Source organism: Dryobates pubescens, chromosome 30, assembly GCF_014839835.1.
Source record: "Dryobates pubescens isolate bDryPub1 chromosome 30, bDryPub1.pri, whole genome shotgun sequence".
Lineage (NCBI taxonomy): Eukaryota > Metazoa > Chordata > Aves > Piciformes > Picidae > Dryobates > Dryobates pubescens.
In genome coordinates, this window is record NC_071641.1 from 969662 (window position 1) to 1041750 (window position 72089).

At 41.0% G+C, this 72089-nt stretch overlaps 1 protein-coding gene across 2 annotated transcripts; it reads right to left on the reverse strand.

Moving 5' to 3' along the window:
• Positions 1–11615: 11615 nt before the first annotated feature.
• RHOBTB1 (Rho related BTB domain containing 1) lies at positions 11616–57778 on the reverse strand. 2 transcript variants are annotated; one of them, XM_054174728.1, is made up of 11 exons: positions 57681–57778; positions 35989–36190; positions 35544–35647; positions 22554–22739; positions 19878–20845; positions 19356–19474; positions 16491–16641; positions 15453–15541; positions 14058–14163; positions 13423–13597; positions 11616–11939 (listed from the first exon to the last, which is right to left on the reverse strand). In XM_054174728.1, the coding sequence occupies exons 2-10, from the start codon at positions 36178–36180 to the stop codon at positions 13428–13430; spliced, it is 2085 nt and encodes a 694-aa protein (XP_054030703.1). In that variant the 5' UTR covers positions 36181–36190; positions 57681–57778; the 3' UTR covers positions 11616–11939; positions 13423–13427. The 2 variants fall into 2 exon arrangements, with proteins under 2 accessions (XP_054030703.1, XP_009904397.1); XM_009906095.2 differs by having other exon boundaries at positions 11616–13597.
• Positions 57779–72089: the final 14311 nt, after the last annotated feature.

The following is a 72089-nucleotide window of genomic DNA, read 5'->3' on the forward strand; positions in this document are numbered from 1 at the left end:
GAGAGAATCTATCATTGGATTAACTCAGTCTCTAAAAATCACTCTTGAACTCATGGAAACTCTGCCAAAGATCAGCTCTATGATTTAACTTTTACTGCACCTCTTCTAACCCTCAGACTGGACAGTCAGGCTCTGCCCCTTTCCAAACAGAAATGCCAAACCTTGCAGCCGTGGGCATCCAGTTCAAGAGCTGTATTCTCAGCCATAATGAGTTGCAATGCAATGAATACACACACACACTCAGATGCAGGTGAAGCACTAGCAAGCACTGCATGTGGGAATGATCCTCTGTTTGGAGAGTTGAAGACATCACTCAACTTCTTACTGAAATATAACAGGAAAGAAACCTATGGAGATGCTTTTTTCTTTGGAAATTATTAGATGTATGCTGACTAGAGTTCATAGAGTTTAGGTTGGAAGGGACCTTAAAGATCATCTAGTTCCCACGCCCTTGCCACAGGCAGGAACACCTTCCACTGGACCAGGTCACTCAAGGCTTCATCCAACCTGGAGTTCAGTGACTGCTCCTGACATGAACAATAAAGACTAGTCTGGTCTCTTCAAAAAAACTAGAGAAATAAAGTGGACTTTAATTTGCTCTCATGTTGGTAAGAATAATCAATTTCAGCTCTGCCATTATGGGCTACTGCAATTAAAAACCATTTTGTATAGGTGAGTAAATTGCTAGATATCATTTTCTCATGACATGCCTGTCACACGGTTTGAAAATACTTTCTCTAGCTTAGAAAAAGACAAGTTTATGGAAAATAAAATGCAGTGCTTGTCTAGGATCTCCTTTCTTCAAGCTTTGAACAAACATCAACTGCTTTAATTAGCCCTCAAGACCTCTATATTGTCTTTGAGGTGAAATTTAAGAGTATTCTCTGTGTGTATCTAGCAGTGACTTTAAACACAATGTTTGCAAAGTGTGAGATTTTGTTTTGTGGTCCCTCTGCAACCAAGCAGCACCAAAAAAAATTTGGTTTTGCTTTGGTTCCAATATTTGATTTATTTATATTTTTTACTTCTTAAGGATATGACTAAGTGAATTTAAAATTCATTTGACATTTTGAAATCTGGAGAGTGTCTCCCAGGTGACAAAGTCAACAGTTTTGACAAATGTGATTTGGAGAAGCGCCTTAGTGTCCAGGAAAGATTTACATTAGCTGTGAATTTGGGCTTTGGTGTTTCTATCGCCACTGGGGCAAATCATTTCGTGTCATTGTGGCTGTTTGTCTGGGAAAAGCCTAATTCTGGGAGAAGGTAAAGCAAAGCTCCTGGCTCTGGGCCTTCTATTTGTAGACCACACATACAAATTTTCCTCTTAAAATGTGATTGTTACATTTACAACACAAATTTGAGCTTAAAGTTAACAAAACTGGAAATGAAGTTGTTCGGTGTTACCTCCAGCAGAGAGCAAAACAAACACATTCCTGCAGTGTGCTTTTCTAAGGCCAGACTCAAATTTCACATCAAACAAATCTAGAAAGTGACAGGTCACAACACATGCCTTTAAAATACCAGGGAAAGGAAAGCTTTTCCAGCAGCAACCAGATAAACAAAACCAACCCCCCAAAATTCTGAACAACCTCAAAATGTATTCTCAGCATACTGGAGGCAGCTGTCAGTTGGGTAGCTAGCCCACCTTCAGCAATAGTTATTCTTTCCAGTTGTTCTTTGTGTTTGAACAGGGACTGTCTTGCTTTCTAGCTCTTAAGCCCTGTCCTGAAAGTATTCTGTTACTTCAGGTCTCCTAGGGGAAAAAACCTCAAGCAAAACAAACCAAACATGCCACTGCATTTCAGTTCTGGCTTGCTAAGATTGAGGAACACCACACTAAAAGGAATAATCTCACAGGCATCCTTGCTTTACCAAAGGCATGGTCAAATGAAAAGGTTATTCTAGGACATGACATTACCATGAAGCAGCTGACCTGTACTAGGTGATACATGCTTGTAGTCTATGACAAGTTGGAGGTAAATCAAGTTTAGTTTTTACAACAAAACCAACCAACCAACCAACCAATTTAAAAAATCAACATGGTCTAAGTAACAGAGCCTTCAGAAAGTTCCCTGACCAGCAGGAAAGTTTCTCACCATCTGTCCCTACAATTTCAAAGTGACACGATCACAGCATTTGCCATGATTTTGACAGTGCTTGACCTTGCCATTTTATTAAGCTGCCTTCCCAAAAAAAGCTTTTCCCACTCAGTGAAATCTCTTACAAGGCTCCACAAAGCCTTTTAACTACTGAGGAGTTAAAGTCAGCCTTTTTAGATTCTACTCATGGGACTATGGAATGAGAGTGTGGGACTTATTTAGAAGCGTTTCAGGCTATGGGAGTTGCATGCAAGCTGGAGGAATCGGACAGTGTCAGAAAAATGTGACATTAAAGTAAGTGAAGGTTTGCATGTGGAAAGAAAGGAGCCAGCAAGAGCTGGAAAAGGGGAGAGACCCAGACAAAGCCATACAGATCTGGTTTATAAATCACCAAGCTATCACTTTCACAATTGGAGGCATGTTGCCTGCAGCAGGTATAATCACAGCATGAGAAGCATTCACCTACACCACAGGTGAGAGCATTGCTAAGAGCTTCATCATGCTGAAGAAAATAACTCCAGAGTGTCAGGTGAACACATCTAAAACACATGAATGTCCCTAGTATTTTCTTCATGTCCTTAATCACATGCATATTTCCTACAGAACAGTAGGCTGTTAACAAATGCAGCATGTATGATATGGGTAGGGCATCAAAGGACATGCTTCACCAAGCAAGTGGTGAGCCTCTCACCTGTACAGCAGGTCACAGAAACTATGAAGGATTTTTCCTGTTCCTATTGTGTAAAGGACAATAGCATTGAAACCACTTCTTTTTTGTCACACTTTGCTGCCTAATGGAAAGCAAGAAAACATTACTGCGCTTAAGAGAACACAGTCTCATTAGAAAGAGATGGAAAGAAACATGAATTAAATCCTATGAAGTATCTTAAATAGATCTACACTCCTAGCAGGTTAAAGCTAATTGAAATAAAGCCCAGGGCAAGAGGAAGAGAAGGAGATGTTGCAAAGTGTCCTATGATAGGACACTACTGAGGAGAGCCTGGCTTCATCCTCCTGACACTCACATTTCACATAACCATGAATGAGCTCACCCTACAGTCTGCTCCAATCTAAAGAGGCTCAGCTCCTTCAGCTTTTCCTCATAAGGAAGATGTTCCACTCCCTTCAGGATCTTTGTGGCTCTGTACTGGACTCTCTCAACCAGTTCCCTGAGGTTCTTGAACTGAGGGGCCCAGAACTGGACACAATATTCCAGTTACGGCCTCCCCAGGGCAGAAGAGGGGGAGGAAAACCTCTTTCAACCTACTAACCGCATGCCTTCTATTTAATACAGCCCAGGATGCCACTGGTCTTCTTGGCCACAAGGATACATTGCTGGCTCACAGTCATCATCTGGTCCACCAGAATCCCCAGGTCCCTTTCCCCTACACTGTTCTCCAACAGGTCAGTCCTCCACCTATACTAGTCCATGGTATGATGACTGAGGACAAATAGGTGTAAGGCACTCTGTGCAGCTGAGGTACTTAAAATTGGCTTCCATGGAGTATTTTCATCTCCTACTTTTGCCCTTTTCTTTGGGGTAATCCACCTACTTAAAAGTGATCTTAAGCTTAGTAATACACTTTTATAGCACTGCCCCATCTACTACAGAAAAGTTAATGACCAGCCATTTCTAATGTTTGAATTGGGCTTTCAGCAGCCAATTCACCCCTTAATTTACTGGTTTTAGATGCTGTAATGCAGGCTTGGGGGGGGGGTGGGGGTGGTGTTTGGGTCTTTTTTTTGGTTGTTTGACACATTTTCATCTGTTCCTGGCAACCTTCAAAACCCTCAGCAGGTGGGTAAAATATCCCAAAACAGAGGAACTGAGCTTCATATTTATGAAGGAATGTAATGCTGTTTCACAAGTAGCTACACAGCTATGTTCCATCTAGCTATGAAAAAGCAGATTTGATCTGAGGCAGGCTTTCAGATGTACAACTCAGCAGAAAGCAGAGCCAAAAAAAGAAGCCATCTGTGCAGCTGGCACATTTCCAGAGGGAATGGTGTAAAGGTTGTCCTAACAGCTCACCTGTGGTACTGCCTAACAAGCTGCTCCAGTACTTTCCTGCAGCTGGAGGTCAAAGGGTGGTGGTGCAAGAGGATGGATTAGAAACTGTGTGCATGCTTGTAAACACCCTTCTCAGCTAAGGTGAATCCACTCGTGGTGATGGCTGTACACCCAATAAGCCTGGATTCTGATAGGGCTGCCCATTACCTACTCCTCAGCCTTCTCCAAATCCTGTTTTCCTTTTTCTTTTTCCCAGCCCAAAGGTGACAGCGTAGGTGACTGCTGGGAGGACAAGGGGAAAATGTTGTGGATGCATTCTTCTCCCTATGTATTGCAATTAAAGTCCAAAGAGAATTCAAAGAAAAGATCTGTCTTACACTGCTAGGTCCCTGAAAGAAAACAGCAGTGGATGAAACAGTTAAAGAGCAAATTAGTTGAACCTGTAACTTCTGCCTGACAGTCCACTCAAGAATTGCTTATGATGAGCTGCGTACCTAAAGGGGAGAGAGCAGGGGCAGGTCTTGGTTACTTGCATGACCCTGGCAAAACCACTTCTGTTTCAACTCTGCTGCAAAACACAGATAACAATCCAGAGCCAATATGAACAGCTTTGGGATAAACATCCAGAAGATATAAGGTATGCCAGAGCAGTTATGGTCACTTGTGGATGGTGGACAGTCTGCCAAGATGTGGCTTAAAGAACGGGCAATAATCCCCTGAGGTGCAGGTGGTGCAGCAAAGGCACACTGAAGTGCTGTGTGCTAACCTGCAAAAAGCACAGGTGCCTTATTTCTTTTTTTTCATGCATGCTAGCATCAGTGCCACCTGGATTTATTATTAGCATTAGAGCAGCAACATTAGAGCATCAGGAGAAGTTCCAGAAAAGGAAGGTGATCAGCAAATACCATAGAAATAACTCTGTGAGACAGCTCATTGCAAAGGGGTACACAGATAGGTGGGACAAGCTCTCTCCCATCATCTGAATGATGAATCCTTCATCCAAACATTTTTGAAGATCAGCAACACTAGGTCAGACCAAGGATTCATCTGCCCCTTACACTGTCTCTGACAGCAGCCAAAATCTGATGTCCAGAGAAACAAAGAACAGCAGGACTGCTGAAAGCCTCCAGCTATTTGTTTGAGGTTGGAAATTGCTCAGTTGGGCATACTTTCTATGTATTAATTAACTCTCCACAAACTTCTCATCCATGAACCTTGCCAGGTTACTTGAACTTGTGCAAGCTCTTCCCATCCCTGGTGTCACGTGGCAAGTTCCGCAGCTCAGCTGCTCTGTATGGGCAGCCTGGCTGACAGAGACTGAAAACCAGCTTAAAGTTGCAGCGGGCTGGATTTCTCTTCTGGGCCTGTGTACCCTTGTTTAAGGAAACAAGCTTTAAACTCCACCCTTGTTTAAAGAAACAAGCTTTTGAATCTTGAGGGGAGAATGCAGTTCTAATTAAGAAGTTACCTCCCAGGTCCAAATCTTGCTCTGTGTTAATGAGCTGGGAGGGTGAGGAATATCTCCTTGGTTTCTTTTCCTAGAGGAAGAAAAAGCCATAGAGCTATGAGAGCTAGTGCCTGCCTTTTACAGGTACATGGCACATATGCACCACACACCACTGCTCATTGAAGGCTACAGAACACTTCCTGAAGCCCTACAGTTAGCTCAGACCAACACCACCTATTATAGTGTCTAGACAATAGATAGAAGAAAAGATTGAAGGTGAATCACTTTATGGCTTCTAACAAACTCCGAGGCACCTTGCCCCTCTGTTTAGCTATGGAGGAGCAATCAGCTGTATTCACAGTTAGGAAAATTTTGCTGGGCAACCTTTGCACTGACTTTCAGCTCCCCTCTTATCTTCAGACATATTGGAGAAGCAGTAAGGCAAGCAAGTCTTTAACTTAGTTACCCCAATTATGCTTTCATGAACTAATTTTTCTTTCTTATTCTTTATTCCTCCTATCTTCTTAACAAATTGCCTTACACAAAACAAACCTTGCTGTGATTACAGCAAACAAACAGACTGTCCTGAGCAAATAATAAACCCCATTAAGTGCAGACATCAGTCTCTACAGCTCATTACCACTGTTGCTTTTCTAGCCTTGGAAAGGAAAGGCTGTGCAGCTGCAGGAACTGCAGTCCTCTACTGACTGCAGCACCTGCCGGAGAGATGGACTTCGTTCTGCAGGCCAGAAATCACTTCAGTGTACTCAAATTTTACTGCTCTTGACTAGCTAAAATGAAATGGGAACAAAGCTGAGGAGGACTTCCCTTAGCAGACCAGCCTGAGCAAGACAGGAAAAACTCTGTGTATCCTTTGGACAGCTACAAAGCAGAGGCAAATCCTAACCCCTGGAGTAGTGTGTGAGTACTAGCACTTTATGGAGGCTGTTATACAGAGTGCTGTTGGATGTCTTACAGGCTGCAGACTAGTGACACGATCACATCTCCTGCAAGACAATGCAGTTCTTCCCTCAGACTCTGCTGTGCAGAAATAGGGACAAGTGACAGAGCTTCCTTGGCCTTGGAGAGTCCCTGCTTGTGAGAAAAGGCATCGTTCACAGGACACCAGGGTTTGGAAGGAACCTCTGGAGACTGAGTCCAACCCCCCGACAGAGCAAGACCATATAAGCTAGTGCAGGTCACACAGGAATGCAGCCAGAAGGGTCCAACAAACCATTGTCTAACAAACTTTCACCATGTGATGTTAATTACTTAAAAATCACAGAATCACCAAGGTTGGAAGAGACCTCAAAGATCATCAAGTCCAACCTGTCACCACAGACCTCATGACTACACCATGGCACCAAGTGCCACATCCAATCCCCTCTTGAACACCTCCAGGGATAGTGACTCCACCACCTCCCTGGGCAGCCCATTCCAATGGCAAACGACTCTCTCAGTGAAGAACTTTCTCCTCACCTCGAGCCTAAATGTCCCCTGGTGCAGCCTGAGACTGTGTCCTCTTGTCCTGGTGCTGGTTGCCTGGGAGAAGAGACCAACCCCCTCCTGGCCACAACCACCCTTCAGGTAGCAATAAGGTCTCCCCTGAGCCTCCTCTTCTCCAGGCTAAACAATCCCAGCTCCCTCAGCCTCTCCTCATAGGGCTGTGCTCAAGGCCTCTCACCAGCCTCGTTGCCCTTCTCTGGACACGTTCAAGTGTCTCAATGTCCTTCTTAAACTGAGTGGCCCAGAACTGGACACAGTACTCAAGGTGTGGCCTAACCAGTGCTGAGTCCAGGGGCACAATGACTTCCCTGCTCCTGCTGGCCACACTATTCTTGATGATATGAAATGACCCCGAGGAACTTTATAATGGGAGGTGTAGATGTCCTATAACCAACACAGAGATGCACAAAACCTTTCAAGCTGTAAGTCTAACTGAGGATCCAGGAGAGAAATCTAAGGAAATTTACATGTAATATGTAGTGCACAACCAATATTTCTAGTAGCTGGGAGGTGTAAGCAATCACATCTGATCATCCAGTCAGAATGACTATCTTATACTTAATGACTTAGATGCAAATTTAATCATATACTATTAAACTGCTGGTAATTCTAGAGTTTTTTTAAAGCTGTGAGGATAATTTGAGTACTCAGCACTAATACCTGCAATTCCATGTAATCCTTATTATAGAGCCATCACTTCAAAATATATTAATCCCTATGGGAAATAAAGCATCCTTTCTTAAAAATGCTAATGGCAAGACAATTTCTTAAGAAAATCCTTCCTGTGAAGTGTGATCACTCGGTTGCTTATCTAAAACTTCAGAGCAGCCAGAATGTTGTGGGGGAAAGACACAGTCCTCCAGTGTGGCTGCTCAGACCTGTGCAATACAGAAGGATGCCACTCAGCTTGCTAGTTTTACCTAGCAGTGAGGTAGCTTTTCTTTAAAGCTGAAAACTAGAGCTGCTACCTACATGGAATCTACCCCTCCCCAATTCAGCATCTTTAAATGGTACCTGAAATACTGCTGTCTAGGCCACTGCACAGTTGATCTGTGGGTATTCTCTGACCCTCTCTGACTTTAGGGTGTTTTTGGAAAGTTTAATGTTGAGATCCCTAAACAGGCCAGTATCTGCCTGCTACAGACCTTTATTCTTCTCCTCTGTGCTGTCCCAGTGAAGACGACTGGCTGGAGATCCTTCGTACACTGGGGTCCTTGCTGCTCTGGAATGTCCTTCGATATGAGACTAAAATAGATACACATGTCCAGCAGCTGGTACCGGCTGCCTCTGCAGGCCAAAGGACAGACTGTGGGGTGCCTGCTACACAGGAAAGGATTGGAGATGAATCAGCAATATAATGTTCTCACAGTAACCTGTGCCCCCCACCTTGCCGAGAGGGGATGCAGGACCTGCATGATGAGAACATCTATTGCTGCAGAAACAGCCCAGTGGGATGCTGCAGCTATATGGCCTGCTTGCAAATTAAATAACAAGGCTGAACAATTATAAAAGAGCCATTAAAATTCTGCTCTCCCATGCTAACTGCTCTCTCTGAATTACATCTTTATCTCACTTTGACTTTCTCGGGAGCTGGGATACATTAGCATAATCATTTTTGCATTCTCTGATGTTCAGATTTTCTTCTTAGTCTCCCAGCAGCTTTGATCCAAAAGCTTTTCATATTTCTACCAGAAATCAAGATTTTCATGTAAGCAGCAGTGAAGGATGTAGTTTGCATGTATAAATATACAATACTCTCACTGCTCCGGCTGTTAGTGCAAAGTGAATCAATGACAGGGGTTACATTCTCTTAGCTAAAGGCAAAGGCATATGTAAAGTGACAATGGATTATCCTATTGTAGAGCCTGCAGGATGGGGATTATTTCTGCTGTTTTATCCTGCATGCAGTATGTAGAGCAAACTTCTGTTAGAAGATTTGGATCACAGACAAGTGATAATGTGTAAAATCATTAGGTGGCACCTTTAAAGCCCCAAAGTGTGTGTGTGGAGGGGGGGAAATCATATCCACCTCAACAGGAATTTTGCCTTCAGGAGAAGCAGACTCATGCTAATGTTGTTAGATCATTTTAATAGGCAAAAAATCTAAGGGGATTCAGGAGTGGCAAGCAGCCACTTTACGAACACCTCCCTGCACATTACATACCTTGGATTCCAACCCAGAGTAAATAAATGCTGGCAAGAGATGTGACAACAGATAAAGACTGTGACCTAGAAAAAAAGGGAAAGAATGGGGACAAAACTGTAGTTTCATCTGACATAGCAAATATCTTTACCAGGCTGTAATCTTAAGAACTCTGGAAGAATGAAAATATTTCGCCATCCTGAGTTTTGGTACCAAAATTAATCCTATTTAGTACATTAGAACTCTACAGAAACCTCTCTACAGAAGACAGAAGACTTGGCACTCAGAACAGGATTTCTGAGATGGCTTCAGCTGGTCTTCCAGTTCTTGTTACTGGAACACAGAAAAAAATCCCTGCTTTTACAGATCAAACACTTTTAGGCATAAGTTAATCTTGAGGGATATTTGTGGGTAAGTTTCTGAAGAATTAGGGCAATAAAGCACTGTGCTGTTCCTGCCTTACTTGCCTCGCAATCCTGCTTTCAGTGCTCAGAAGGGATGTCCAGATTAGTCTCTTTTACTAGGCAACCTTTCTTAATGTACCCAGTATTTAGTACTACCAGCTTACCTTTGCACACTGAGGCCTGATCTGACTAAAACAGTAATGAGTAGGTCTTCAGTGAATGAAATTAGTGAGCTGAGGCTGAAGTCTGGCCAATCCCATCTTGCTCAAAAAACATTTCTACTTCTGGCTTTGCTGTGCTATGTTTGGGTGGGAAGCCACAGAAACTGGTTTGTGTTGTGATGCAGAGGAACTTGCTCACAGAAATTCTGTCTTAAAGAACAAACAGAAAAACACTGTTTCTGAGAAATAAGCTGAATGAGACTCACCAGAAACAAACAAAAATCCCCAACCATACAACTTCAACTAAATGCTCACAATACTTCAAGAATGCTCTGAAAAGCAATTCTTCTGATTTGCTCCTTCCATGCTTCTGGTTTTATCATAAGAGAAACATTTTACATCACCACTTTTCCTGCTGAGCCCATTACCTTTTTCAATGGTAAGATCAAAGAAATAAAATTTTGTTTCCAAAGATAAATCACTGAGTTATGTTATTCTCCTAAATCAGGGTGTTAAAAAAATGCACACCATGTGCTGAGTGTGTTGCCTTCAACAACCTTGGCATTGCTTAAGAGCTTTAAAAATCAAACCCAGCACAAAGATGGCACTCTTTGCATGACATCTTCCAGAAATGCATTTGAAGAGCACCAGCTTCCTACCTCTATCAATTAAACAACCTCTATTCAGGGTGGTAGTTGCTTCCTGCTGTTTACCTGCTTTTCTTCCTCCCCATGTCCATCATGACTAATTAGTTTCATGTCCCTTGGGTAATATCATGGTAATTAAATATCAGAAACCATGGGGAAAAGAGGCAGGAGATTTTTTTGCTATGAAGTTTAACATTAAGTGACAAGCACCAACCTTCTCCCGTGTGTGTCAGGCTCTGGAGTCCACAACACAGGAACAACATGGACCTGCTGGCATTGTCCAGAGAATGCCACAAAGATGATCAGAGGGCTGAAGTGCATCTGCTATGAGGACAGGTTGAGGGAGTTGGGATTGTTCAGCCTGGAGAAGAGAAGGCTCCAGGGAGACCTTAGTTTACATTACAGTACCTGAAGGGGGCTACAGGAGAGCTGGGGAGGTACAAGGACTTGTGGTGACAGGATGAGGGGCAATGAAGAGGGAAGATTTAGGCTGGAGATTATGAAGACATTCTTTACAATGAAGGTGGTGAGATACTGGAACAGGTTGCCCAGGGAAGCTGTGAACACCTCATCCCTGGAGCTGGATGAGGCCTTGGGCAACCTGGTCTAGTGGAAAGTGTCCCTGCCTATGGCAGGGGATTGGAACTAGATGGATCTTTAAGGTCCTGTGGTGGGTTGGAAACTACCACAGATCCCTTCCAACCCAACCCCTTCCATGACTCTCTGACAATATATATATGCTGTAGGATTTCCTTGTAATGTTCCCAACCATAAATCCTAACATGCCATGTGAGTATAGGCTCAGCAAAATCTAATTAATGATACCACAACTGGATGTTCATAAGCAGCACTATAAAGGGTGACACCTACTATATAATACAGGAAGCTTCTTCAAAGAGGTGGGAGACAATTTGTAACTAAACAGTTTTATTGACTTTTGCAAAATAAAAAAACACAAAATAACCACCAAGATTAAAGGCCATAGGCAGCATTAACCAAATGAACCAGCCACTTGGTTACAGTAGCTGATAACTAGCACAACTGGATATTATTGCATATACCTCAGGTTCATTTATATATCCATTACAGTTTGGCAAGATTACAATCATACAGCTTTGGTTGTGTAAAACCTAGTAGCAATACTTAAAATGTGACTGGTTAACATTTTATGCCAGAAGGCATTTATCTCACCTTAGTCTTGACATGTCCTCCTTTATTCATTCTTCTCTACCACAATACACATTATCTCTGACCAAGAATTAAGGAGATGTATTTGCAACCATCACTTATAGCCCTTCTTTATCACCATATGGTGATGAATCTCACAGGGGTGAGAATATGTCGCTTGCCTTATAAAAGTTTGTAAAGCAGCATCTCTTTCCATGCTGGCTGGTTTCTACCATCCTGTGGTAGCATCTGCCAAGAACAAGTCCATTCAGAATGCAACTATGTAGAAGTGTGTATGGCTTTCAGTCCAAAGCCTTTCCTACAGTGCAGGGGTTTGACTGTACTACCTTGCATCTGAATACAGAAAAGAAAACAAACACAAACAAACAGTTTTTTACATTGTATGCCGAGCTGCCAGCACAAAACAGTATTAATGAACCTAACACACAATACTACCTTGGTTACAGAATTCTGCCTGAGACAGTACAGGATTGCATGTGTAAGTCCTACAGTCTACATTTTACTTTTGGTCTTAAAAAAAAATGCTCTCAAGTAGTCTAGTGAAACACTGCAGCTTTAGAGTAATGGCTGATAAAAAGACAAACACACAGGCTACTTGAAAACACTGGAGGCTTTCCATTTTCTTCTTGCGCTACTTGTGCAAAATTCCTGCCTTCTGCCATCACTTTGCCCCCAGCTTTCTGGGAATACCTACTTCCAGGAGAAATACTTAAAAATAATCTAACATTCTGAGTTTTACCTGGGAAATCTTTAAAACAATTTTGAGCTAAATGAAGTGATCTTTCGTCTGAAGACCCTTCTTCATTTACAAAATGCTGTAACACTGGATAGCTCCTACTTGGTTTTGCAGCCCTTTCATCTGCTTGCAGTGAAGCAAAAAGGAATTGAGCATGAGGAATGGTTGCATGCTTAAGATCTCAAAGAAGGTAACTGCCATGCAGTAATTCAAATGCAAGCAGTGTAACTGCTTTTTGTATTCAGATCCGTACTTGTGTAAGGATATAAATTAATAAGCCCTTCTAAATGATTTTAGAAATATTCCCTTTGATCTAGACATATAAAACCTCTGAATACTTAGAATAACTAGATTTCACATGGCTCACATAGTCATAATTATTTGCACTGACATGGCAAATATTAGAAATACATTTGCCTACAGTTGAAGGGGTAATTATACTGTCTATTATTCAGCTGAGCAAAGATCAAGCACTTCTATATCTTGCAGTTATTGGATCTTATTCTAACCCTTTCCTTCAGGAAGGGGAAATAACCATCTAATTATATTACCAGTGCACAGTACTTAGTTTAAAAAAGACAATCTATACTATGCAACTAGATTTTTTTCCTTAGATGACTTTTTATGAGGTACTCTAAAAGCTGTCCCTTATGACTGAAGATTGTCTGTTTCACTGTACTCGCAGAGTAAAAAGAGTTAAAATCTAATTATAAAGCTGCTACATGGTTATTTTGCAGTCTGTAAAATAAAAAGGTATCCAGAATTTCATCTGAACAAAATATACCACAGTATAAAAATATTTCCCAATTGGAGACTGAAATATTAATGCTGGATTTTTTTTCCCCATTTTGTATAAAAAGAAATGTGATAATGGTAGATGCTTATCTGCTTACTAGACAAAATATATATATATAACTTCAAGGACCTGTTCCAGGCTCGCTTTTAGTGAGCTTGTGCTTTTGACCCTAGCCATAATAAACGCACACGTGGAACAAAGTTTCCTGAAAACCTGAACTACATCTTTTGTTTCTAACAATAAGAGCAATTTCTGACACCGCCTATGGATTTCCACCTCGGTACTTTGTTCAGGCAACTACAGCAGAGGAATTCCAGAAGCACCACTTCCGCTTTGAATGGTGTTTATTCAGGGCAACATCTTCCTTTTCTCTTTCTTTTTTAACTCGTTGGTAGTGATCTTCTTCTTTCAAATACCACACAGGTGGCCAGCGATGTCTCTCAAAATATTCTTGATTATCTGATTAAAAAGAAAATCAAAAAGCCCCCAAACAAGCTAATAAGATACACAAATCCCAGAAATGTCTGCAAAAAAATATGCCACTTAGCAGTTATCCAGATTCTATGTTAGGTGGCCTACCAAGGATTCCCCCACTTACCACATATGCCTTACAGGGAGAAAAGACTATAGAAGAAGTTGCTCTTAGGACCTCAGTCCCCCGAAGAGTGTTAAAAAACAAGCACTTTGCAAAGTCTATTTTTCATTGTCGAACCTTTGGCATCACTGAAATGGGTATAGAATGCACCGCTTGCCCAGGAAACAGGCTAATGATTATGACCTTTCTTTACAGACAAAGGAAAATGTATGAAGTTCAATCTCATGGCTTAGCTACCTTAGCTCATCTTTGCTTTCATGTTTAATCAACTGGAGAGAAGGAAAGGGAAACGGCATGAAAACTGGGCAGGAAAGTTGCCCATACCTGAAGACTTAGCTTTGATTTCCTTGCGAAATTTGGAGCAAACGCTGTTGTAGTTGGTGCAAATGTAGTGCAAGCACCAAGCTGCCAGCTGGTTAGCATTGTGAAACTGTAAAGAAAAAGAAAAGGCTTATTTTATTTTCTGCCTTTATTATTCATTTTGCACCCCCAAACAATAACTAAAGCCAGAGTGATCCCCAGCCAATTGCATTCAGCAGTACTCTCACAAGCATACAGGGGAGCTTTTGAGACTGAAGTAGCTTCTAGATGCCCTAGACCTTGCTGCACAATTCTGCTGGAACAAACAGTAGCCCAAAAGGCTCATAAATAGGTGTTTAGCATGCACAGCAGCTGGCAAACCGCATTCTGATGTGATTGTACCAGTCATATATTGCTATCTGTTACTGCAAACCCTGCTCTGAAGTAACTCCCTGGAAAACTGCTTGCTGACAGAATTCAAGCATTACTGAAAGCTACAAAATCTTGCATCTGTATCTGTTCTGGTATTCTGACCATCTACTGTGATCTTCTTGGGTTAGAAACACATCATATTTCTGCAGGTACTGGGCACAGATGATATTCTAACAGCAGAGATAAAAAAGGAAAGAAAAATTATCCTTTATAAAATTAATGTTTCCTGGAAGGCACTCAGGTCTGGTTTTGCAACAGCATTGAAGATATTGCAAGACAGGGACTTGAAAGCAGCTGCAGGAAATCTTACGTGGTGGCCACATTATGCCGTATTTCAGTTCTACTTAAACTCTAGACTTCGGGCCAAGCTGCAGCCAGACTTATCAGTTGTGTGAAGTCAAGAATAAGTCAACTGTATCTGGGAGACCACTGCAGCACTTCTTTTAGAAAGCAGTGGTATGCAGTTCAACTGTGATCTGGAGCTCTCTTTTCATGGCTTCTGAGACTCAAGAAATATTCAAATGTGTTTGAACTCGAAGTAGTAGGATTTGATCAGATGACTGGCTCTGAGTAGCCAGCCTAAATGTCAAGTCTAACAATACCTAAAAAAGAAATTACCTTTGCAATACAGGTCTAAATACATCCAAAAATACTGAATTGCAAGGAACCCAAGAATCAGACAATACCACAAAGCTGAACAGCTTCATTACACTACATTTCACATTACTGAAACATGACCATGAGAACATGGTGCTTTAAAGTTCCACAATCAAGAAAAACAAGTATGTAGGTGAAAGCACCTCCCAGATCAAGTAAAAGATGAAGCATCTATGTAAGTAAATATCTTCACAATAGAAAACTAAATTCTATCATCAGTCACTCTCAAACCTACAGATGTCAAGCCACTTAGATGAATCAAAACCAGTCAGGTGCTAAAACCAAGTCCAGCATCTGAGCAGAACCTCTTTAAAAGGAGCGCTCACCGACCTGAGCCAGTTCCAGATAAGATAGGACTTCTCCATCTATTGCAACACCACTCATTGAGGCTTTGGTCAGCTCTTGTACTGCATGCTGTTCTGTTTTAAAAGAAAAAGCATTACTCAGGGAAACAGGCAAAGGTCAGATCCTCCACAAGTAACAGAAACAAGGAGGCATGATCTCCCTTCTCCTACTGTTAATTCTAGCACATACTACTAAGTGGCACATTCACCCAGACACCCTGAGCAGCTTCAGATTTGGTGAAGTCAAATTCTGTCATTTAGAGTTGTGGCTAGAGATTCTACATCACAGATAAAACCATCTTGCTCCAGGGGAGTCCAGTCCACATGAAGATTTGATCCTTTGCTCCAACCCAAACTATTTATTTCTGGTTTCATGCCTAATTCTTATATCTTTCTTGCAGAAATAAAACCTGCAATTAATACCCATCCATAGATGGCAAAGCTCAGAGCCACTAGCCTCTTTCTGGCAGAATGGATGGGTGCAATATTCAACATAAATTAGAAATATGGATCAGGTCTCTCTTTTAGACAATATAAAAGCAACAGTGAAGTTTTTAAGCAACGGTGTATTTGTCACTGCATTGTGGATTTATTGATAAGTATAACCGCAGCACTAAGAGAGAAAAATTCACTTCAGGCCCTCATCAGTTTCTCACATTAGCTGTTCCCACAATTCAGATGAAAGCTAACTAGTTCCCCCAAAAGTAATTTTGGTTCAAGACCTTCTTTAACCCTTCCCTAGAATCATAAATATGGTTGAAGTTTGAGTGTTTCTTGAGAAATGTTGTCAGCTGATTTGATTCTTTCGGCTCTGGCTGTTGGTGGTAGCCTTTGCACTCGGCAAATTGTCAACAAGAACTACATGGAATGAACGTCAATGCTAAAGACAAGGTTTGCTCTTTCTGTCTGTAAAGCATAGAATACTTCAGTGCTGTGAGCTGGTTTAAAACAAAACTAAAAACCATCAAAACATGTTTCAGCCATTACAGAAGACGTTGAATTGGACAAGGCCACAAATTCTTACCTGCTAGCGCAACCAGGTGAGGAAGGCAAAACCTGTTTGCCAAAGCAATTAACTCAAGTGTGTCCAGTTCCTGACTGGAGGACAGTTGCTTGGTATACAAGTAATCTAAAACTGCTTGCATGGAAGTCTTGTTTATGTTGGGAAGAACTACCTGGAAAAGAGATTTAAGAGAAAAAGCTCTAATAATTAAGAAATTTTCATACAGAGGCCATATTTCACTTCTGTCCCTTTGCTGGACTATGTCTTTTCAAGCCAGTTTAGAAATAGAGGGAAAACATTTTTCAAAACATAAATTTCCCATTAGAGTTCAAGAAAACAGTTACCAGCAAAGCTCCAAGCCTATTCCTCACCAGTTTACACACAAGCAATTTGGTACCAAGTTCCTAGAACCGGTTCTCTGTCAAACAGTGAGTGAGTTCCATGCTTTCTAGTGTGCAAGTGGACAGCTCTATGCAATACATAAAAGCCCCTGAGCCCTTCACATGCCTTTGGTAGATTTCCTGAGGAATTCACTCTATCTGCTCTTGGCAAAGGGATATTCTGAAGATTCTGAGAATAACAGAAACTAAAAGACAACAAAACCCCCACCTCCCTCAGTCTGTCTATAAATAATGAAATTATCCAAGTAAATGATGGTTGGGACGGGGCCAAGAATTGAAGAAATGAATCTAACCATTTCTGCCACCCGTGTAATCAGTGTAACCAGCATATAATGAAACTACCAAGACTAGGATAAAAGCTGTCTAATTTCTCACCAGCACAACCCCAACTCCATTTTACTGTAAAGAAGCCTAACAGAGAGGAAAGAGAGTCAGAAGACCTCACTGTAAGCTATCACTGTAGCATCTCAACTACAGTTTGCACACTATCAGCCCTGCAAAGAACAAGGTGAAATTGATTTTTGCAGAGTGCAAGGCTGTGACAAGTAAGTCTGTTTCCAATACCTAGACTAGTTAAGCAGCAGTTTGTTGTGTACGTAGAATCCTAGAATGGCTTAGGTTGGAGGGGTTCTTGGAGATCATCTACTGCAACCTCCCCACCATGGACAGGGACACCTCTCAACTAGACTCAGCTGCTCAAGGCCTCATCCAACCTGGCCTCGAACACCCCCAGGGAGGAGGCATCCACAACCTCCCATGGCAACCTATTCCATCATCCCACCACCCTTGTACTGAAATTCTTCCTCCTAAAATCCACTCTAAACCTACTCTCCCTCAGCTTTAAAGCATTCCTTCTTGTCTCTATTGTTAGACACCCTTATGAAAAGTCCCTTTTCAGCCTTCCCACAGGATCCCTTCAGGTACTGGCAGCTTAGGTCCTCCTGGAGTCTTCTCTTCTCTAGGCTGAACAACCCCAGCTCCCTCAGCCTGTCCTCACAGGAAAGGTGTTCCAGCCTTTGGATCATCTTTGTGGCCCTCTTCTGGACTCAATTCAACAGTTCTATGTCCATCTTCGTAACTCAACAGATGATGAAACTTCAGAATGCATTGTGGCATTGTGAAGAACTTGCATTAAAAAAACCCAAAAGTTGCAGAGCAGAATAATAAAGTCATGATAAGAACCCAGTGGACATGCAACTCAATCTGACTGCTTTCAGGCAGTCATCACAGGCATCTTGCTAGATGAGGGTTACCTGTTAGCACAGAGTGGGTTGTTAACCTCAGGGGCTTGTGAATCTTACTTTCAGCTCTGCTTGGACGGGCGAGATTCAGACCCAGATTTTAGAGTGCAAAGTATGAACCCACTTACAGGTATCAGCCACTCTGGGAACTAGCTCAGTTCTCCAAGTAAGAGGAACTAGTTGTGAAACTTTTTAATACATTTTAGCTGGTGCAGAGAACAGTAAATTTCAGTGAATGGGTTTAAAAAAATGTTGTGTTTCAAACACATAATAAAACCAAGTGAAAAAATGGATGATTTGATTTTTTGGTGAGCCAGTCAAAGGTAACAATTCAGTTCATATCTACCTACATTTAAAACTTCCAAAAGCTTTACTGAATGCTTTAAACTCTACAAAATGGAAGCTATATCAAACTGGAAAGATGAGCTAAGACTGTTAAGTTAATCATTAAAAATGGGCTGGTAGAAAATAAACATACTTTTCACTGTCAAATGTTGCTTACTAGACCCAAACAATGTGTTTTTAATGAACCACTTGTTCAGTATGCCTCTGGGAAAGGAATTATATTTACAGCTGTAGAAGAAGCAAGAAAAAATAAATCTAAGTAGAACACAATCTTCCAGTATTAGTAGAGCATTTAGAACTTGAAAAACAGACTGAAAAGGCACCTGAAAATAACAAGGCTTGTGCTGCAAAATCTTAATTCAAAGCACTGAAATATTTTATAGTGCACTTCATGCCTGCTTTTTGCAAAAGGACAAGCAGATTCACTAGAGAATTTGAGCTTAGTTTCTACTGAAGTACTGTCAAGCCAGCTCCCTTTTCTAGTGTAACACTATGTTCTTGAAACCTTTCTTCCCTTCAGTTCTTTCAACAATACCCCTGCCCCAAGAATTCTTTGCAATTCTTCTGACATATATATTCACACAACTTTAAAACTTCTATTCAAGAAATGTACAAATCCCTTTTTAATTCCCACCACCCTTTGCCCCTTAAGAGTTTAAACACATGTTCCAGCATTGGAGGAAGTCTCATGCCTTCAGAAAATGTTATCCTCCTAGGCATTCTAACTTCCTAATTTAATGCCATAAGAAGAAAAGCATCCCAGGTCTGCAAGGGAAGAATAAAGAAGCACAGTCATCCCAGGGATTATTGCAACCCTTCCAATAGATACAGAATGATGCTTCCCGTCATCCTGAATCCATCAGATGTTATAAGCACAATGGACAAAAATGGACAAATACCTCACTGTTTGAGCTTTCAATAAATGATCCTCCAAACATAGCTGACATCCATTCACAGCTACAAATCAGCAGTGGCTTGTGGGCATGTATGGTTCCGTCATCCAATTTAAATGTCACATCTGCCGTGGGAACAAAGGAACAAGCACACTGCAAGTTTGCACTTAAAGTCAAACTGTCTCAAGAATGTACATTTCACTTACACATTGCTAAGCAAGGATGTTCCCACAGCCCACTCTGAAGAGAACTCTATAGTTTTACACAGCTAAATAAAAGGCCATCCTTAAAAAGTAGACATTAGATGCTCAGCATCTTGGTTACTTATTTAAAAGCTTCTGTGTAGATTCTGAAATTACACAGCAGAACCCCAGGTTGGAACAGTTAGCCTCAAGTAACACTACAAATTTGAGCTCATCCCTCCTCTCAGAACAACGTAAGATGTCCCAGTAAGATGTCCCTGAAGTGACAGGAAGATGAAGGAGAGCAGAATTAGTGCTTTTTCTGTTAAAGCACATATTTACTCACCAGCAAATGTCCCTTTGCAAAGGCACTCTTTTATCCTATTAGCTTTCCTGACATGAAATGCTTTAGTAATCTCTTGATTCATGAAGGCTTCTTTATTCATAATATTCTCCACCATCATTCGCAAATCAAATACTTCCAAGATTTCAGCAATCTGAGCCAGTCTTGCAAGATCTTTTTCATTTTCATCCAGTTGTCCTGTGTATAAGAACTGCAAAACAGTTTTAAAAGGCCCAGCCTGCACAGATGAATCCATTTTTACCACAGTTACAGGACACATCCTATTGGAGACAGGATTCACTTGCACTTCCTTATGCACACTAACAAACCCCTTACCCCATGATGACAGAGACCTTGATACAGAATTTGCTTCACCGAGCTCAGGCTCTAGCATATTTAAAGAGTCAGTACTTTCTGGTGGGGGAATTTTAACATCAGCAGCTTTCAAGGATATCTCATCACTGTCACTAGTTGTCTCAAGGTGACTTGTCAGAACATCCATGGTTTTATTTTCTTTATTACACTGTGTTTCATCCAAGTCTGGACTGTCCTCACATTCCATTGAGAAAAGGTCATAAAACTTAGAAGAGGAGGTAGCTAGGTATATCTTGTGAGCAAAAATACAGTCCTGCTCCTGGAGAACAAACATAACGTCTGCACACAGTGGGCTGTCCAATAAATATCCAGCTTCATTCATGCTCGGTAGGGGACACTCGGGAATTTTGATAACCGGAGGAGGAGCTTTTGGAGGTAGGAATGGAGCCTGAAGCAAAGGTTTCTGGACCTTCTTCAAGTGGGATTTCCAGAACTGCAGGTGCCTTCTGGAGATCAGGGCAGCTCTAATTGCATTGTCAAACACATCTTTAATCCCAAACTGATCAAATACACTGGTTTCATAGTATGGTATCCCAAGTTCCTTGGCAACCTCTCTGCCTCTTTCTGGCGGCAAAATGTCTCCTCTTTTTATTGGCCTAAGATTAAACAAACAGAAAACAACCTCAAACACAACAATCATCACAAAGTTTCTTTGGGAATTTTACAAAAGATCTCTGCAACAGTTCTGAGCTAACTATCATTCAGATGAAACAGAACATAAAATTCAGCCCACAAAGCCCTTTGGAAGTCATGACACCATAGAGTTTTAGAATAGCACATAAACATAATTTTGCTTAAGTTTGACAGTGTCTTTGCAATGTTACTTACATTATCTAGAAATTATATGCACAAAATGAAGCACCCCTTCTCTCTGTTCAAGAGAAATTTGCTGTAAAAGAAGTTGATGAGATGCTTGATAGACCTCCTAGTGTCCTCTTCAACTCAGGTATTTTGTCAGTATCTTTCTTTGTATTCATCATTTAAACTCAAATGGAAATTCCCAGGACATGGGAATACCACAAACATAGCTAAAAATGAAATTAAAAGTATGTCTTAAGCTTATGGCTCTTTAAGTAAATCTTAGCAGCCTATGACAAAATCATAACTGAACACACACTTCAGGAGCTAGGCCTGCATTTTGGCTGTAGAAGCATTATGTGGGAAATCATGAATTTCCAGAGCAGCTCTAAGGTAAACAAACCAGAAAAAGAGTCTGGGCTAGAATCCATTTTGCCAAAAAAAATTATTTCACCAGAAGACATGATCCAACAGTGCATTCTCTGAGAATGCCATATTGGACAGACACAAGCTGGCACAGATTAAAACACACTCCAGACAACAGCTTGCTCTAGTTGCCAGATAATAATCAGATCAGGTGGCAGAAGCCTGTGCGAGACAGGCAGAATAGTGCTTCAGACTGGTGAAATCAGAAAGGAGCATTAGGGCAGAAGAAGAGTTTTGAAAACACATTTCCTTTTAAAGAGTAAACCAAAAAGCCCACCCCACTTACACAACAAAGAAATATTTAAGAAACACACAATCATATGAAAATCCTCTTGCTGAGTCAAATGGAATGCAGTGCAATTTCTAAGAGCCCATGAAACAGTAATTGAAACCCTTTATGGAAGTCTGTTACAATGCAGCCTTTAATTAAACAGGCATGGATACTATTTGCATGAATCTGGTCTCATTCAAATTCATATAAAAGGAAGAAATTAGAAGTGAGCAGGCAACTGTGGCACTGTTTTGGCCAAACACGTGAATGCTTGTTTTCTGAACTAGGAAAAAACAAAGTTTATCCAGAATGACCTCAAACTCTCTTTTAATCTCAGAATTTTTCAAAAATTAATTTGCAATCACTTTATTGTCTTCCATGATTTAGGATTACATTCACACACAAAAGAAAAAAAAAGAGCATTAAGAAAAATTGAGTAGAATCTGTCAGTTTCAAACAGTACCTGGCAGAAGTGACAGGGCAGGATGAGACACGTGTTCAGATCAAAAAGGACATACATGAAAACTCCTGGTGTCATTATTATCTCTATATTATCATAGTGTTCAGGCACCCAAACAAGTTCAGATGTCCAATGTGCAATGTGATTGTGGGAAACATACTCTGTGTGTGTGTGTGTGTGTCTGTGTTAAAGAACTAAGACAACAGAGTTCAAAAGATAGTACACAGGTTCTCAATTAACAACAAAAAAATAATAGAAGACATGAAGCTCCACCATTTCTCTTTTGAAAGCACTATGCCTGATTACCAAGGTGGGTTGGTTTTGGTTTTATTTTTTGTTTAAACTTTACCTTGCCAAAGGGCGTCTGGCTCTGTTAACAGCCTCAAGGTCTGCATAGCGGAGATCTAGTTGGCAGCCCACCAGAATGACAGGTGTGCGAGGACAGAAGTGCTTGATTTCTTGATACCACATTGTTTTCACGTGATTCAGTGAATTAGGATTAGCAATTGAAAAGCACAGAACAACTACATCAGACCTAGAAAGGCAACAGGAAAATATCCAATTAAAACCTGACAAATAGGTGTTTCTGCTGCAGCTTAACCTATTTTCATCCCTCCATTCTAAAGCACTCCACTCTGTACTTTGAAAAATGCACTGACACCCGGATGTCAGAATACATGTTTTTCATGCAGCGGTTTGATAGAAGCTCCACATCTGGCCACAGAAGCATGGGAACACAAAGCCACACACCTAGGAAGCGCTGCCCCTCCCTCCATGCCAAGATGATCCCTGCAGGTACAAACAGAGCACTGAGAAGAGAGGTAGGGGTTGCCACTCTCTGCTTTTACACTACAGTTATTCACAGGCTGTCATTGCTCAAGAAATAGTTCTGCTGACTGGACATCTAAACTACAATTCAAAGATCACTGGTGCTTAGGAATCGGACAGGAGTTACTCAAAACTTTAGAACAGCTACACAGGCAAACACAGATCCCTTCTGAGCTTCTCATGGAGAAGTATCTTTACTGCACCATTTTAGGTACTGGGGTGCTCTTCTTTGCAATGCACTTTGCACAGCACTTCTCTAACATCTTTAATAAATAACCTGTTGGAAGGGCAAATTATTGCAGACTGACCACTTCTACAATATTAGCAAAAATAAGCATTACAATACAAATAAGGTCAGCAAAGTGTAGTGATTTAATTCAGAGGAAGTATGACATTATTTGCAGGCTTTTAGAGGTTTTAAGGATACAAAAAGTACTTCACTAAATAAACTTGCTTTATCATTTGTTAGTATGAGAATTAAAGTTGACAGTTCATCCAGTAAACCCCCCCATAACTCTTGTCAGGGCTAGCTCCCTAAAGCAGAGTAGTACTTGAATATTTGTCTCAGGGCATTCCTAATTTGAGGCAATTTCATGATTTATAAATTGGGATGGGATGCTACAATGCAGTTCCAAGCTCTTAGGCCTCTCATGGGAGAAGATAAAAGAAAGAAAAGAAAACAAGTTAAATTGAAATTCTTACAAAAAAACTAAGAGGGAAGGACATTTCAAGGCAGCAGCTTATTGCTGCAGAATTGCCAGCCGGATAAACTCAGCAACACCATGTCTAGCTCACATCTATTATTCTTTAATTTAGCACAAATCTGTTGTGTCTGCAGTTTGTGTAATGTATAGAGCAGCAGCAGTGAATCCTAACATTCACCTCTTAAATAATGAAATACCTCCATGGTACTGCTGCTTTCTACATTTCACAGAGGGCAGAGACATATCCAGCAAGACTGTTTCTAAAGATAGCTTCATGCAGTGCAGGTACTGCTGTGAGCATAAAATTTAATGCAAGAGAAATGATCCCGCTCCAAGTTTGTATCTTATATAAACTGCAACATATCTGTAATACCTAGAAAGAAGGCTTTTTCAAACTGGAGTTATCTACTAAATCATGACGTGGTAAGTAGCTAACACACTGGTCTTGCACATAACTGAGGCAAACATCCTTTAAACTCAAACTTGCTTTATTCAAAGGTCATGTAAGAGCAAAACCTGGGCCCCAGCAGACATTCACTTAGCTCCCAGAAAGGAGAAACCAATGCACAGCTAAGATAAGAAAACCAATCGTGTTACACATATTGTAATCTGGTCAGTCATTTAATTCAGGATCATCAGGACAGGCAGAAAGGCAAGTGTTCCCTGGCTGGCTGCTCCCAACTAAGCATCTTAGAGAGACAGATTGTCTTGTGTCATTCAGAAATTAATACCTAAGCCAAGTAATTGCAGTCATGAGTATCCAACCCTCCTGACTCTACAAACCACAAGACACACATCACGTCTCTCAGAAAACCAAACAGAAACACAGCTCCTCCAGGGTTTCACAGGCAGGAGATGCAAACAGCTCCCCCAGGGCGCTGCTGAACATCAGTGCTGGGCTGGCTCCTCGGAAGCACCAGTGATGGTCTGTTTCCTTGGAAAGGACAGGCATAGACTGGACCCAAAATAGCCTTGGCATGCACTACAGCCCTTGCCAAGGAAGTCTCCCACTTTTGCCACAGAGATGCATGTGGTTCTTAGCAGTTAATCACCTCTAATCTTTCCTGGGCAACCATAAAACTGATCTGGGGAAAGCTGGTTTATATTTCTGTAACTCACAACACACATAACAATGCACTAAAAGGACATTTCCATCTTCCAAATGAAGTGAAAAACAGAATTAAGAGGTAAAGCATTTTGCATATTACTCAGCCTGTGTCAAAACCTAGATTTCCCCATATGAATATCCTGAGAATTCTGTACTGAACAGGGAGGGGGAAAAATGGTCCTCTGCCATAAACAGGAGAGATGGGAAATCACTGGGTAGTGAGAGAGTTCACACGCTGACCCAGTACCACAGCTGAATCCGCTAGCTCACAAAATACATCCACCTTATCATAATAAATTAAGTTTTCATCCAAGTCATAACCATGATTTGTACTATTAGTACAAACTGGAGACAGTAATATATAAAGATAATTAACTGTCTACATAGAACTGTGACTATTTGGAGAAAACTGTCCTTTGGAAACTTTAATTAAAATACCTACAATTCCTTTCCACGTCGAAAGGCTTTTACAACCTGCTAACACCTCAGCATAAAGTTTAGTTTGACATTTGTTCATAAATGCCAGAACCTGTCAAGTTAAAAGAATGCATTAATATTTCCTAAACATTAAAAATTTACCAGTGTTATTTTAAGATTCTCAGGGAACATAGAAAGATAGGATGAAAAAAAAATCTAATTTATTCCCATCTTTGTGTGATTTGATTACTTGAAGAATGAGAAAGGATGAATCAAGTTTACTTCTGCTTTCCTCTTTCTGCAGCAACACATTTAATAAATACATTCTGGTTTGTTTGTTGTTTTTCTTTCTAAAAAGAAATTTCATTATGATTCAAAGGACATTTCCATAGCCAACAGAAAGTTGTTTAGAACTTCTCCATCACATTCCTCCTAGAGCACCATCCAAATGACATGGGCAATACATAAGGTACTGTGTACATCACCTTTTGTTAAATACAACTAAAGCAAATGATTACAAATGATTACCCTTACTCAAATACTAATGCTTGATAGTGAAGTATCACAAGAAACAAAGAGAGCAATTGCAAATAATCTTATGTTACATGTTGGTAATGCATGACTGATTTATCTTCACATTCTGCTTTTTTAGGTTTATCAAAAGAAACTGCAAATCATATACTCTTACTGAAACAACTGAACATACTAATAATTTGTGTGACTTGCTACAGTGGGTGATCAACCTGAAACACCACATCAACAATATAAGAAAGCAGGTTTCTTTCTACTCACTGGGGCTCCAAGCAGGGGAGAAGACAATGTACATGTATGAAACTTGGCAGATGGAAAAGATGAGCAGATTCTCTCAGCTGTAGAGAACTCTCCACATCTTAAGCCCAGCTTGATCTAAACATAGCTATGGAGGCTTCTGTGGCCAAAGACCTAACCTTACCACCATTTCAAGCAACACATCTACCTGATGTAGGTACTACCTCAGTGCATTCATAGAATCACAGAATGTTAGGGGCTGAAAGGGACCTCCAGAGATCACCTATACAAGATCACACAGGAACTCATCCAGGCAGGTCTTGAATATCTCCAGAGAGACAGACTCCACAACCTCCCTGGGCAGCCCATTCCAGTGTTCTGTCACCCTTACAGTGAAATAATTCTTCCCCCTGTTTCCATGGAACTTCCTATGCCTCAATTTCCACCCATTGCCCCTTGTCCTGTCACTGGGCATCGCCAAGAAGAGCCTGGTTCCATCCTCTTGGCACTCACCCTTTACGTATTTGTAAACATGAAATCACCCCTTAGTCTCCTCTTCTCCAAGCTGAAGAGACCCAGTCCCTCAGTCTCTCCTCACAAGGAAGACAATCCACTCCCTTAATCATTTTCTTGGCTCCACACTGGATTCTTTCAATCAGTTGCCTCTCCTTCTTGAACTGAGCGGCCCAGAACTGGACACAATATTCCAGATATGGCCTCACCAGGGCAAAAAGGAGAGCAAGAAGAACCTCCCTCAACCTACTGACCACACCCCTTCTAATACAACCCAGGATACCCTTGGCCTTATTGGCTACAAGAGCACATCGCTGACTCATGGTCAACCTTCCCTCCACTAGGACCCCAAGGTCCTTTTCCTCTTCACTGCTCTCCAGCAGGTCAGTCCCCAGTTCAACAATATTTTCCCAAACTTGGATATTGCATAAGAACTTTTGATGGAAACAATTATCCCTTTTCAGAGTTCAGAGAAAGAAGGGGAACTCTAGACAGCCAAATCTCTGGCAGGAATCAGCACACTGTGTGCTCCCAGGGTGTGTTATGAACTGCATCAGATGTAAGGAGAGCAATCCAAGTCACTGCTGATAGGCAAGCAGTATAGCAGTGACAAAGACAAGACAACACTAAAATACCAACCTCCAGCTTTAGCAGTAGTCAAGCTACAGATTAACTATTGTAACCACCTGGAAGTTGCTCTGCAATCACTACAATTGAGAATCTTGTAGGGTGGGGGAGAAAAAGCAGTATATTACCTATGTAACAAGCTTTTCTGCTGGAGCGGTCAAAAGCAGGAGACAAGTTAATGTTTTCTAACTAGGGCTGTTTTGTGTAACATTGGGACAGATTCTGAAAGACTTGCTTGCTTACATGCTGTGTGTTCCAGAGCTGGTGTAACAAGCTGCACTGCAGATGCACCTACATATGACATCGCTGATCTACCTCTCAAGGAGAAATTCCTATGTATTTTTCATCTTCACTAATGCCCTTACAAGGAAACAGCAATATTAAATGATAGCTCACATATTCTATGGCAAGTGTGTTTTTATGTTTCATAGTCTGAATCTAGAGCTACAAACTGGCTGCAGATAAGCTAACACAACTTTACATCTCATTAAACGGGGTGCCTTCTGAAATGTACATGCTGCATTATCTAGGAAGAAGTTGTTCCATCTAGTTTATAATTCATAAGTTACTGAGAAAAACTGCTGCATGAAAGAATTGCTGGTCATGTGTAAGTGGCATCATGGAGTAATACTGTTAGATTCATAATGGGGAAGAAAAAGCTGTGAATAACACAGAATGTGAAAAGATGTGTCTCTTCTAGAAATCAATGCAGGGAATGGGAAAGAGGAAAAGGAGGAAGAGTGAATTGCATTGCTGTGCTACCTTCTCACCTGTCTAGAATTAGAAGTATGCATTTTGTTTGAGAGAGCTAAATAAGACACAAGAGTTAAACCTGACAGAATCGGTTTAAGGATAGACAAATTATATTTTGGTCTGTTGCACATATTTAATCAAATGAAACTTGCAAGAATAGACTTGAGAGGGAGAGGGGGAAAAAAGCCCCAAAAACCAAACCACCAAAACCAACAGCGGATTTCTCCTTCTAGAGTCTTTATTTCTCCCTATTTTCAGACAGAAGCTTTTCTCAGAAGTAAGGTTGAAGTAAAGGAGGCTATTAGGCTATCTTACAGAGCAAACAGTCTGGTAGAGGTACATGCAAATTGTTAGACTCTCTTGACTTTACCAGAACAGCTAACCCTTAGACATTTATTTAGCAATATGTAGTTGGTTTGCTTTTTCTCTTTCTTCCTTCATTATTTTTCCCTTCACATCTTCCATAATTTCCCCAAGGTCCCTCAGAGACCTGCACCACAGCTGAACTTGTCACACTGGAGACCAAGACCTGCACAGTCCTTCAACCACTTGGAAGACTGTGTAAGGCAGCAGCCTGACCGTAAATCCCAGTTCCCAAGGTCACAAAAACAGTAGGTTCAGGCAGGAGAAGGCCGTCTAAGAATTGTGAATCTCATTTATGGCTAAGCAAAAACCCTGATATATCTCCATGTCCATCTAGACACATTTTGAAGGGATTCACTCAGTTACACAACATTTTTCATGCATGCATCTTGCTGAGCTAAAAAAAATATTTAAAAATTGTGCAGATAAGCAAGGCTGACAATGGTTTACATGGACAGAGTTTTTAGTAAATGCAGTTGCAGCCATCACATGAAATGAGAAGAAATTCATTAAGTGACTGGTCAGCATAACAAAATGACCTGAAGACACAGAACTGATGTCACACACTCAAAACAGATGAGAAGCTAGGAAAACTAAAATGCAGGGGGTGCCTGGCATGTGAAGAACTGAAGATACCCAGCTAAGGCAGGGCAAGACCATGCAGTGCCCTGGATGTGAGCAAGAGAAGCAATTAGTTCTATACTTTACCGAGAGCAGTGAAGCTTCTTAAGTACTGCTGTAATGTGCGAAACTGTCAAAATGCCCTGAAATACATTCAGATGTTGTGGTGAGTAGCATGCAGATCTGTAACACCATCTTTAGTAGGAGACAGGAGTAATAAAAAGAAGATAAAGCTACATTTAAGAAAACTGCAAATTTCAAGACTGTGCTTCCAAAGTGGAAAAACTTTTCCCATACATTCCTTACAAAATACACAATTCTTAAAGGTTAGGCAGTTTTAAACCACTTCTATTTCCTCCAAGGTACTCATGGGAACACAGTGGTGCATTTACAGAGAGTGACCAAAAATGTTTTGATATCACAAAGAATGATTAAAATATTTCATTTCCATTGCAGAAATCTGTAAGAGCTACCCTTAGTGTACAAGTGCCTGACCAGTAATAGTGCTAAAAAGAATGGCAAAGTCATGTGGAACAAGCTAACACAAGGAAAACAATTTTACTGTTAAAGGACTGCTTACAGAAATCTGATTTTGACTCATCTTACTGCTGGCTATCAGAATTAAATTCACCCATAACTCTGCTTCAGTATTTACTATGAAAAAATCCATCTTAGTGCTACACACAGCTTTGCAGTTGAAACAGGATTCCTCTAAAGTACCCTAGCATGATTCTAGGCTAAATTTTGCCAGCAGTCTCAGTAAAACTCTCTTTGGAATCAGGTAGTTTGCAGTATACACATCTAACCTAACACACCGATACAGGCCTTTTTCCCTTCCCTGGAGCTGAGATCTCAGTTCCAGAATTTCTAACACAGGAACAAAAATTCTATTACAAAGAAAATTCCTGGAGTTAGTTAATTGAGACTAAAGCATTGAAATATTCTGCATATTTCTGAGACATAAGAAAATAAAATTAATGAGAAATATACTGAGAAACAACAGAGAAACAAGAAACACAGGGAAAGGTGGGCTTTTGGAGCTTATTTGCCATTATTGTAGGGATGGTATGGATGCAGCTCACAGATGAGAACAATATGCTGCCTCTACAAACTAACTTTGCAAACTAACCTTCAAAGGTGCTGCAAAAGAACAAATGACAGGAGAAATGAATCCTCTCTTTACTCCTGCCCCCATTCTCTGAAAAACCTGGGAACCAATGATCAATCAGAAAAACATTGAGCTTAAAAGAACATCATTTGAAGGAACATGTTTAGAAAAAAGAAACTATTTCAAGGAGAGGAGGAATGTAAGGACAGAAAGGTGGGGAGAAAAGACAAGAAAAAGGAAGATCCAAGCAAGGTCCCCAAATTCAGTAAGAGCATGATTCTGTATAAGTACTGGTATATAAGAACAGCCAGGAAGCCACAGGAAAAAGCAGCAGGTAAAAATCCAGAAGAAATGGAAGAATGATAGGGTTTGTTTTGTATCCAAAAGAAGTCACTATAAGAGTAACTTCTGAAGCCACAGAAGACATAAAACTGAACATTAACAGATGCTAGAAGCATCTTTTTCTCTGAGGAGAAAATACAGACTTCCATGTTTTCTGCTTTTTTGGGCTATCACTGAAACCAATCTCTCCTCTTCTTTTTTTATTAAAAAGTCCAGAAAATTTAACTGGCATTTAAAGTGATTTCACAAAGTTATTGCTAAGAACTCCATTTTACAATACTGTATTTTGTTGATGAGAGTGGTTTCCATATTCTGTTGTATGCATGAAGAAATCTAGACTGAGATCCTGAGACCCTCCGAGTAGAAAGCAGCTTAAAAAATCGACCTAGTACCTATTCAGATAAATAGTTCACTAAGATCTAGATTTTGATGGAAAGTCACTTTCCAGGTTTAGCATTTCTGAAATATTTTGATGTTGCACTGCAGCAGAGACCCCAAATGCCCTCTTTCTACCCAGCCAGAGACTTAGGCAAGCAAGTATAAAAGGAGTATTATGCAATACCATAAGTAACATTTGACACATTCTTTTTCACTCCAGTCAGGGAAGGCTTAAAGCACTGCAGGTCTATTCTTTATTATAGATAGATTATACACACAATCATAGAATCATAGAATTGTTAGCATTGGAAAGGACCTCAAGGATCATCTAGTTCAAACCCCCCTGCCATGGGCAGGGACACCTCACACTAGATCAGGTTGCTCAGATCTACATCCGGCCTGGCCTTAAAAACATGCAGGGATGGGGCTTCTACCACCTCCCCAGGCAACCTGTTCCAGTGTCTCACCACCCTCATGGTGAAAAACTACTTCCTAACATCCAACCTGAATCTAACCATTTCTTTTTTTCCCAATCCCCCTTAGTCCTATCATTACCTGACACCCTAAAAAGTCCCTCACCAGCTTTCTTGTAGGCCCCCTTCAGATATCAGAAGGCCACAAGGAAGGCTCCTCGGAGCCTTCTCTTCTCCAGACTGAACAGCCCCAACTCCCTCAGTCTGTCCTCATAGGAGAGGTGCTCCAGCCCTCTAATCATCCTCATGGCCCTTCTCTGGACACATTCCAGCACATCCTGATCCTTCCTGTAATAGGGGCTTCACAACTGAACACAGTACTCCAGGTGGGGTCTCACCAGAGCGGAGCAGAGGGGGAGAATCACCTGTCTTGGCCTGCTGGCTATGCTTATCTTGATGCAGCCCAGATTGTGATTGGCTTTCTGGGCTGCAAGTGCACACTGGTGGCTCATGTTGAGCTTCTCATCCACCAGCACCCCCAGGTCCTTTTCTTCAGGGCTGCTCTCAAGCCAATCACTGCTCAGCTTGTATCGGTACTTGGGATTGCCCTGACCCAGATGCATGACCTAGCATTTGGTCTTGTTGAACCTCACGAGGTTGTCGTGGACTTACTTCTCCAGCTTGTCAAGGTCCCTCTGGATGGCATCCCTTCCCTCCAGTGTGTCTGCTGCACCACACAGCTTGGTGTTGTCAGCAAACTTACCGAGGGTGCACTCAATGCCACTGTCCATGTAGCCAGCAAAGATGTTAAACAAGACTGGTCCCAGTACTGATGATCTCTAAACATTTTAAGAGGCTCTGTCAGCAGTCTCACAGCAAGGCTCATTCACATTTGTAAGCCATGAGGAAAAAGATACTTTGTGTCCATGCTGTATGAACAGATTTTGTTTGGTCTACAGCTCATATTTAAGTTGCAAGTAAACAAACTATCCTGGCTGAATTAGCTGACATACCACATCTATGGCATTTAGAACGAATACTTGATTGGGACTGAATTAACTCTTTGCAGACTTGCAGTCATGTTTACACATAGTAGAGCTGCACGTATAAACCAGGATACATAGGACACTAAATCAAGTTGTAGCCAAACATTTCAACCTGGAAGAAATAAAAAGGATATTAAAAAAAAAAGTAGAAGCCAGTCTTTTTCCCTCTTTGATTTTAGAATTGGTTTGAACATGATGACATGCTGACACTCATGCAAAACCAGTCTGGACAGAAGGATAGAGAATCCTGACAAGCTGAAATGTAAATTCAGATGTTTTCATGTCTTTATACACAGCTTTGTGTCTCCTGGGGAAACTGGTGTGTAATTACAACTTGAGCTTTCTATGAAGTTCGCACGTTATTTGCAGGCTTTGAGAATACAGTAACACTGCGGCCAATGAGGTGGCCAGGAGCAGGAAATCAATACACCAGTCATAACAAAGACATTGTCATTTCACAGCACTTGGGAGCATTTTGCATTAAAGCAAACCCAGTAGCACAGTATCAAGAAGCAACTGGCATCGCACAGAACCAAAGCTGAACTGATTAGGACACTTGCAAAACTGAAGCACACACTTAAGGAAAAACCCCAACACAACGCTATAAAACTGAAGCAAGCCCTCCTGCCAAGTCCCTCCAGCTACATAGCCACCTCCCCCACTTAAGCTGTCAGGCACTGTTTCCCAAAGCTCCCAGAGGACTGTGATTATTAAACTAAACACCATGCAGCAGAATATGAGCTGGCTCTCACTGTCCATACTTCCATTTTAAAGGATGGCAGTAGAAATAACTCTTCCATTCTCACATTCCTTTTGTCAGTCTCATTTCTTGTTTTGCAGAATCACAGACTCATCAGGGTTGGAAGAGACCCCAAGGATCACCTAGTTCCAACCCACCTGCCATGGGCAGGGACACCTTCCACTAGATCAGGTTGCCCAGAGCCATATCCAGCCTGGCCTTAAAAACATCCAGGGATGGGGCTTCTACCACCTCCCTGGGCAACCTGTTCCATGAAAAAGAAAGAATTAAGAAGGATTATCTTTGCTGCAAGGCCTATTAACTCTTCACCCTGTCATTCATAGCATAATCTATTTATGTAACATTTTGTGGAACTGTATGGAACAATCTTTTCCAATGAGCAGCAGGTGAATTAATGACCTGCAAGCTCTTCTTACCCCACATTTAGGACTATTAGTGGTTCTGGATGAGTGTTTCACTGAAATAAGCCTTCCCCTGCACAAGGGGCATACACATAAAAATTCCAAAGGCAGCAAAATGTGATATTATTATACGATCCTTCAGACAATTAAAACCACCGGGCACTTGCAGGTATAGCCTTGAGCAGCTTGCCATAAATATGCCTTTCACTGTACTGCAAGACTTGACTCAGCTATGAGGAGACTGCAGTTCAATCTACAGAGGTGATTTAAAATGAATTCTGTAAAACAAGAATATTCAATATAAAAATGTCTTTTTAAAGTACTAAAATAGATAAAGTAGTGAACAGCTGGGTTTTAATAAAACATAAACATCTTCCCAAACAAGGAAGAACGTAACCAGTGCCTACAAATAGGCCATTTTACAACTGGGCTTTTATTGATAAAATAGTTTCCTTAGAGTTTGCAGTTACTTCCTGCATTAACAGACTTGCAGAAAAACCACTAACAGAACAGCAGGTTTCCAGAACAGCCTGAAGTTAATCAGGGTATAGCAAACCTGATTCTACACAGGTTCAGTTCTGCTAACATCACAAATGAAGCACTGTGTTATATGCTTAATCCCACAAGCTCTGAAGTTATTCACATCCCCCTTGATGTTTGAAGGATTAGAATCTAAGTATGCTGTTTCCCTCCTCTCCCATCTCATCAGTAAACATGGGATCAGAGTTCAGAACATGCCTGATTTTGTTCTCCTAATCTCTAGTAATCTTCTCAGTGACACAGTATCTGTTGCAGAGTACCAGGAAGCTACACCAAAGAGGAACAGTTAGCGGAAACGCTAAGTTATATACATATTTAGCAAAGCAAGCTCCGCATTCTGCCAACAAGTAAACCAATAACTACTCATACATTCAAGTAGCTCTAAATATTAGGGTCAATACTACCTTAAACCTCCATCACTTACAAAGCTCATTCACAAATGGTACAGATTATGTAGCACAGCTGTATTGCTGCTTTAAGGTAATTCATGACTGTAAAAACACAGTAATGCAGTGCTGTATACAACGGAAAGTCTGTATAAACTGCCACACGGAGTTTTACACTGTGAAAATTTAACTGATGGATTCAACAAATAGAACCCTCTCCAGTGGTTCCAAGGGGCAGAGAACATGAAAGACTCAACCTTCAAAGACATTTGTTTCATTGAGAAGCACAGAGAGAAAGAAAACAGTAAGATGGTACATTTTGGGAACATGGAATCCAGAGCTGCAACAGACACTCTAACAAAGAACATTCCCACACATAAAAAATAAAAGTCTTTCTAAGGCAGTTTAATCATCTCCAGTAAGTGAAGCAAGTATGAAAAGGACACCAAAAGTTCAAGAAGGTGTAAAAACATGTGAGGATTGACTCACTCAAATGTCAGTTACAAAAATATATGTCCAAAATCCATCTTCAGCTCAGTATTTGTCCAATACAGGTAATCTGTTCTCTTTAGATGTGCATTCAAATACCTGTCACTTAGCTGTTCTGCTGTCTGTACTGCCACAAGACCAGATCTCATTACCATTAAACAAACCAGAAAGACTATCACTGGTTTTAGCCCTTGCTGAAATTATGCTGATGTTATATCATACATGCTGGGGAAAAAAACTTCAATTAATTTTAATTTGGTTTTAGAACTCAGAGATGCACCACAAGACTCGGGATATTTATAGAAGAAAAACCTTTCCTTTCCTCAGCTTAAAAGTACCAAAGAGGCTCACCTTTCATGAAACTGGCTCTGCTCTCACCATATAATTATTTCATTGGGTAACAGTGATGTTTCCCAGGATCTCTCCTTCTTAGTTTCTTGTTAGGCAATTACAGCATACACTGCTTATATGGACAGGGACTGACGATGTTCAGTTCTGTAAAACTACAATCTGATTTTGGGGCATGTTCTTTAAAATATGAAATAGGACAACAGTTGTTGACAGAGCTTAGCTCAAGGAAATGTAGTGTAGTAAAACTATGCTGCTTTTAAAATATTTATATCTTTTTAATCCTTGCAACACATAATCTTCTCTGGAGTAGACAGGAATATGAATACCCTTGATTGCTTTTAAGTCCTTGCTTTTGAAAATTAAGACCTTTTTCTGCCCTAAAATTTTACTACAAGTATTAAAATTTTGCTTGGATTCATTTACCTTCCATAAGCAAAGCGCCTGTCTTTGTGGTGGTCCCCAAACGTATCCCACAGCCTGAGAGAAACACTCACTTCATCCACAACATCTCTTGAGCGTTCAAGGACCTAGAAGGGAAGACAAAAAACCCATTCACTTTCCCACCAAACATGTACATTTCTATTTTGTCCCATACCAAGGTTCAAAACATACTACAGCAAGTGTACAGAGTTTCCAGCAAATGCTGTATTTTATGAAACAAGCAGAATATGCATCTCCCTAAAAATAGGTCTGATAGAAAAAGTTACTTTGCAATGAGAGACTTGGGGAGATGCAATGGATGCTGTACAGATTGTGCATAAAGCACTTGTGAGCTCATCGCTGCATCCTGACAGAGGAAGGCTTGCCAATAAATAATAGTGTGAGCTCACAGCATGTGCTTCCTATTTGGCACACCTGCAGTCCTTACCTCTTGGCAGACACGGTACTGATCAATGGCCCAGACAGTTGGTACATGAGTCGCCAGCAGCTGATACTGAGTCAAGGTTGTATTGCATGCTCTTGCACAAATTAGACGAGTCTTTCCCACTGCATTATCTCCAACCACCACACACTTGATAGTTTCAACGTTGGGTCTTTCGTAGTCCATGTCAGTGTCCATGTATCAAAAACTGTAACAAGACAGTCAAACTTGTTTTCTACTACTGTGCAATGTCAATGCTATTTACAATCAGAGCCTTCTAAGTCCACTTCTTGAAAGCTGCCTCAAGCAGACAAACTCTTAAGAAAAAGCTTGTAGTAAAGCGGCCCAAAGTAAGCTTCCTTTAAATACCACACAGTTATGCAAATACACAACTATTTTGACTGCAGCAGGTTTATACTGTTCACATGCTATTTTCACTTTGGTTTCTGTAAACAAAAGCCTGTTTGCAGAAGACAGATCTTGATGAAACAAGGACAGCTCGTACCTCATGCTAATACTTTTTATACCACAAAGGAGAAAAGACTGGACATCAGTGGATTTAACCTGAAGAATGCCAGTATAAATGTGCCTTCTGTAATCTTGCCCATTCAGAATTTGATTGAGGGCTGTCCAAACAATATTTCTAGCAGCAAGCCACGCAGATGGTTTTTGTTACATGCACACAATAAAACTGACACATAAGATGACTCCAGAGACTGTTCTCCACAAACCACAACTCCCATTATATCCTGCATCTATCACACACTCCTAATTTCCAGGGAGAAGCTTGTACAAATCATGGACTAATATGAAAACAAAAAAATCAACCTATTAGGAACTTGGGAATATACTTAACCATACCCACAAATTCTTTTTCACACAACAATGGAAAGCAAATAGAAAAAAAAAAATTAAGATACTCTCCTTATGGAAAGCTGTTATTGAAATTTTTTACTTAAATATGATGTGGCAACACATTGAACAAATGCCTGCATACAAATGTAAAATGGGTATTTGAAAAGCTAAAACCAACTACTTCATGTACAGCACAACCTGTTGTTTTCCTCTTAAGGAACATGGGATGATAGTTTGATATATCTGATTTTGGTTTTCCAGTGTCTGGCAGTCTCTTGAGCAGTCTGGTACCTACCAGGGAATAGTAATCAAGGAGGGAGAAAAGGGGAAATGCAAAGCACAAATATGTTCAGGAAGGCTTGCCTACTGATTACTTCAGAAAGGAAAACTACAGCAATTTAACTGACAAAACACAGGTCATCATCTGAAGTGACAGTGCCCTTTTTCCTGAGAATAAAGCACTACAAGATAAAGAAACCAAATTGATTATTTCCATACCCTTTTTTAATATTCCCATCTCATCTGCACATAAATGTAGAATATACATTAACCATCAGGCTGTTTAAAATAATAAATACAAGCTGTTTTCATGTCCATTTTTCACTGTCAGAGCACTGTGATCTTATTTAAGAAAAAGTATATTTAGTAATTTTTAGCCAAACACTAATTTTAACAGCATTCTTTCATTATTTGAAGTGATGCAAACCAAGAAACAAAAATCACTGTCAAAACTTAGTGTAAGCCATTTCTTTAAAATTATTATAAATAATAGTGATTTTGCTAATAGGTATAATGGCTAAGGTACAGTTACAATCTATTTACATGTACATGGTAAGAGTTAGGGACCACACAGACAACAATGTGCAAAGGGGTGTTTACACCACTGCTGTGTCATATTGATAAATTTTCACAGACACTGATTGATTCTGGAAGTGTTACAGCATGGACTAGCATGTAAGAATATGTTTTAGAGAGGTCCTACACTAAACTGAAATGTAGGCCCAGAAGCTCTTCATCCTGGCATAAGTATCACAGAATGGCTTAGGCTGGAAGGGATGTTAGAGATCATCTACTCCAACCTCCCCACCGTGGCATAGACACCTCTCAACTGGACTTGGCTGCTCAAGGCCTCATCCAGCCTCGCCTTGAACACCGCCAGGGAGGAGGCATCTACAGCCTCTCGGGGCAGCTATTCCAGAGTCTCACCCCTCATAATGAAGTACTTCTTCCTAAGCACATAGTTGCAAAACTAGAGCTTTGCTCTATAACTGCATTTCAGTATCTGAAGGGCACCTACAGGAAGGCTAGGGAATGACTGTTTAGGAGGGCTTGTGATGATAGGATGAGGGGCAATAGTTCGAAACTTGAGCAGGGTAGATTTAAATCAGACATCAAGAGGAAGTTCTTTACCATAAAATACTAGAACAGGTTGCCCGGGGATGTGATGAAGTCCCCGTCCATGGAGACATTCAAGGTCAGCCAATGTGGCGGTGCTGGGCAGCCTGATCTAGTTGGAGGTGTCCCTGCTGACTGCAGGGGGGGTTGGAGATGATGACCTTTGAGAGTCCCTTCCAATCCAATGCAAACTGTGTATCTGTCAACCCTAATGGCCTTGTGATATCAACCTGCTGTGTCGGCACAGATGTTTTAGCTGCTAAGGAAACAAAGCTATTAAGATATGGCCTTTATCCCTTCATCTGAGTTGCAACCAGCATCCTGAAAAACTACAGAGAAGCACAGTTGCCTGTCTGCAATCCAACCACTGATGCCAATTGGCTGCCATTGTCCATGAGCGTGATAACTGGGATGGCCCGCAGGCCCTGTACCATCTCCAAGAGTCCAAACAGAATTTCTCTTTCCTCTTCCACATCCATTAAAAAAATGTAGTCATGCTACAAATAAAAGTACAAAACCAGTATGTTTTTTTTCCACATTACAGAGACTGAGACATATTTGGACACCACAGTCTCAAAGGCAGGACACTGAGTGGATAGCAAAACCCCAAAAGGTTTCAGTATGCAATCTAAAAATGCTATATTTCAAGTCTGAGAATAAACAGCAACCCCCCCGACATAATACGTGGTATTAAATTACTTCATATTTTATTCATGCATGGACTAGACATCACAGATGGAATGTGGAAATGTTTACAAGGCTGGAAAACAAAATGAAGGAGTATGGCTAGCCAGTGTGTCTGGTTGCTTTTAAACTACCATGTAGAGAGATGCCAAACCATTTTTTCTTCCAATATTCCATTAAAGTGCTGTTACACAGATTAGCTGAAGTTTTTGATAACATTCTGATTTCATGAGTTCTTAAATGATAGTTCTGCAAAAATGCATTTCAGTCACAAAATATTTATTGAGTACAGTGTCTGAAATTTCTAAGAGGATAATGAACTGAATCTAAAATAAATAGGCAAACCTAAAAAGTAACAAGAGAAATCAATGCATGTTTATTTGAGAATACTAGAAAAGAAACATATGGAAATAAAATTTAAGACATTTGTTTTTTAGATTTCCAATATACTTACTAACTTCATTAAAGCAAAGCTATCACAGAACTCAAACACAGCCTGCCCAAATGCCCTGTTGTAGATCAATGGCAGTCTAATGCAGATATTTTTAGCGTGGCTCATACTGTGTAGGACAGATTAAAATAAACTGGAATAAAAACAAAGCTAGAGCTTCGTGGTTAAGTTCTTAAATCCACTAAAGTATATATACAGAATCTTTGAACCAAAAATGCAGATCATTTAAATATTATTCACCAGTTTTCAGAAAGGATTAAACCAGAAATAGCTCCTGCAAAGACTGACAGACAAAAGCCGGGATGGACATTTAGAAACCTCAAATAAAAGCAGAATCTAACAACAAATTACAGTATAAATATTACCAAAACGTGTGGATTAAATGCTCACAAATGTAGACAGAATCATTCTGGCCACTGGAATGATTAAAGACAAGAGTAAGTACAAGACCTTGAAAATACAGCCACAGTTAGTTTTTTTTAAGGTATCCTGTAGGTTAAGCTTGTGCTAACCCTATTACATAATCACACTGATTAAAAATTATAAACATGTATTTACAAAACTTAAATAAATAAAACCCAACCAACTAGATTTGATCTCTGAAAGTCTCATAACATCTGGGAAAACCAACTGGAACTGAAACAAAACTGGTTAGACAAGAGCAGACCAGCATACATAAAGCACAAATAAATGAAAAAAAATAAATAAATCAACATTTCATTCCAAGACTAATGAAAAACCTTCTAAAGCCAGCCTATAAACCACGATATCTTAGTTTAATATCAAAGCAAAACAGGATAAAGAAAGTTTCTGGAAGTGTGACCAATCTCAGAGGGGACACTCAAAAAAACTCGAGAAAGACAGAAAAACCATCAAATGAGAAGCAGCAAGAAAACCTACAAGTGGAAAAATCTGATCAAATACTACCTTTCCCAAAAGAAAAAAGTGAAAGATTCAGTTGCTTAATCCAGTTCTAAAGAAAGACGAGCAGATGGATCGAAATGAAAACAAGATACCTGCAAGAGTAACACAGGATCTCAAAAATCTCTTAGAATGTTTCTATTTTTACATCGTCACCTGTGATTTTTTGCAGACGAAGGGGACACAGAGGCAGTCACAAGTCAGGAGATGTGAGTAGACTCAAGGTCTAAGATAAAGCCATTTCATTATTTCACATGGTTATGAGAAAAGAACTATTCAGTAAGTAATAAAGCTGATGTATATCCAAAGAAGTATATAAAGTTGCTGTTCTGAACCATGGCTTGCAGATGGGTTATGGACATTTTAGTTTCTCTGTTGCTTCACCTCAGATTGGTGAAGGGTGCCTGGTTTTTGTTTAGTTTTCCCTTGTTGCTATATGAATTGTTATTATTACCATTAAAAAACAGTTGTGGTTGCCATGGCATGTGGATCCTTCTGACTAGCCAGCCCCAGTGCCTTTCTGGAGAAATTTTCTAAACCATGTGGGATGAAGCATACCACTTGGTTAACTAGTTCACTAGTGCACAGATTAAATGCAACAGACCTATTTCTCACTCTTTCTCTGTATTAATGTAGGTGAGTTCATATAGACTAGATCCTAACCGTGAACTTGTCCTAAGAATGCATTTGAATATAGTTAAAACTACAATTGCATTTTTCTCTGCTAGAAAGATCCAAACTCTACAGTGATTGGATTCACACCTATGCTTCTCACTGCCTTTGCAAGTAATTGCCCAATTTGAAATTTCCAGAGTTTTAAAAATCATCACTCAGTATATACAGAACATAACCATGGCTGGGGTTGTTTTGTTTCTTTGGGGTTTTTTTCCCCCAAAAGTAGCAGCTAATTATCAACCCTTTTCAGCAAAACACCACAAACAAATCACTAAGAGCATCTACATTAATCAGCGATTAGGGAGTAATCCAGCACCATTTAATTCTTAGCTGAGTACTTAAACACTTCCCATAAGACTGAGATAGCTCCGCTTAGCATAAAAACAAACAAGTATGTTATATAGTTCTTGTGTTAAGAACAAGCTATTAATCTGAAGGCTCAGAGTGACAGCATCTAAGGATATTTTTCTATTGAAAAAATAATTAGCAAACTTTTCCCAAAGTAATCTGACCAAATATACAAACCAGGAAGTCAACCAGATTGCCAACCACAATATCACAATGAAATCTAATGGAAAGAGATACCAGAATCTACCACTACTTAATATGAATGGCCACCAGCAAGTTAGTAAGCCCATCAATATTTATCCCTGAAACCCACACTCTTTAAAACTATATGAAAGAGCACTTTTAGGTACTCCATATTTCAGTCTATCCTGGAGATGTATTTTTGAGTATAGTCTTGGAGCGACTCCTTCAGAGAGCTATTATGCAATAACAGTGTATTAAAAAACAAATAAATCACAAGACTATGCAATTGTCTTACCTCCATCCCCATGTAGCAAAATTACTGCTTGCAACCATGGAAACTGAAAAAAGGAGATGCAAAATACCAAATTCTTCAGACTCTGAAGTCACTACCTTAACACTGCAGAATCCCAAGGTACCAGCATGCTTGCAAGGGCCAAAGAGCACATGGGCCAGAACAAGCCTGTGAAATACTTGCTCTCAGCATGTCACCTGCCATTTGGTTTTTTCAGAATCATAGTGGATTAATACATATATGTTAGGAGAAACAGAAACTTACTGTTCAATTGTTGAAAAGCATAGAATCCACAGACAGCTCTGATTTGGGGAAAAATCAAGGGCTAAAAAGCTGGTTCGTGATTTGCAAAATAAATCACAACATGGTATCAAGTAACAGATAAAGTACAGCAGCTGCTGAAAGACCATTACAAAACATTATTCATAAGCTATCAATTAATATTAGTATTTCATTAAATTGCAGGGGGGCCAACAGGGAGATTGTTTTAAAAGGAAAAGCTATTCCTTGTCAGCATCAAAGAACCAGCTGGTGACAAAAGGTAAAGACTCAAGGTGGGATCAGACTACTTGGTCACCAGGGGACAAAGAAGGGGTATGAGGCTGGATTCTCACCTAGAATGAAGAGGCATTGCCCTGCTGCTATTATTTAAAGTTTGGGCAGCTTATGTGGAAAGACTGAAAATTAAGAGAGTGACATGGGAGGAAGAAAATCAAAATTAACTCTGGAGCTTATCAATTACTTGCCTTAGCAGGCCCATTGACAGAAAACATCAACAGATACAGCCAGTGATCAGGAATGGAGAAAAACCATTATATTCTAAAGTTAATCTGTTCTCAAACATGAGCTCTACCACAAGCAGAAAGGGAAGAGTAGCAGATTGAAATGCTTCACTGCATGAGGTGATGAATAAGATAACCCTGGCTGCTGCTGCCCACAAAAAGAGAGTGTAGGTCAGCAGGAATGCCTTTATCATCCACCTTTTCCAGCTGTTCTGCAATAGTCGGGGTGTTTCAGCTTAGAGCTAGTACCAGCAAAGAAATAAATCCCACTGGACAGTGCTTACATTTGCTAGAGCTGGAGAAGGTAAGTACTGAGGTTGTCATTCAAAACAGATTCCGCTTGGCTTGCCTGAAACAGCTTCAGGTTGAAGCTGTTCAGGTTGGAAGAGACCTTTGAGATCATCGAGTCCAACCTATCATGCAACACTATCTAATCAACTAAACCATGGCAACAAGCGCCCCATCCAGTCTCTTCCTAAACAGCTCCAGTGATGGTGACTCCACCACCTCCCTGGGCAGCCCATTCCAATCGGCAATCACTCTTTCCATGAAGAATTTCTTCCTAACCTCCAGCCTAAACCTCCTCTGGCACAGTTTGAGACTGTGTTCTCTTGATCTGGTGCTGGCCACCCAGGAGAAGAGACCAACCCCCACCTGGCTACAACCTCCCTTCAGATAGTTGTAGGCAGCAATAAGGTCTCCTCTGAACCTCCTCTTCTCCAGGCTAAGCAACCCCAGCTCCCTCAGCCTCTCCTCACAGGGCTGTGCTCCAAACCCCTCAGCAGCTTTGTTGCCCTTCTCTGGACACCTTCCAGCAACTCAACATCTTTCCCAAACTGAGGGGCCCAGAACTGGACACAGGACTCAAGATGTGGCCTAACCAGTGCAGTGCACAGAGGCAGCACGACCTCCCTGCTCCTGCTGGCTACACTATTCCTGATACAGGCCAGGATGCCATTGGTCTTCTTTGCCATGTGGGCACACTGCTGACTCATGTTCAGCCTACTATTAACCAGTACCCCCAGGTCTCCTGCCTGGCTGCTCTCCAGCCACCCTGACCCCAGCCTGTAGCACTGCATGGGGTTGTTGTGGCTGGTGTGCAGAACCCGGCACTCAGATGTGTATGTGGCACTCACCACTAAAAAGCAAGCGTTCAGTCCATAGGATCAGATTAAAGGTGACCTGAAGCAACACCCTTTGCTTCTGAAATGTGTGCAGTGTGGAGCTTGGGTCCTCCACACCAAATTTTTCATCCCCGAGTCCCATACTACTGCATCACATGACTCACTAACAGAAATGAACATCAGATGATCTAGCTCCTCATTTGTTATTTGGATGAACACAACTATGGCAACACAGTCCTTGGTGACTGTGACACTTAAGAGTAGCTGGGATAAGAAAACTCAAAGTTAAAGGGAGAAGTGTCACTGGAAAAGCCTGACATAACATTACTGGGTTTTATGGTAACAAACTCCATGATTTTTCTCTTACATAATTAAGAGCATCAGAAGCTTGTACAGTATTAAACAGCTAACACTGTAGCATAAGTTGCTACTGGTTTTACCCATTTATAACAACAGGTGCTGACATTGAATCCACTGGTTGGTAGGGACACTATTCTGTGCAGTGTTCCCAACAGTACAGAAAGGGAAAAACCACCACAGCAATAACCACCAAACAAGGTATTCTCCCAACTTTTATGCATTTCTGTGGGGAAAGTATTTTTACAATTTTGCTAGAGCTACAAAGAAAAAAATATTCCTGAGACACTCTGACCTGTTGAATTCACTTTCTGCACTTGTTTTCCTTAAAAAAAACAGAATCAGGCTCTTGTTTCTTGAACTTTAAGTGGCATTTCTCATATATTCTCCTCTCTGTTAATCAGTGATGTAAAAAAAGGTATTATATGTGATTTCACTCTCTCCCATGAGTGATTGCCACAAGGAAACTACACAATGAGAGAGAGACCTTAAAACAACAGCAGGGAACCCTCCCCCAGAGACCTGACTACAATAGCAAATACTTCAGGCTAGCAAATACCTTAGGCTGGCAGACTTCAGATAATTGTTACTTTCAGATCTTGGGTCAAGTTCTGCATTTATGTCTCAAATGTAAATCCACTGACATTAGTTGTGCAGGAGGACAGTAGATGGGGATGTTACTTAAAATGTCTAGTGCCACAGAGATTTGTGAATTAAAAAAAAAAGAAAATTCAAAAAGACAAGTAATTGCCCTCTTCTGTCTTTCAAGTCAGACAAAGGAGAGGAAAAGCAGAAGGGTGTTGGATAAGAACCAAAGGGAATATGTATTTTCATTTCACAAACCCACCCTCAGTAACAAAAGGGCCCAGCTATCACCATACCTACTGCAGGCTTCACCACATGTCCAGCACACACATGGTGTCACCACTCCCCTCACCACAAAATTTTGAGCTCTTTGATGGAAACCCAAGTAGTGACCCAAGGGTACCTTCACACCAGTCTAACAAGCCTTGCTAAGAGCTGCTCTGGAAGTCTGCTGTACCAGCTCAGACTGCTCAGCCTCTCTTTCTCTTTCTTACAAACATATACTTCAATCTACATTTGCATACTCTCCTGGCAGGACAGATGGGACCATGTCAAACACCTCTTGCTTCTCCTACATCAAGGTTTCTCTGTCCTTTTGTGTCCAGCACAGGGCAACATCTGGATGCAGGACTTAAGCATTTTCCAGCAAATAAAATGTATTAGCAAAAAATCAAACATTGGGATTTACAGGTCAAGTGACTGGCTCTTCCCTTCAGCCTAATACTCTACAGTATTTGTGAAGCTTGGAGTTTTATAACAGCAGGAGTTTTAGAAAGCTCCCCAGAGCTAAAATTGATGTTTATTTTTGTTTAGATAAAAATACTTCTACACATCTGAGCCTGCCCCAGATTTGATGCTCCTTGACCATTCACTTAATGAATACTGGTACAAATATTGAACTCACCAAGCTATTTTTTCCCTGTTCATAGTGTATAGATTCTGTATACCCAAGGCATACAAACCCAACCTGCACATAAAAGAAAGGCATAACTTATTGGGAGAGGACCTCAGAAAACCATTGAAAAGAAAAGAAGTTGTTCTGTTACCCTTTACTGTGGCTCCTAAGACTGAAATACAGCCTGTACAGAGACACACATGCCATTCAGCTGCTACTTACACTGAGTGCTTGTATCACAACTCTTTTATGTACTTCAGCAACAGTGTTTTTCTCCCCACACACTTTATTTCTGCCTAGAATGACCAGGAGCTTAAGAACTCTCCTTGAGCACACTGAACAAACTGATTTCCACATCAGCTTTATTACAGCTCAGGCTGAACATTTGGCTTTGAGTCAGCTGTGTGTCCTGAAATAGTACACAAACTCAGGGTGAACAAAGTCATTGAGAATATTCTGTCATTATTTGCTTGCTCTTGCTGTGACCATATGCAGAGCTTTGAGGGTGTTCTTTCATTATTGTAATTTTTTAAACAGGTATATTGCTGCTTTCAGAAGCCTGAGTTGTGCCCTGACCAACAGAAGTCAACTCGAGGTTCTCTGACTGGTATGCCTCGGTCTGTCCAGTGACTGATTTCTCTTTGCTCTAGATGTTGGATGCCACACTATCCACTAAAGGAAGGTTGACTTCACAAATTAAATCCTCCTGCTGTTTGTCTCTACAGCCTCTTTCTACGACTCCAAAACAGGTCCGGATGCAGAAACCTGATAATCTGTGCTGCAAGACCCCCCAGCAGCCTCCTGCTGTTGTCACAGCAACCCACAACAGACTTCACAGACACAGCAGGCCAAAGAAGGGAGGAAAGAAAGGAGGGAGTAAGAGAAATCCTTCAGGTTTTTAGTAAATGACACTCAGAAGTACCAAGTGCCAGGAGGTTGCTGCTTCCCATACACATCGTACCCTCTGTTTTTGCCTTGCACCTTGTGGCCTTGCTGGAAGACAGACAAATATGCTTCTTCAAGGACTCAGACCTCTGTCCTCGAGGGAGGGGATGATACCTCCCTCCTCGACGAGGCGGGCAGGCACCTGCAGGGGACGGGACGAGCAGAGCTCCGGCACCCGCGCCCTAGCGAGTCGCTGGCTGCCAGCCTCAGCTGGCCTCTCAGCCGTAGCTGCGAAGGCTGCGCACCGGCAGGTCAGAGCACGACCGCGCCCGGGCGACGCGGGACCTACCCGGGAGGGCGGGATGCCAGGCGCACGGGGTACGGGAGGGAGCGGCAGCTGCCGCCGCGCCCCCTTCCCGCGGCTCCTCACAGCGGCAGGGCAGCGCCGGGAGCCAGTCCGGCCGGGCAGCGCGGCCGCATGCCGCCGGGGCGGCTCTGACCGCCCGGCCCCGCGGCGGGATACCGGTCCGCGGCTCCGGCTTGGGTGGCGGGGCCGGCGGGAGCCGCGCGCATTGTGACGTCTGCAGCCCCGCGCTATTTTTAGCGCGGCGATTGGATTTCATTCATGAAAACGGGGCCGCACGTACCGGGGCGGCTGCTGCAGCCGCGCCCGCCGCCTCCGCGCGGCCCGGCGCTCGCCAGCGGCCCGGCGCTCGCCAGCGGCCCGGCGCTCGCCCGCGGCCCGGCGCTGCACCCTGCTCCCCAGCCCGGCACTGGCACGCCGCGGGGCTCGCTGCGGCGGCCTCGCGCGGGAAAAACTCGGACAGGAGACTAGTCAAAGCCGAACGAATTCCCCACACATTCGATAAATGCTGTGTGTGCATGAGGCGCGCAAGGTGCTAGAGGCCTCCATACACAAACCCTGAGCTGGGTGAGCAACGTCTTAGTGCAGGCGCTGCTGCTATGTTTTGAAGTTATTTCTATCCATTTCATGAATATTGTAACCTTCATGTAAAACAGACTCACACAATCAAACCACAAATCCCTCTTCTTTGAAAATGCCACTCTAGACCAGTGATAGAGGGCTCAAGGTCCTTACTCTAACTGGGAAAACTGCTCACAATTCCGGCCAGGCTCCCTGCTAAAACGCTGACTCTCCAGCTCTTTCATGTACATTTGACACCACCAAAAATGCTACTAACCATTAAGGGGCATGGGCACAACTGCTGTAGCTAGGGGAACATTCTTGACACAGGTCTGTCTGACTGTTGTAAAGAAAATACTCCGTTCCAGCAACCTGGAGTCACACGCTGCACAGCCCTGCAGCAACAATACTGGGTTGGTTGGTTTGGGTTTTTTTAATGTGTTTTAAAAATATTTTTAAAATGCCACTTCTGGTTAGCAGTACTGTGATAGTTAGGCACAGCCTAAACTATCACAAGTACCAATGACAGGTTAACAGCACCCAACTGCATTTGCTTATAGTCAATTAGTTACATTTTCTAAACACCCAGAAGCCACACTCACAGTAACCAGGTCAGACAGCACCAGTTTTGAATGAAGTACATCTACATCAGGAAAAATTCAGGTTTGACACTTCATGTCACAGCAGGCAATTAGGTACAGAAGAACAATGTGCATCATTGCAGATATTAAGCTTCACACAGTTTGGATGGACAAGACAAATGAGTCAGAAACTAAAACTCTCACTCGGATATCTGCCTAAAATCAGAGAAATAACCAATTGATAATGGAGGCAACAAAAAGATGGCAACAGATGTAAAATTTGTCTTATAGTTACGTTCCATTCCTAAAGCTTCAGTCTCTACGTGAACTGTTTTTTCTCTGCAAGTAAGGGCTAAAAATTGTCATTCTATGTTCGTATGTATTCAGTTCCTTCAAGGACATGCAACTCTTAGGAAAACAGTAAGGTACATCCCACTAATTCAAGGGTAGAGCAAAACAGGGAGTTAACAAAATATGCAGGGTGGTAATAAAAGTATTCCTTTTACTGGACTGCTTCAGTATAGCAAACCTTAATTCTTATTAGTACCATTGCTTTACAGTCTAAAGGATCAGTTTTTGAAGACAAATCACAGCGCTAGAACACATATCTATTAAACATACCCAGACTATCACTGCTGTAAACAGAGTGAATGTTATTGTGAGAACAGGTAAGTAGCACCATGTGGGAGAAAATTCATGCAAAGCAGCCAGACTTGCCCTGATACTAACTCAAGTAGTATTAGCCTGCAATAAAAAACAAACCCACACCTTTAGATCTGCTTGCAAAGATTGTCACAGCGCTTTTCTGCAGGAATAAAGGAAGAGGGCAGGAAGAAGGGAGAAAGTGTTAATTTCAGTGCATAACAGTAAATTTAGCAGAACACAACAATGACAAAGATTAATTAGTCAGATGGTTCAACTCTGAAAAAGAAACAGTTTTGCTTTTGGTGGAGATCAAAGTCTCAAGTTTCTCTACTTTTTTGTTTCAAAGGGTGCCCAGAGCTACATGCTACTATGTAGCTTCCATTTTAATGATCATATACAACAACAACTTTTACCATTCAGTGCTTTCATCCCAACCATTCAAGTTCTTATATAATTCAGATTGCAGTCTGAATCAAATCCTAGAGTACTTGATGCTCTCTGTTCTCTGACACATCATCCTATTGAATTGTATTTACATTTTTGCTAACTTTCAAACAAGCAGTTGAGATTTTACCATAAACTTGAGTGACACACCTTGAGAAGTAGCTGAAATGCATCTCTAAGAGATTGTAGAGCAACCAACAATTTCTAGGCTTTGATACAAGAAAGTACAGTAATAAAGCCCAAGTACTTCCACTTACAGCATTAAAAATAGATGAGTGGTAAAGCTTTACTCAATTAGATGTTTAACCATTGCAGGGAGGCAGCTTGGATTTTTCTTATTTGTTTTCAGGGGAAAATAACAGCTAGAGGAAAAGGGAGAAAGACAGATGTTCAATCTTTGCAAGCAATCCTAAAGGACATGGCACTGGACCATGACTAGCATTTAACTGGAGTCTGCTTTTGACAAGTCCATACAGCTTTTTAAAACGTTATTATGGTCTGCCTCATCATTGCACCACCAGTATGTGTTTTGAACACTATCACACAGCTTAGAGAATAACTGGGTACAAAAGAATAAAATAATAATTAAAAACAAAATTGATTTGTACCCACAGAGAGTTCTACTTACTCAGAACTGTTTTAGTTTTTCTTAATCACAAAATGCATTTGGAAGTGCAAACATAAAGGTATATTCCCTTATGCTCCAACATATTATTTGTTACTCTGGGGCTAAATTAACCTTTTGTTTTTCAGAATATATTTCTCAGATGATTAAAAACAAACCATCAGGAGAGAGCATCAGTTATGCATAAACCATAACTGAATTTACAAATAACCTTTCCACTCCTAAATCTAGAGAGTTAGTTTAGCCTCAGAGGCTATTCCAACATGCAGTGTTAGCAGAACCCCTTAGAGGAGCTTTCTGTCAGGTCAGAAATGCTGACACTCAGCACCCTTAGGCATTTTCGTCCTTTGCACTCTTGAGACACCAGAGGAGTAGATAGGTGGAAAAAATTCCAGTCAAGGATAAGAGGAGGTACTGTAAGAGGGGACTACAAGCATTTAGTTCAGTTTCTTTGTCAAAACTCTTCTGGAAGAAGAGGATGCTTCTTGCTACCCCATCACAATGTGAAAAGCAATCTTCAGCAGTATCTGTGGAAGAATGATTGTAAAAATGGTAAGCCAGGGGTTTAGTTTTTATATTATTTTTTCACCAGCTATCTGATACAAGTCTACATCCCAAACCCTCCAGCCTTGAGCCCATGTGGAAGCAAGAGGTTCTCTGTATTAGAGGTGTAGGTAGGGTCTATCACAGGTGCCTGCTTAAAACAAACCAACCTCTAGTGATGCGGCTCTGCTCCCTCTGAGGACCCACCCATTTGTTTTAATTCAGAACAAATGAGACTATTTTCCCTCTGGTTTAGGTAGTAATACCCAAGCACAAATGCAGTTTCCTAAGACAAGTTACACACACTGACAAGTCAGCATGATTACAGGAATGGGAGTATGCACTAAGAGAGGGCAGATCTGACATTGCAGAGGCAGCCTGGGAGAGTCTGAAACCAAACTCAACAGTACCAGACAAACTAGAGTTACTCTCCATTACCCCTGAACACAGAGGTCCTTCATTCTAGAAGGCTTTAGGAGCCAGTTAAGATTAAATAAATAAATAAATAAATTGTTAGTGGAAATAAATTCAAATGCACAAGTAATTAAGCAAAACAAAGTAAGAGGCTCCATGATGCTTACAGTGATCTCACAGGGACAGAACGTGCTCTCTTCAAGTCCATGAAACCTGCTTTCAACAATGCAAATGAATGTGACTGAATGCTGCACAACCAAAATGAGGCATGTGGTGCTTCAGTTTTGGACTCTGCCTCCTGCTCATTGTATGCAGTATATGTAGTATCAGCCAACTGGCAGGAGGTGAATTAAAATATCAGAATTATCCAACTCCTGTCATTGAAGTCTACTTTTCCCCCATAATTAGGCTTAGAGGTTTTAATTATGTGGGTAGATCAAAATAATTTCTAAGTACTACTGTAATGGATTAGGATATATTTCATTAGATTTTTATCCATAAAAAATTCATAAAGTGAATAAATGCCTTGAAAAGAAAAAAAAACAAACAAACACCACTATGTAAATGCATGTTCTGTACACACTGAAATAAAATTCAAGTAATTTCCTGTCAATACAATTTCTGTACTAATATTTACATCCAGAACTGTAATATTCCCATGCCAAATGCTTATGCATTCAAAATTAGCTTTCTTTTCAACTCTATTCTAGATTGTATGCAGTTCTTTTTTTCACCTTGGTGTAATACTGACAGAGTTTAGTGTTTGGCACAAGGGGCTTCAATTTAGTGATGTCAACATCTACTGTGCATGTTGATTAAGGTAGGTGCCCCCCTTTTCATCCTATCCCACAGAATCGTCTCAGTTCTCAGACTTGCAGACCTATAATGTATACAATGATGCCTCCACTTTGTGCATTAAACTAACACTATGCATTTGGGTTTTTTTCCCAATTATTTAATTTATTCACCAAATGTTAAATATAGTGCAAGACCATCATCACTTTAGAACCCTGCAACACAGCAGATCGATTAGAGCATTTTGTGAATGATATATAACGCCAGTTGTTTGCCTTATGCATTTTATTTCCACATTCTTTTCCACTAGCAGAGGAATATAAAGTGCATAATACATGCATATATTTTAAACAGCTGGATAAAAGAAATAGGACTATATAGAGATAAAAAATGCCAATACTTAGAATTAGATACCTACCACTTTTTCAGTTATATTTCAACAATGCTTTTGGTCTTAACCTAAAGGTCTGGAGGATATTGTCTTTAGTCTTCCTTTGCTTCCATATTTAACCTGTTAATGATAAGACCCCACTCTTCCCAACTCATCCTACAAAAGGATTGTAGTTTCAGTGGGAAGGGGCCTCTGAAGGTCATCTAACCAACATCAAGGTTTGATTAGTCAAGGATGGTAAATCCACAATCTCCAACTTGCCTGTTCCATTGCTTAGGAAGTCACTATGAAAATGTTTTTTCATTACACTGAGTATTTACCTCACTGCTACTTGTGATTGCTACCTCTTGTCCTCTCACTGTGCAGTTGTGAGAAGGGTCTAGTTTCCCCGATAACCTCTTGTCAGGTACCTGAGATAGTAATTTGATGGCCTCTTAGCCTTCCCTTCTTCAAGCCAGATAAACAGATTCCTCATTCTCCCTGTACAACTTGTGTTTCAGTTCCCATACCATATTAGTGGCTCTTCATTGCACTCTCTTCAGCTGGACAATTTCACTTTGGTACTGTGAAGCCTGAAACTGGACACAGTACTTCAGAGGCAGCCTCACAAGCATTGACTATAGTGGAATAATCACTGCCATCGACCTCCTCACTGCACTCAACAGACACACTGTGTGGTTAGCCTTTGACGCTGGAAGGGCAGTTTGCTGACTCAGGTACACCTCAGCCTGTTCACTTGTGCTGTCAGAGTGTCATGAAACTTTACAAAACTCTATTACTGCCTTTGCTGCTGCACTTCTCTTTCAACAGGCTTTATAGTCCAATCTTAAAAGGGAGTGGATTCATTTGAAATGTGCAAAGTTAGGTGTGCCAGGATATAATGCAGCAAAATACAATTCAGGCTTAATATGAAGAACAGCAAGAGAAACAGCTGAGCAATTATGTAAGAGTCTCCCAAGGGACGAAGTGGCAGAGTTATGGGTCGCTGCATTCCCAAACCAGAGGGGACAAGGCTGTGTTAAGGATTTATGGCACAGCACAGTTTTGTATTAGATGTGTACATTTTGTTAAACAGTAACAAGTTTGCAACAGCTTGTATTTGCTATATTCCTGCTCCTAGACCCTCAGAACCACAGCACCTGTAAGATAGATTTTATCAGCTGACAAAGTAAGTTCCAAACAGAAGCTAAATGGGAGAAACTGACTAGGAGGAGGATCACTTCTTAAATGTGTGTCATTTTGCTGTTTGGCAAGTGAAGGAAACTGGAAGTGATTGCACCAGCATCATAAGACTTTTACTAAACTATCCAAAGCATGCCTGCTGTATCAGCTATTTTCGGTATTTAGGGGGTTTTCCAAGGTACAGAAGATTAATCTTCAAAACTAACTGTTTGCCCTCTGTAGCAATCTCTTCAAGTGTTATATTGTCTAAAGCTCACTAACCAAAATTAAGGGTAATGCTATGCTTAATGCAGCTAAGTCTGACAAACTGGAGAAGAATCATTCTAATCTCTTGACAATTCCGTCCCTAGCTACTGCCTCTGTTCAGACTAGGACGTAACAAAAATCAATTATCATCCCAGAATAACTCTTTATTGCCACATCACAAGACAACATTAACACATATATGAAATGCTAATCCCAGGAGCAAATTCTCACCTTGAAGAGCTGATTTCATGTCCACATTGTGTTACTCCCCCTACAATCTCACCTATAATGCTGAGATCTACATTACTGTTTAGAGTTTCTTGAAATGTTTCTACCATCTCATCAGATGTTAATAGAATGGAAATAACTTCTCTGTGGACTGATACAAGAGTCACAGAATCAGTCAGCTGAGGAAGATTCTTCTGTCTGTCTGACCTTCTGACTAGTTGTAGATCAGTCAAAATGCACTTCAAGTACTGAATTTCAAAGAGACCATGATCTCTTGGAAATCCTTTATACTACAAGAGGAAGTTTTCAATGGCAAACAGAGTCTTTGCTTCTTACTCTTGTTCCAAGATATCAAGCTTTGAAAGCCATATATAAGTGTATCAACTCTCATTCTTTCAAGCATTATAAATGCTCTCCCTGCCTTTTAAGGCTTGTAAAATCACCTAATATATGAAAAGCCTAGTAGCTTTATATGCAGAAGGATACCAAACACAGACCAAATTTTACAAGCTGAAATATTGGTCAATGGTTGCACAAATTCTACAGGAGCAATACATATGGCTGTTGGCTGCTGTTCTTGTATACAAGCAGTATACAAGCATTCAGAGACTAGTAATCAACCGGTTGTTGTCAACTGAAAAAGGAGAGAAAATCCACTTTGCTTCTTTTCCTCTTACCACCCTTATCCTACACCTTCCAGTTCCTGTAACTTGAGATCTGTGTTCTTGTCTCTAAGAACAGACTTGTCCTTGTGATCTCTATAGCAGCAGTATAAGCACCTTAGATCAGTAATGGCATGCCATTGCAGAGATCTCTATTTCCCCAGTGAGTGTAGGCCTTAGTTTATGAACAGAAAGAATATTACCAGGGTTGTTACTAAATGACATCTTTCTGCCTCTGAGACAGCAAAACGATGTGGAATAATGGTAACTGCAGAAATTGCAGAGAAATGCATACAAGTGATCAGACACAAATGATTCCAAGTCTAAGAATAGAGCCAGAACTTGCTTGTTTCACAGCAGATCATTTGATGAGATCTTCCCAAATTATATTTATTAGGAACAGCTACCAAAAGTATTGTGTTCTTTTTGACTGCTACCATTCAGAAGCCTTCAACCACAGAAACACATCTTTCTTGCACAAATTTGCAGTTTTACAGAGTGTGGAACATACTACCTCCAGGAGCTGTCAAAGTATTGTTGTTACAAGCTTGCAATACAGATCAGGCAAAAGACAGGGAGCACAAAGGATTCAAGCGCCTATGTACAGCGTGTGATTTACGAAGTACGGAGAAAAAGACATCACCTTCCAATTACATATACACAAACAGATACCTGAAGCAGTTAAAGAAGTCAGGAGCAGAATTTATCTTTGTAAAATTAAACCCAAACTGGAACCACAGGAATGGTTTGAAACTTAATAAGGCATTCAGGACACTTTAACAAAAATCGAAGTATTCCAGTGCCTTGACATTTCTTATCACATGCACATTGCTTGGAAATCATATTGCCAAAGCATCATAAATCCTACTAACAGCATTTTTTTTTGGTATTTAAATAAAGTAGTAAGACATGGAGCTTTCTATTTTTAAAGAACCCTTTAGTCTTTTTCTGAGGTAAGGACAGAAGAGAAGAATTACAAAGATATAATCTTCTTTGCTCCCATACATGTATGCCTAAGCACATATGTATCTGGAACAGAAGAGCCAAAATTAAGGAGCTCAAGTGTTAAGCAAGAGTCATAAGTGAAGAACTAAAACATGGAGAGTCGTAAGAGCCACAAACACAACACTGCCCTTTCCCCCCCACCCCAGCCACAGACACACAGCAGTTTTCCAATTTTCTAATCTCTGCTCACAAGCAATTATAAATGTGCAAAGAACTAGCTTAAGCAGTTTTAGCATTTGCTCTGCCACATTTAATTCTATCAAAGGTTACTGTTTCACACATCCCTCTGTTGGTTTTGCAGGGTCCAGAACTTTGTTTTTACCTATCTGAATTGTCAGCTAAATTAAATTGTCATATTCTGTGCTGTAGTGGCTAACACACACACACCTATTTATATTCCACTGACTGTGGAGTAGGTAATCTCTGAGAGAGCAGTAGCTTCCTTAACCAGCGAGCTAAATTTACCGCTGCTCGTCTCATAATGCCTCAGGTGACACAGAAGCCCATCAGTAAATAAGCTGTGCCCAGGATATTAAGCAGCAAGTAACACCTCTCCAAAGAGATGCCTTCCACAGATGCAGCACTTCTTGACTCAAACACATAACTCAAGTACACAAGTTAACTTTTGTCCAGACCTGCAGATAGGCTCTCTTCAAGAAGTGAGCCCCAGTCATAGAAGCAACAGAAACTAATGTGGAAACAGTGAATTTCCAAGAACATTATTTTGCAACTTGCTTACTTAAACTATACATGTTACTCAGAACTTCATTTAGAAACAGAAACTCAGACTGGGAAATGATACCTAATACTGGAAGTAGAGATGGAAAGAAATATTTGAGTTCTTCGGTGTGTCATTTGCCTTAAGTATTTTGTGATGCTCAGGTCTCTCAGTGTATATTAAATAATTCATAGCATCACAACTTGCATACATGTAATATTATATACTGGCTTTCAGAAACTGCATTATATATAAAATTACTTCTATTTTTGCTCACAAAGTATATGTTTGCCTTTGATAATGTGCTGGAGGGAACTCATAAAATTACTAATGTAACTATTAAAGCTATTAAATTTCCAGTTTTGAGGGATCAGTTCAAAGCACATTAAGATAAGCATAAATCCAAAGTAAACCAAGTGTCTCTTCACTTCATTGACCCTCCTATGAGGTTCTGAATGCAGAAATCTCTTTCTCCTGACAGCATTAACCCCTACTTTGTATGAACCTCCCTGGCCAAAACAATGAAGTAGTTATTCCTAGGGCTTACAAAACATTCTGTTTGACAGTACATAATGATGGGGAGGGAAGGCTTGATGTTTACTTTGAGAGCCCAGGGGAGAGATTGCTCCCTAAGCTTCCTGACAAGATGCTTATTTTTATTCACATTGTCACTATGTTTTCCCATGAACAAATATTTATACTTCAGAGGAAATGTTTCAGTAATATGTATCAGGCAGGATAAGCAACGTGTTCACTTCCCTTCCCTTTATTATGAGAAAGCAATTTTGCTTACATGAGAAAGTAAACAAATAGAGTCCCTAGAGATGCCTGGGAAGGGGTCATTCTTGCAGGGATCCTGCCTTGAATTTATTGGCAGCACATCACTGTGTTAGATGACCTATAGACGTTTCATTTGTAATTACTAGAAATCAATACACAGAAGATTTTTCATTCCCTTTGTTCAGAGAAACAAAGTATTTTTATACAATCCAATCTTAATTAGAAGTATTTCCCCTTCTGACAAATTTTAGTAGCATGTTATGTTCCTACCTGCAATCTTATAATTTATATTTAATACATATGGCAAGGTATAAATCCACCTTTTCTGAATGCTTCTGAACATAGACTGGGAAAGCCAAAAGGTAAAAATAACTTAATGTCATTGAATACTCCAAAATCTGAGCAAGGAGCTGGACAATGACTTCCTGAGGTTCCTTACCACCTAAATTTTTCCATGACCCTAAATTTAGCAGATGTATTAGGTTTTACTAACTCACATGCTTACTGTATGAACCTGAAAAGATCTGGGTATGGGACCTGGCAAACACATGATTAATATGCACCTGTAATTCAGGCAGGCAACAGCCCCACCTTTTCCCCAGGTTGCACGGAGCAGGAACAGAGAATGCTGCCTGGTTGCACAAAAGAGTACCTGCATATCTGTGGTAAAAACTCTTTCTTCATCCTAGTATCTCACCCATTTCCTGCATCTGTAGTTAGTCTAAGTATTCACTCTTGAAAATTAGACTTAGCAGCTTCTGTTTCTTTGATGCTTTGAAGAAAAACTTGACGTGGGTCAAAATCTGCTATACGCAGAAGCCACCCATTACACCAACTCTACAACAACACAGATCCTTTATATTTTTGGTTTATGTACTGGAATATCAGAACAAAGCTAACTCATTCTCTCAGTGAAAGGATTAATTTCCAGTTAAGACTTTCAGTACTAAGTTCTCCAAGTCACAGATGCTACAACGTTAAAATACTTCACCAAAAGCTACTGGACAGAAGAGCAGCAGTGACAGGCAACACTAAGTGAAATTAATCTGTTGGGGGTTTTATTTCTCTCTGGGAATACTTACCTCACGAGAGAAAATGTTCATATCCATTTTTAACAGCTTGATCAAGAGCAGAATTCCATTAAAGATATTTCACGTCTTTATTTTACTGTGGCACTCCTGACAAGGAAAGATAAAAAGAGACAATAAGCCACGCTCTTTTCAACATAAAATTACAACACATGCAATACCAAAGACCTCGCATGATCCATTTTACTATATAAAACACACTTTCTTGTCCAACAAAACAGTCTTTCAAGGTTTGATATGGGTAAAGTGAATATCTGCATTAAAATACTAGCTCTTCTGTTTACTCCAGTGCACTGAAGAAATCATGGCTAGAAAGATGAGCTTTTGAACACAACAAGATTGACACAGCTGTGTCAAATAAAGCTTACTCATGAACAATTTTCCTCAGGACTTAGACTAGAAAAACAAAAATCACCTTATGTGTCAGAATTAAATACTGTTGTATCACAGCTAACCATCTCTTTATAGGCTAACTAACAGACTCTCAGGAGGGGTATTTTTGCCCACCTTCAGGAAGGTGACAAGACCTATTACTCTAAAATCAGCTGACACCCTGATGACAGGTGTACCGGGACATCTGTGTTGCTTCCACCTTTAGTCCCAAACAAAATTAATTATAGAAGTGCTTCGTCTGGTTTGGTGAATGTCTGCACTACTGTGGCTTGGTTCCCATCCAGGAGAAAGGCTGAGCTTTTCCAAGAACCTAAGGTGAGAGTAACATTGATTTCACCTCAGACGCTGTCCTAAAAGCAATGCTCAGTGACACAAAGAGCTTTCAGAAGTTTCAAGCTAGTCTGAAAAGCAGAAGTGAAATGTTCAGATGAAGAGACCAGTGGCCTGTTTAGCTTGACCAAGTATTTTTCCCTCCTCATCAGCAACATTTCAGAGTTGAGTTTAGGACTGATGTTAGTTTCTCACTGAAATCCCCACCTTCTGTAGATACACTGCACGAGACAACGCTTGAGGACAAACACAGAAAATGAAGTAACACCTCATTACACCCTTGTGGCACAGGCAAGCCACTGGAATTGACATTAGAGCTAGAGGCATGATCTTTATATCCCACTAGAAGTCCCTTCCTTCCCAGAAGCACCTTTGCTATTTATCCATAAGCATTTTAGCAGTAAAGACCATATCAGTCTTCTGTAACTGCCTTCTTTCATGCAGTTCCAACTGTTGAAAATCTTCTTACGATCTGTTCAACTATCTTCACCCTGACTTTTCTCCAAGGCAGGCCCTTACAGCCTCCAGAGCTCCCTGTGAGCCTTACAAAAAGCCTAATCCCACAATGAAACAAAAATGCAAATAGTGAATTAAATAGTGGCATGAGCACACACAGAGCTGTCCAACTGTTTAAATACCTAAGTAGGTGCTACTGTACCATCCACAATTGCTCATTTGTCTTCTCAGTACTGATTACAGATTAGAAGTTATTTGCAGTTTCTTTCAGAACACCTCTTTTCAAAAAGAGGGGATCTGATTTACCTGATTCTAAACTCAAGAGCTTTCACTGCTTTTAATTCACTAAGATCTCTTACTTTTCAACCAGCCATTCTCTGCTTTGCTCTCATTAAAATCCAGAGACATGGCCTCCATGGACACATTGAGATCACTGCACTCTCAAACAGACATGCAAAGCCCTTCCACCAGCTCATTCATAGTTCTTTTCTAGAAATAACTAATTATTTACATTATTGTTCTATTAAAGGCCACATTGAGACCCTCCTACTTGCCTCCCCTTAATTGTTATGCTGCAAAGTCAGACAAGATAGATATGATAGAAATGCAGTTAAACTTGATTTTCATCATTACTACAGCATAAGTCTTAGAAGTTCCACTTCACGCAAAAAAAACATTTCTGGCCTCCATCCCCCTGCCCCTCAATCTTCTGCTTTCTGATTTTGAAGATAGTTGGTACCAAGAAAGTATGACTTCAATCTCAATTACCATTGTGCTACCTGATTACAACTCCAAATTATAAACATCCTTCCTGCCATGACAGTGAAGGTAGATCTGCTATTTTTGTGATGGTCTTGACATAGAAAACCAGAGCAGCTAAATCTTACATGCAACTTCCTTACCTGAGTTTTGAGAAGCTCACAGTTGAAAAGACAGCTTTCTTTATGTGACTCTTGCTCTGTGTGCCTGCACTAGAGACCATCAGTTCTGGCTGTGGCAGTGCAGTTCTTTCCCTCTCCCATCTGCTCCTGACCCGGGCAGGCATTACCTGAACTAATGCTCACTCACAACAGGAAGCACACTATGGTGCTGTCTGCTGGACGTGCAGTAAGCTAAGGGAAACTAAAGCCAGCTGGAGCAAAGAGTAATTCAGTGAAGGATGTACTTGTATAGTCTCTCTTTTAAACATGCAGGAAGAGGAAAAGCAGGTGGTTGTTGCTGCAGATTGGGAAGTGATACAATCACGGTGCAAACCAAGCCCAGAAGGAATACAGACAAGACCATGTAAAATGCTGTGTTCCCTGGATGGCTCCTTGGGGCCAACACATTAACCAGTCATGTGTGATCTGTCCGAGGAGCTTCTGCTATGGATAAGCAACTCCTTGAATACAATGAGAAAACTGAAAGAAAACTCATCCCACTTTTGTCCTCAAATTCACCCCAGTGTCACCTTTGGGTTGTTCAGTAGCCTAAGCTAAGCCAGTCTTTTTTATTCCCCTCTTTTGAAGGGGTTGTAATTTTTTGTTGTTTGTTTGGGTTTTTTGGTAAGATTATTACCAAACTAACACCATCACATAATTTTATTGTCTCAACCTACAAAAGTTCCTTTTGCTAACCTAGCATCTCTATGTATGCTGGTTTCTGTAACATCACACATTTTCAGTACATCTTCATAAAATATCTTCAACAAACTGAGGAATTATGTGGAAGAAAAGTAACTGCTTACAAGCATGAAATTGCTGCTTTGTTTAATATGGTCTTACTTCAAACTTCCGCCTTTAAACGTTCAAACACTGGAAGGTCAATCAAAGGAAAGAGCAGACCTTTAGGTCCCTGTTTTAACCTTTACTATGACACACCTCACTGTACATTACATGGTTGAGCAGACAGTCGAAATTTTACCTCCTATTGATATTTAAACCAGCATTTCCTCTCAACATTTTCAAACATTTAATGTTCTAGAATCCATACCCTATGCAAGTGGTTTGCCTTTTCTAATTCAGTTTAGACAAGTATGCTTTTTCTGGCATCTCCCATCATGATAAAAGATTTTTTTCTTGCACTGGTTACATAGACAAAAGTAAATGAGATGTGATGTAAGTATTTTTGTTTAACTAAGCACAAATGATGGTATATGGGGAGAAGTTGACAAACAAGTTCTAAAAGATGAGATACTCAGATTGCCTCTAACTTTACCATAGGAGCACCCACAATGGCTTGGTTAAACAGCTGCTAAATAGAAGTGTATGTACTGAAGTTCTCATTTCCAGTGCTGCCCAAGTAGGGATTTTTTGTTTTACTTTTTCTCATTCTTCTTTTCTGATAGCTGCAAGAGAGCTGGGCTGGGTATGGCCCACTGCTTCTTCCCCAGAGGTCTTTGCCAACTGGAAGGAACAGAAGGGGTTCTTGAACTTCATCCTCACGCTAGTCTTTTCAGAGACGCATCCTTCACAACCAGCACACCTCTTGTATCCACTTTTCAACATGTACTTGCACTGTCTGCTGAGTGCAAATTTCATTCATGTAATGCAGAAGCCCATTAATCATTTAAGATTAAAAAGGAACCCAAGGGCAAGAATATTCCATTTTTGCTCATGCAATAGATGTTACTTTGCTAGTACATCAACTCAAGTTATCTTTGTGCATGCTATGTTAATTCAGTAAACTGCTTTTCAAACCAAGTGCACTCAGAAAGTGCCTGGAGAATCCATATGCGAAGAAAATTCCATTTTCATGGTGCATGTACCAAATCAATATTCATAAAAAAAGAGGCATGAACAGATTTTTGCTTTGCCCACTGAGTTTGTAGTAAGAGAGGGTAGTCAGAATAAGCCGTATAAAGAGGCCCTCTACACGAACAAGTCAAAGTCGCATTCGCTAACTATTTACACCGAGTAGAGCCAGAGAAGTAATAAATCCGTCTAACGGTACTTAATAGCTCGGTAGCGTTGCGGCGGGACCGCCTGCACACCCGAAGGAGCCGTCAGCATTTTCAGCCTTACAGGGCAGAGGACCGGACACCAGGTAGGGTCAGGAAGGTGCCGGCTCTCCCCCTGCGGCGGGACGCGGCCCAGAGGAGCCAGGGACTTCTGTCAGCACCTGCCCTCCAATAAGGGAGGCGGCAGCGGCAGCTGGCGCCCCCGGCCCGCTGACCGGCGTCACCTCGGGTGCCGCGGTGCCTCAGCTCCGTCCGCCGCGGCCAGCGCCTCCTTCCGCAGCAGCTTCCCGCTGCCCCCGGGGCCAGTGGAGCTTGCCACCCACTCTGGCCCCGGGCCCGCTAGGTCACCTGCGACCCAACGCGCCCAGCCCAGCAAAGCACCCTGGAGAGAGACTCGGGCAGCGCCTGACATCGGCGCCTGGCTGCCTCACTCGCTGCCTCACTCCCTCCCTGACCATCCCGCGGGAGCGCGACCGGGACCACGCTTCTCACCTAAGGGCGGAGCCGGACCGGCTGAAGAGAGGACAGAAGTGCTAGCTGCCGCCGCGGTCCGCAGCTCTCTGCACTGCGCGGCCCGCCTCCTCGGGGGTGCGGTGCGGCGCGGCTCGCCCTGCCCTGCTTGCCTCGCTCGACCCGGCCGGCGGGGAGCAGATCGGCCGGCGGGATCGGCAGGCGGGGAGCGGATCGGCCGGCGCGCCCCTCCAGCCAACCACCCCCTGGGGCGGGCTGCGCCGGGCCGTCACGTGAGCGCGCTCGAGCACGCGGGGCCGTTACGGCCGTTACAGCCGCGCGCGGCGGCAGCGGGGGGGAGGAGGCGGGGCAGTGCGGGGCGGGATTCTGAGGTGCCGCGCGCCGCCGCTCAGGTGAGGACTGAGGGAGCCGGCATGGAGGCAGCTGTGGTTCTCACGGGGATCTTCGCCCCTCCGGCGGCGGGCAGCGGCGCGCCGCCCTTCCTGCCCTCGGGAGAAATGGTTTCCAGGAACTGAGGGGCTGCTCAGTTTCCCCACGAAGAACTGTCATGGTGGGTCGTAGTTTAAAAGCAACGCTAAGCCCGTTTTCCTACCAGGATGTTTCCCATTTACACTGCCCTCAGGGTGTCTGACCTCTGAATCAATACTACACTAAAAGAATTCTTTAAAGAGAACAATAGTGGGAAGTCATAAGCAATCCAGCACCATACAGGGTTGTAGAGCATATTGGTGAAATGCTTCAGTAAAGTTAGGGGAATGTCCTGGTAACCTGATATTAAAGGAATTTTCTGCTTGGTTGGTGCCTTGGACTTGATTTTACTCCTTGTGTCTTTCTGTTTGTGGGTTCAGGAGTTTGCAGTAGTGTGGAGACCAGGTACTCAGTCTTCATGCAGTTGCCAGTGTTTCATGTCACTTAGCAGTGACATTTAGTGTAGACTATAGAGGGGGTTTGACAACATAGCTCTTCTGGGCTAAAGAGAACGTGCTACAGGCCCTAAAGACAGCAGGAGCTGGCAGTGTTGCAGAGAGGCAGGCTCGGCTTGGTGTCCAAAAGCCTTTCTCTTCTTAAATGGCAAACATCAGGTATCCCGTTTAAGCTAATGCATCAAATCCCCAGATCATGAAAACCACAACAAAAGTGAGGTTTGTTGAATTGCTTTCTTTTGATGATTTTTAATTCATACACTTCCCTATGGAATGCAGAAAGCCTAAAATTTACCTGCTGTAACCTGTATCAGCAGTGCTCTATACATGCCTCTGTTATCAATACATGCTGCATCAGTTGTGCTGTATACATGCATATGATACCAATACATGCTGTATCAAAATACTGAACTGTGCAGCAGGGTGAATTAGCCTGCATGGAACTCCATGCTGCCACAAATAAACTGAACTGCCTTAGCACATAAATCATCACTTCAGAGTACTGTCAAGCCCAAGCATACCCTGTGCTTTAACTTTGTAAAAGAAATGTAGCAGGATAATTACAGGATTCCATGAGCTGGCCATTTGAAATAAATGACACTTGGTATTGTAAGCCACTCATTAAGGGAACAGAAAGAAAAAGTTAACAGCTTGATCAAATTTTAATATTTTTAATAAATCCTGAAAGTATGATCTTTGTTGCCTGTGTGGTACCAAGGGCAAAGAAGGACTGCTGGGCCATAGTTGCTGCCTAGGGATGGACAGATACGTTGTTTGGGAAGAGTTTATTCAGAGTTCTGGTAGCTTGTACTTAGAGCCCTAGTGAGCAAACCTCCAGAGTGTTTCCATGACATTTGTGTGCAGAAGTGTATAGTTGTGCAATTTCAATTGGTATGAACAAACTGTCTAAATTCCTGTAACTTGTGCAGGAAACACACTATCATTTGCAAGGTGACTGGAGCAGACCGCTGAGTTGACAAGGTTATCTTCTCCATCCATTCAGAGGATGGCCTCAGATTTTATATTGAGTAACATTTTTAGCTCTTCTAACTAAACCCACATGAGATAAAAGTCAGCTCATGCAACAGGTTATATCGTTGACTGAATTCTGAATGATTTGCTTCCATTTCATGTCCTTCCTTTAGCACTGTAAAATGAATTTAGGTTGTGCGAAAGGTTCTTGACTGACAGTTTTGGAAATTGTCTCCCATGTGTAATCCCAGACTGAGTCCAGCACAAGGAAACATCTCAATGCTACCAAAGAGGAAACTTTGTTAGGCTGAGCATAGTACCTTTCACTTACTTTCTTATGCCAGCCAAGGCAGGGTTTCCCGTTTCTTCACTGCCCTGTAGTTTCTGGGTCTAGGATATTTTTGTTACCTTAAAACTTTGGCCTAGATACTAAGGCTGTTTAATTCATGAAAACCAAGTATTTTATTATTAGTCATGTGGTTTTAAAGTATGATTATTCAGTTTCAGCCTTAAAGTAATTAGGCAGTAGTGTGAAAAGCTAATGGTTGTTACAGCACACTACTCTGTTTTCACAAACTTTGATTTGAGTTTTGCAAACAGATTTGTTCATGCTTTTAATATGCAGCTTCTTTTTGTGCAAAACTGCAGGTGATGAAGCTATAAGCAAAGATGGAGAGTGTCATATTACCCTTCAAAGTGGACATAGAACTGATGAGGAGAAGCTGTGTAAGTTCTAAGCTTCAAGGAATGAATACAAGAACGTTTTTTAAAATTTGCTGTTAAGAATAATTGTTGTCAGACAGTTGTGTAACTTTTATAATGATATCTCTTGAACCTAGTCATAAGACAGACTGATATCAGTAATGATGTCAAGACTCGTGATTACATTGCTTCCCATTCACAGAAGATACTGTGGTGACAAAAACATTTGAGTCTTTTCATTGCTGCACCATTGTAGGTGAGCTGCAGTTACGTTATTCTGACTATAGTAGCTCCAGGTGAGTCATGTCTTTGATGACATGTCTGAGTTCTTAAAGGATAATAGATTTTGAAGAGGTTTTTATTTGCAGAAAAGTGATACAAAACCTATTCTGTGCTACTTGCTTGGTGCATTTGTCCTCTCCAGCACCCACTAAGCATATAGGATAGATCTAGACTGCCTGGGCTTTCTGAAAGTCCTACTGTCTGTTTTCAAACATGTCTCAAAGCATTAGGTCTCAGTGACAGTTAATAGAGCCTTGACCTTTGTGCTGTGGTGGAATAGGGAGTGTTCATGCACTTAGTTCTGTTCACTGAGCTCTGGTGACATGGGACGTCATATGTGAGATGGTGATCAGCAGGTCCCTGACCTTTCATTATGCTACAACCTGTTGAGATGTTTTTAATATTTTCCCCTCTGCTATCACAAATTGCTGGTTTTAATACTTTGCTCTCCATTATCTTAAAATTATGGCTGTGGTTACTGTAGCCCTCTACTGCCATGTCAGACCTGAACAGACTTCAAATCATGGCATTCCATTGCTGAGTATACTTTGACTGCCATAGCTTACATTCTATTCCCAGTCATTTTTTGTTAGGGCAGGTGGAATACCTGTTCCCCATATCTGTGTGGTAAAGAGTGTACTGGCCTTGTGGCTGCTTTTTTGTCTCAAGAGACATCAAAATCACAATGATTTAGCTACCTACAGCTTTCGGAGTCTAGAAGGCCCTACTATGACTTCAAGCTTTAATGCAAGAAGTCATTCCAGAGTAGTGAAGTTTTAGTTCTTGCCTACAGGGTTTTGGCAAGCCCATACCTAAAGCACGCATAGTTCAGTGGGCACTGGATAAAATGTCTCAAGGCCCACTTATGCTTATGCTGAAGGCTTACAACATCTTTATAGGCTGTTATAAAATTAGTATTCTAAACACTGAAGCAATGACCACTGTGAATCACTTTGTGTTCATGCTAGACAAATCTATATAATACTGGTGGGGGTTTGTCTGGGTAAAGACATTGGCTTGATAACTACATGTAAGAGAAAGGATTTCACTGGCATTGTTGTGACAGTGAAACATTTTATCCTGAAGCAGGAATACTAGTTAGGTTGTGGAAGTGTCAAGTCTATAATATACAAAAGTCATGCAGAGGAAATCCATTCCTGGTTTTGGCAAAACTATCTGAATATGGCATTGCTCTGGGGCTCAGAAATGGCAGGGGTGAAATGTTGGCAGAATTCCTGAGGTCTAGTGGTACTAATGAAGAAACTTTTGTTAGCTTTGCTTTGACAGACAATTCCTATAATCAGGTTGGACAAACCTATAACAAATACAGTCCAAAGAATACAGGAAAGGACAATAGTGCTGTAGAAGGAGGATAGAGAAAACAGCACTTTTCTCTCATGAATTTCCACATTTTCATTAAACATAATCAGTGAATATTTAGCCACACTGAACTAGTTTGGAACTGCACAGGTGATCAGAAGAAACTAATGGACTGCAGGCCCATTGTGAATTTAATACTGTTTAGCTGAAAATATAAATTGGATTTAATCAAATTACCTGTCTGCCAGCACAAATTCTTATGGTGACCATCAGTTTCCACCAAAAAAAACCCATAAAAACCCACACTACTATTTTCCCTCTCTTCCTAGGTTGAGCATAATTCAAATATCAAATTGTTTTATGTTCTTTCACTCCTGATCTTGAAATCAGGGACCAGTGAGAGGAAAATGAGAATGAGAAAGTACACTACCTTCAACCCTTGCCACATAAAAATAATTTTTGAAGTGGCTTTCAATTCAGATGCTGGTTACTGTCAAAAAATTCTGGGGCAGATGCCATGCTTGCTTCCACCCCACTATTTGTCCTGTTCATAAGTTAGAAGAAGCAACTAAGGGTATGAACTATGTTTCTGCACTCATGACTACAGCTGACAGCATCAATGGACTTTGACTAAAACAAACTAGTGTGTATAATTGCAGGAAAACCAGTGCCTTCTGATATCTCAAATTGTGACATGCGTGCAAAAAATGGATGCACACATATCCATTATGGCAAGAAGTTTAGATGGCAGCGACGAGAGCTGATAAGAGAAGTCATTACCATTTATGTGAATAAACCTCAGTTATTCCAAATTTCCCTAAATAAAACTTCTGAGACACAAGGCCTCAAGGTTTTAAAGCTCTCTGAATCTTAATAGACAGTCAGACTCCTGGCTTCAGGAATGAAAGCCTGGCAGCCCTGATAATACAATCACCAGCAGAACCTATAGATCATTAAGATTCAGTTCTGTCAAAAAGGATTTGAACTTGCAATGGTGCAGTGAGATGTACTTTCCCTAGTACAGAGAAGAAGCATTTTTGAAGGGTCTTATTTTGAGACCACTCTTCTCATCAGTAGGTTGTAGACTGGGCTACTGGTAGCAAACCAGTTGCAAAGGCCTACCCTAGCAAGTCGGTCATAGACAGGAAATCAGTGTCAGTATTTCTGACTAGATAAAGTTCCATTCCTTTCCACCTCTGAAGCTGTTTTTGCTCTTTGAAAGTTAATGTGGCAATCTGTCCTATCATCTGTTCTATCACAGCACTTGTACTGTTATATATGGTGGCTCCCAAGAACAGAAAATACAGTGGAAAAATTTTACATAGTTAAAAGCCAGGTTATTTTTAAGTTTTGGGTTTGTTTTGTAATAGATTATCTGGGCCAACAGAGACAGAACTAGAGAAGTGCTTTGTGACTGGCCTCTGTAAAATTGACTAATAAAACACATGCCTTTGTCTGAAAACATTTTAGTTCTTAGGCTATATTTTTGAGCTTTCAAGCACTCTTGTTAATTATTCATTGATAATTGATCCTGCTGGGAGTTAAAAGCAAAGATCACTGCTAACTGGATAGTGAGAATAATATGTATTCATAGCTACTTTTTAGTGGCAGAATGAGGCAATGAAAGTGAGAAAGCCCATGGCACAAACTGGTGGGAATGTGAGAAATTCTGCGGCATGGAGATGTTTTTGTCTGGAATAAGTATCTTTCATAAAATTAATGTCTTCAGTAGTTGCTGTATCACTTATCTGGAGAAGAGAGCTGTAGTTTTTACAACTAGATGGCCACCAGGAAAAGAAGTGAGTGAGCACTTTGGTGGATCTGCCAGGGCACCTTGTCTAGTTTATATGTCTCGAATTACAAATAGTTCTGTGAGTAGTAGAACTAAGGAAGATCCAATTTCACATTTGATTCTTCTGGGGCTCTAATTGTGTCTGTGCCGTGTTGAAAGTTTTCTTCCCACAGTTGAGATACTCCTTGGCTGAAATGAGCTAAATATTAGGAATGGTCTGGATGTGTGCATATAAGGACTCAAACCATTTGAGTGATTGTTTTTCTTTTCTTACTAGCCTGGTTTTCTGTAAAATACTCTGTGTCTTACTTCTCTACTCTGTGATGGATTTGGGCTTGTGAGCTCAAGCCCTTTATACTGGGCTTGAGCCCCTGCTATAATGCAGCAGCAACAGCCTGTCAAGTAGTTTAGGCATCAATAAGGGTATTGCCTTAGGCTTAAACTGCCATTAACTTAAATGCTGGTTTGGACTGATGTGATTACATTGCTTTTGTTTTGGGGGCAGTGCAGGCTTCCTGGGTATGTGTGATGCTGACCTTCTGTCCATGTTCTGTGGGAATAACTAACCCATTGTTAGGGCCTTTATTTATATTGATACACAATTATAGGCATTGTCTCAGCCCTAATGCATTTAACAGGACAGCTTCCTTAAGGAAAGGTATACCAATAAACGAAACAAATTGTGCTTGTAATAATTCATACTCAGACTTTACAAATGAGGTGTGATAAGGTCACTATGTGTTGAAGGTAAAATAAGGTTTATCATAAACAAGGACTTTGCTGTTTAGCAATGCCTCCTTATATGGAACAGTTCGTTTCAGTTAATTTTAAGCCCTGTGTGTTGCTGCCTCACTGTTCAGTTTTTCCCTACCTACAAATCATAGGTGACTGAATAAGATCATGTGTCTTAGATTGTATGGGTGAATGAAAGGTTAAACATTTTGTCTGGCACCCAGATGACTCTTGTGTAATCAATCCCAATGATAGGACACTCAAGTCAAAAAGTCAAAAAGGTTGACAGTCATGGGGATTAAAAAAGGGAGGAGGAAGATGGAGGGGAGGCTCCTAAGTATGTCTTCCAATGTTACTTAGTGAAAAATAAGACTTGACTCTTGGCTGCAGATGAGTCCCTAGCAAGTGTGAGGAAAGTGGTGACTCCTTGGCCAGGTGCTCAGCAATACATGGGAAAGGGTGGGAACTCAGAATACTTCTGTTCACATTCTTTCTATGGTGGCAGGCACAAGGAAAGAGCCAAGGCTTTGGTTGTATCCTATAAAATAGTGACTGTTTCCTCATATATTTGCTTTATGTATTTTGTACTTTCTTGCAAAGAAAGAGAGTTTAACAAGAAAGAAAATATTTTTCTTTTTCTGCAGTAAGATGCTGAAACTTGGCAAAGATTTTCATGTTCATAAATACACAAGATATCCAATGTTTAGATAGTATGAAGATGATGATAAGGGTGATTTAGAAATGCCTGTCAGCACAGAGCTCAGGGTTTAATGGGCTAGTTTGAGCAATTGTATCCACGCAGCTGTCGTTGCACAGGAGTTTAAAGAAATTAGTTTAAACCTTAAGCTCAAAGGCAGAGAATCTCTGCATTCTTTTCCATTTCCTGTTTCAATGAAGTTCTCCCAGCATGTTGGTAGCCACTTAATGGTATGCACAAAGTTCATATGCTTACCATTATGGCTGGAAATATTTTTAAAATGTATTTTGTTTATGATGCTCTGGAGAAGCACCAGGTCAAGTGCACTTCCACTTACAGGTTCATCCATAAACAACATTTGCTGGCTCATTGTCAATGTTTTGTTCTGGTGCTGGATCATCGATTATTCTGAAATGACTGAGTTTTACCCAATTTCTGTTATGTCTGGCTGCCCTTCATGTAAAATTGGAAAGCAATATCCCTTTGTATAGTCTTGTACTTCCATGGTGTGTAGGCAAATGCCAATTTCTGTTACCTTGGATTAAGTGCTTTTAGTTAGCAGTAGTCCAGTCTTGAATGTATAGGCTGTTTTGTATGATAAAGGACTGTCCATTTTCAGGGGGCAGGAACTGCATGTCACATCACTATATAGAAGATACTTAGGCATAAAAACATTCTTCTGGACATCTTGGATACATGATATTTGTGCAACCTGACAGTCACACATTAAAACCAGAATGGTAGAAAGGAGCAGATCAAGTAATTTTCTACAACTAATGTTGACAAATGTATACCTGATTGGAAAAAAAAAAAAGGTCTTTCTGAAGAAGAGGAGGTAGTGGAGTGTGTTAATAGAAGGGGCATGGGACATGAAGCTTCATGTCTCCATAGGATTCCGAGAGTGATTCAGAATCTGAGGAGATGTGAGGCAGCTGTGGATGGCAATGCATTCCTAAGCAGTTGTGCAGTTCTGTGTAAGAGATACAAAAAGAAAGGCACAGGGGCAAAGGGATGTATAATTTGGTACATTATTCTCTTAAAAGTGGAAGATAACCTGTGCTCTCCTTTGCTCCCTGGCTTTCTGCAGTAGAGAGTGCAGCTACCTGAGCACTTTTGCCATTGTACCTGACAGTTACTGAAAGAGCAGTCAGGCTGCAAGGTGATTGCACCCCAGACACTGGGGAAATGTAAATACATTTAATCTTAGAAGGTCATTAGAGGTGGCTTGAACTCTCCCCGCCCTCCAAAAAGCCACACACCTTTTTAGTACCAGGTACCAACACAGAAGGAAGTCTCTGATTACATTTTTTATTTAGTTGCATCCAGTAACTGAATGCAGCATGGCAAAAAGCAGATATAAACTAACTAGTGGAATAGCATTGTCCTCCTCTGTACAGGTCCAGTGACATCTGCTATGTTTGCTGCTGTATCACGATTCCAAGGCAACTTTTATCCAAAGTTTTGTCTAGTCCCATGGACACAGCAAGGGAGACAGTTTTGTCCAAATACAGAAGCTTCCAGCCACTAATAAAGGTATCTTATGTAGAATTCAATTTAGGATTTCATAGTCATCAGTTTTCTTACAACTGCCTCTTCCTGTACAGTCATAAAACTGCATGTTTTACAGATGCTGGTGGGATTTTCAAATGCCTAATGCAAACAGAAAAAGGACATTTGCCCTTAATGTAAACAATCTTTGTTCTCAGAATAAAGAACTTTTTCCAAGATTTGCTGGCTCATTGCTTTCAGTAGCACTCATGCTGTTTTCTTTCTGAAAAACTGTGGAACATCTCTCCTTTGAAAAAGGCAGTCTTTTCAAGATGTCTGAAATCTGACATCCCAAAATCAAAACATTCTTCAGAATCCTGACTGTTATCTTTACTCAGCCCAGATGACCCTGCATTGCACAACAGGGGATTTCTTTATCATGAATTTCTGGTTAAGTCTTAAATCTCTTTCAGGCAGAGCTGTTATTATTGTTCCTTTTCATATTAAAATACAAAACTACCTTAGCCAAACCCAAGGCAATGTTCCTGAATCTAGAATGAACATAGCAAGTTGACTCCATAAGCTTGAAATTACATTCCAAATCCATTTTTTTCCCAGATGGTACTCTATAAATCAGTATGCAGTTTCCTTACACATTTTGTACTTTGTGATCCCAGGCAGAAATAATGTTACCTGGAAAGAACCTACTTCAGAAAAATGAGGAAAGGGACTTCTGCAATAATAGGTCAGACAGCACTTGTGCCTGTGGGGATCTCTTATCTCTTATCAGCCTTATTTTTTCTTAGTGTCATTAATCTGGATAAAGCTAATTAAGTATCTTAGATGCACTGGAGATACATAGCACATGCTTTTGTCTTGTACCTTTAGTAGCCTTACCTATCTCCTC

Bases quoted from the DNA above. Each gene is read 5' to 3' on its own strand.
- RHOBTB1 (XM_054174728.1), bottom strand. From the start codon at position 36,180: ATGGACACTGACATGGACTACGAAAGACCCAACGTTGAAACTATCAAG. The intron at 35,648-35,988 runs GTAAGGACTGCA...CTTCCCTTCTAG, and splicing joins AGTACCGTGTCTGCCAAGAG to GTCCTTGAACGCTCAAGAGA. The intron at 20,846-22,553 runs GTAAAGTTTAAA...GTTTAATCTTAG, and splicing joins GCCAGACGCCCTTTGGCAAG to GCCAATAAAAAGAGGAGACA.